Consider the following 70774-nt stretch of genomic DNA (forward strand, 5'->3'; position numbering starts at 1 on the left):
TGCTGTAAACAAACAGACAGGCTGGAGCGTTTGTTAGGACTGTAGCTGCCTCCACGCACGAAGCGATTCGTTCCTCACGTATCGTTTTGAAGCTGACGGCGGACTTTCCAAGCTGCTGTTGCCTGGGTGACCCTCTATTACAGGGGTATTAAACTAAAATTTGAGGAGGTCCAGTTGGAGAAAATCTTCTCAAGCAGAGGTCCGGGACATCATAATGTCTAACTTACGTTATGATTGTGATAGAGAAGCAACCTTTTTTTTTTTTTTTCATTTATATCTGAATGTATGAACAATAGACTGTCAAATCAATGAAAATACAAGTTAAAACATTTCAACAAAATTTATTGTTAACACTGAAACACACAGTAGGCCTACATTAGAAATAGGGCTGCTGTTTAAAATGAATTAGAGAAAATAAATAAAATGGCTAAATTGTGCATCTTAAAACAAAGTGCTTAATTTCAGAAAAAAAAAGTTTCCCTTTTTCTTTACATTTTACATCTCGACTAAACAGTCTCAATACATTTTCAACAGATAACATCAAAACATTTGAACAATTTTACAGTTTCTCTTTCTTTCACCCCCTTATATTCCACGTCCCAACTTTCTGTTGTTCAGTGAGAGAACTGAGCTTTAGTTCGCTCTACTAGGATTTTAAATCTGGGCTGGAATGGTGTCAGGGCCATTCTCATACACATGTGTAAGTGCTCATTGGTGATCCTGGAACGATATTTAGTTTTTATTATGTTCATTGTGGAGAAAGCTGCCTCACAGCTGTATGTGGAGCCAAACATGGTCAAGATGTACAGGGCTACTTTCCTCAGATTTGGGAAAGCTGTCTCAGAGACCAATTGGGGCCAGAAAGTGGCAGGTTCAGTTCTTCCAAACTGCTCTTTCAGGGCCACATCTGCTTGGAGATCAATTAGTTGCATTTGAAGAGGCCCAGCATTTGCCCACTTGAAGTGCTGTGTGACTTCCTTTGAGAACCCTCTGACATCAGTGATGGCAAATGGGTTCTTTATGAACATGGTGAGCTGCTGTCCAAAGCTGAAGCTATCAAAACGTTTGCTGAAGTTTTCAATCAGCTTATCAACAAAGTCAACAAAAGAGGACACATCTCTCTGTCCCTGAACCTGTTCCTTCACTGTTGGGAAGTGTGCATAGTCTCCTTGCAGGTCTTCTTTGAACACTTCAAGTTTCCTCTGAAAGCAGCGGACAGCTGTCATCAGTTCACAAATTGAATTGTCCTTGCCCTGCAGCTTCAAATTCAGTTCATTCAGGTGTGAAGTGATATCAACCAAAAAGGCCACAATATCCATGTTTTTCCCATCATTTAAAAAGAGAGAAAAGTTTGTTGCTTTTTGACTTTCCAGCTCTTCCAAGAAAGCTGCTACTTCACTTCTGATGGACCAAAATCGCTCCAATGCCCTGCCTTTGCTAAGCCATCTCACATTGTTGTGAAGCAGAAGATCATCAGCGTGTGCATCAACTTCTCTGAGAAATTCCCTGAGCATGTAATGCTGACAAGAAGAAGATGCCCTGAGAAAATTAATCATTTTCATCATTGTTTTCATCACCTCAGCATACTCGTCTGACAGGGTGGAGCATAACACTGACTGATGAATAATGCAATGATAAGAGATTAGCTCGGGATTGTCCTCTTTCATTCTTGCTACAGCTCCTTTCTCTCTCCCCATCATAGCAGGGGCTCCATCTGTGGTTATTGAAACCACTTGGTTTGGCTCTATTCCTCGCTTTGTTAACATTTCCTTAATGGCCAGGTAAATATCCTCTCCTCTTGTAGTGCTGTGAAGGGAAGTTACACCTAGCAGATCTTCACAGAACTCTTTCTTATCATTGTTGAAGAACCTTACATAAACTAACAGCTGAGCATTGTTAGACACATCAGTGGACTCATCTACAGCCAAGCCTACACATGGTGTCTTATGAATAGCTTCTTCCAGCTGGGATAGCACATCCTGAGCTAATAATTCACTTCTCTTTGTGGCTGTTGATGCTGACATAGATATTTGCTTTATTTTGTCATGAAGCTCTTCTTTTTGTTTACCCTCAAGTAATGTTTCTGCTACTGCACTCATGCACTCTTTGACAACACCTGCAAAGGGCTTTTTGTGTTGACCTAAAATCCAAGCAACTCTGAGGGAACATTCATGAGCACGTTGTTGGGCGGTGAAAGAATTGGTTAAGATCCTTGTGGACTGATCATATTGGGCTCTGAGACTGCTAATTTTCTGGGACCTGAGTTCAGACTTGGGTGGGTATGATTGTTCAAAAGCTTTGTGCTTTGTCTCATAGTGGCGTTTGACATTGCCACTTTTAATCAGTGCCACGGTTTCTGAACATATGAGACACACTGGTTTGCTGCTTGCGGCCGGAAGAATGAACATATATGCGTCAGTCCATTCAGTCTTGAAAGTTCTATTTTCGGTGTCTACTTTTCTCTTTTTTGAAAGCGCCATAGTTGTTTTACCTCTTGTGACTCCCGCTCACGTCTTGTCTCACTGTATCGTTAATCGTCTCGCTTGTCATTCACCTCTCACCATGTCTTTCCTCTGTCTGTCTGTGTCTGCACTCAGAGTTGCGATCGCCTTGAATGCGCAGATGTGATTGGCTAAGTAGTGTCACGTGGGTGGCTTAACTCGCACACAATTGGTTTGTATGTTCCCTGGTCTAATACAATGTAAGGTTACCGCTTAAAATTGAATCGCCCCGTCAAAATTAAATATAATTTAATAATTTGTTAACTATAGGTCCGGGTCCATATAGGATGGCGACTGGGTCCGGACTCGGACCCCGGTCCGCCTGTTAGTGACCCCTGCTCTATTATATTTACTACCAGGTCATGTGTCAATCAACGGCATTCTTCATTCTCATTCGTTGTCACTTTTCAGTTGCCTGGAAGTTGAGCAAAGTTAAATCGGGTCCCGCCCACTTCCCCCTTTCGCTCGCAGTTTCTGTTTTCTCTGCAAATCGTTACCAGTGACCATTTTTGCCAGATAAAGTGGACAATGGCAGGATTAGACTGGACTTATGGTGTTTCCACTTTACGTCAATGGGAAGTAAGTTTATAGAAATCGGCGGACTATTTAGGGAAGTGATTTCTTTTCCTGCAAAGAGTTAGATGAGAAGGTTAACACCGCTTTTGACAGTAAATATAGTGGTAAATATTGTGTATAGCTACAGACAGGATTTGGTTTGATACATTATTGTGAAAAAGTCTTGATTAGGGTTGCTAACTTTTAAACTATCAAATAATGGAGACTCTGGCGTGCACAGCCAGCTGGGCATAGTGTAAATATGCACTGTGTGTTCATATTCTTACAGTAAAAATACAGTAAAACTTTGGCATTCGGTTAATCAATAACTCATCTAAATCAATAAAGAAAAATGCAGTAAATGATGACAGAAATCACAAACAAGCAAAAAATAAAAAAATATTCAAATCAAATACTGCAAATACAGGCATCAATTAGCCAGGTTTCTATGCTACGGAGACCAAACGGAGTCGTAATTTTACGAATCACGCATTACTCCTCATACATGTTGTTCGTCAGGGACCGTCGCTAACTGGGCACAAACACTATAAAACACTCGCCTGATACAATTGCAGTCAAATCAGATTTAATATTCGTAAGGTCAATATATTATATTTTGCTCATTATACGGGATGTTCCGGCTAAAACGGGACAGTTGGCAACTATAATCGTGATCCACATCTCATTTCTTTATGCAGTGCTGTAAAAAAGTTTTTCTTTTTTGTCCATATTTGTTACACTTAGTTCAGATCATCAAACAAATTTCAATATCAGACAACAGGGTTGTGGCCAAGCAACTCACAGTTGTTCTAGATGAACATAACATTCTTGATAAATTTCAATCTGGCTTTCGTAAGGCTCACTCTACCGAAACTGCACTTCTTAGAGTGTCTAATGGTATTTTGATGAATTGTGATGCTGGAGAGTGCACTGTTTTGATGTTGCTGGATCTGACCTCTGCTTTTGACACTGTTTATCATCTTATTTTGTTAGATAGATTAAACCACTGGGTGGGTGTATCGGGTACCGCATTGGAATGGTTTAAATCCTATTTGTCAAATCGATCTTTCTCTGTGGCTACCTCTAAGTTCAGATCCTCCGTCAGCTCTCTTGCCTATGGGGTGCCTCAGGGCTCTGTCTTGGGACCGTTATTGTTTTTGTTGTATTTACTCCCTCTTCTGCAACTTCTTAGCTCTTTCTCTGATATTTCATATAATTGTTATGCAGATGATATTCAGCTATATATCTCTTTTAGGCCACCTGATGTTTCTAAGCTCCAAATCTTGCAGTCCTGCTTAGATTCCGTTAGAGAGTGGATGGCTGGTAATTACCTTCAACTAAATGCTGATAAAACGGAAGTCATTGTCTTTGCTCCTGAGAAATTTGTTCCCCACGTGGTTAATAATATAGGCCCTTTTGCTTTTTATATTAAATCCTCCATTAGGAACCTTGGTGTTACATTTGATCCAGCTCTGACGCTGGACACACACGTTAAATCTTTGGTTCGCTCTTGTTTTTACCATTTAAGAAATATCGCTAAGCTGAGTCCCATTGTGTCACGTTCCGAATTGGAAATGATTATTCATGTTTTTGTTTCATCTCGCTTAGACTATTGTAATTCCTTGTTTACTTGCTTAAGCAATGCCTCCCTGGAACAACTGCAGGGTGTTCAAAGTGCTGCTGCTAGGCTTCTGATAAAGCATCACAAATACTCCCATGCCACTCTCCTGCTGATTCAGCTGCATTGGCTCCCTGTCAAGTTCAGGGTCCATTTTAAGATCATAATCATGACCTATAGGGCCCTGCACGGTGTAGCTCCAACTTACATAAGTGATCTTCTTCTTCCTTATCACCCCAGCAGGTCCCTGAGGTCTTGTGACCAGGGGTTGCTTGTTGTCCAGCATACAAGGTTAAAAACAAAAGGTGACAGAGCGTTTGTATCAGCGGCTCCCAGACTCTGGAACTCGCTCCCTTTGAGTTTGAGATCTGTGGACTTAATGTCTGTTTTCTGCCTTGTAAAGCACTTTGTGATTTTATCTTGAAAGGTGCTATATCAGGGGTAGTGCCATTTAAAATTTCCTCAGAGGTCAGTGTGCCATATGATTGCATTAGCAATAAATTTAATAACGCTCTATATGAACAGTTACACACTATCTATAGAACCACTTTATCGAATTATATTTGTTTGCAGATGTTGGCAGCTATCAGCAAATAGTTATCAGCTATTTTGAAACAAAAAAAAGACTTTTTATCCATAACAGCAAAGGGTCTGTACAACAGAAAATACAAATGCTATTTATGGCCTCCTCACAACAATGATAAGAAAAATAAACTAAGCCAATATGGCATGTTTGTTAATACAGAGACACACATGTTATGTGATCTCTGGTCTCCGAGTGTCCAGCATTCAGACCGCTACCTGAGGACTCATGTGAGAGAAAATCTGCTCACACAGATATTTAGAGCCAAATACTGTCAATAAGGCCTCTGCAGTGTTCTGAAGACAGTTAAACTTGTCAGGTGTAGTGATGTCCAGCAGGTGAAAATGCAAGCTCCATGAACACACACAGCTGTGGATTACAGCTGCTTCGATGTCACATTAACTGGCATTAACTCAGCCAGTTAATGCGAGACAAATCTAGCTGCTCATTAAAGATTTCTGGTTTGTTCAGAAAATAAAACATTGGTCCATACACCTGAAAGTCCCAAAAATGCATTGTGTCTCGAGCCTACGGATGTATCCGTGTATTTCCGTGGTGCTGACACTGTGCTGTACAGTATTTATTCTAGCTAAGGTAACCAACCTTACGTTTTCCCCATTTGGCTCATCCTTGCTTCATGTTAGCTACTTTATGCTAGCTAAAGTAGTTGACTGCTGGATCTTACTTGCTTCATTCATTTTATGCTAGCTCAGGTAAACGTAGTTTGCTTCATGCCATCTATTTATTCTAGGTACGTAATAAACCGTATAAAAGATGGACCTAACTACTTGGCCACCTTTTTTAAAGTTATAACAGTTATAAAAGTCCTGTTTTGAAGCTTAGTGCTGAGAACTTTTACCGCCGCCATCTTGCTGTTTGAAAACTGGATGTGACCAGCATGAGGCAGAAGTGATTGTGAAACTGCTAACAACTTATTAATCACAGGTCTTTAGTCAATGAGGATACCGTGACACTGAGACTGACCGGCATGTATAAAATGAACATGTTTTATACACCATGAGGTGAAATGATTGATTTGAACTCATAAACTCATCAGGAAGGTCAAGGCAGAGGGCCATTTTTCTCATTGTTATATAAGCCTGAGGTCAGTCACAGCGATCGGGCTTTGATGGTCCTTCAAAATGATGCAATTGTTTTCATGTTGGATTCACTTTTCAAAGATAGAAGTCAGTTAGTCGTCAGTCTAATTTGTTGTTTCTTAGTCCGCAGATTATGAGCCTTCACTTCCTGTTTCAGAGAAGTCTAACCCCCTGACATGTGACATCGACCGAGCTTCGGCCTATAGCATTGTGAAGATGTTACAAGTTTGTGATTCCCAGATGTTCCAGAAAGAGGCAGGAACGACCTACCAGGTATATCAGTACTAGCCTTCATGATGGGAAAATGTATTCTCAAAATTTCCTTTTGAGAATTTCTTTCTTTAAATCTCATTTCAGAGGCTTTTGAGTGACCAAGTGTTGAAAACCTTAATGGAGGTTGCTAAAAGGGTCGAGGTCATAATAAAGGTGCCTTTTTTTTCTCCTCCCTCAATATTTGGATCTGTATTTGCGTCGGTCAGTCGGGCATAGGCTATTGTGCCTTCTGTGTCTTTAACAGGATCCTCAGGAGAGCTGTGTTGTGATGAGCGGTTGTGGCACTTCTGGTCGGCTGGCTTTCCTGATCTCGGTAAAAGTTGTCCTGAAATACTCTCTGCGCTGTTCAGGCTTCTGGAAAGCGTATCAGTTACTTTCATAATGGAAAATCAAGTGCACAGTGAGCCAGAGCAGAACGAAACAGACCCTGCCAGTAATATGAGGAAAATGGCTCTTAATGAAATTATGTGATCAGATCTCTCTTGCTCATGGAAAAAAAATGCTTCCTGTATTGTGTGTTTATTGTCTGTTTGTGTTGTTAGTCAGGCTTCAACAAAGCACTGAGTCAGCTGAACCAAAGTGAAGTGTATTCATACATCATTGCAGGAGGAGACAGGTGAGTTGGGGTTGTGTAAACAGAATATAACCAGCAGCAATTTTTTTGCTTGATTAAAATCCTGTAATTAACCTGACATATGCACACATACATGTTCTGGTATCATGTCCTCAGAGCTCTGCTTTCCTCTCAAGAGGCTCCTGAAGACGACCCCAGACTGGGCGTGCTCAGTCTGAAGAAGGTCTGGGACATCCTGGAGTGTGTGTCTTGTGTTTTGTGAGAGCATTTTGACCACAGCATGTTGTTCTCTGCAGGTGTGTGAGGGAAAGAAGCGAGTCTTGTTCATTGGCATTTCCTGTGGACTGTCTGTAAGTCAGCCTCAGCTCTGAGGTCAGAGTTTGAATAGTGTATAGCAAATAAGGTTTACCTTGCTCATACCTGAGAAACAATTCAATCTGCAGGTAACTCGAGATCAACCTTTTGAGTTTTGGCGTTCACAACTCTTAACTTCTCGTGTGTGCGATTTCTGCCCCCATAGGCTCCATTTGTGGCAGGGCAGCTGGATTTCTGCTTGCAGCACCCTGAAGTCTACACACCTGTGCTGGTTGGCTTCAACCCTGCACATCAGGCCAGGTACAGGACTTTAAATATTTGCAATGAATGTATGATATGTGATAAGTTGTGAATAAATATCCATTTTGTCTTTGAAACAAACTGTCTTTATGTATGTAGAGATGAGCCCATACAAGACTGCACCTTCACGTTTCACAGTGTGGTACAAAGGATGCAAGAACTTGCAAAAAGCCAGAAGGCCTTCCTCATTAACCCAGCAGTTGGGGTACTTGTACCTTTTGAACTTGATGCCCTACACATTACGGTCGATGTGCATTTATATTCAAAAAAGTAAGTGAGCGGTGTGTTTATGATTGGCTGGTGACTGTGTGTGTCTGTTCAGCCCGAAGCCATCAGTGGGTCCTCCAGGATGAAGGGAGGCAGTGCAACTAAGATTCTCCTGGAAGTTGCCTTCTCTGCTGCTCATGCTGCCACTTCCTCCAACACACCTATCACACATAAGTAAGCTGGAAGACATATGTCATGTGTCATATGCCATGTAATGTCATGAACATGCTAACTCTTGGCATGTTGCTGTTGCAAGTGTGCCACAAGATTAGCTAAAGGGACAGAAAACTTACAAACATACAGTGCAGCACTTCAGAGTCACACTGCTAGTGACCAATGATTTATGTAAATTTGACAAGCTGAACACATTCTGTACTGCACTGGAAGCACGGCACGGAGGAGATTGATTGATTCCCTCCAGTGCGCATGCGCCAACCAGCGTGCAGCCTGTTACAGTCGCTCCTGCTTTTCTCTTAGTTTAGCTCTTTTTTCTTACGTATTCTTTTTTTCTCTGACTTGTATTTTCCTCCGTTTTCTATCTCTTACTCAATCATGTGGATTGAGAGAGTTTTTGTTCTTCTGGTGGCCGTGGAACTGTTACTTTTATCATGGAACGGGACCGCGGCACATCTCCTACACGCACGGACTGTTTACTCCAGAGATCAGCTGATCGCCCTGATGCCGGCTGGCTCGCTGGCCAGGCCCGCAGAAGTGCCCGCAGAAGTACCAGCTGAAATTTGGAGGAAAACACATCGGGGATGCAGAGGTCAAGGACAGAAGAGAAGAAAAAAGGTGACGGTGAGACAGCGGAGGCTCGAAGCGAGGAGGAGGTTTAAACCGTGTCTGCCGTCTATCGTGATGGGAAATGTGCGATCGTTGGCAAGTAAAATCGACGAGCTCTCAGCACTGGTACGGAGTCAGAGGGAATACCGAGAGTGTAGCCTGATGTGTTTCACCGAATCATGGCTGCACCAGGTCATTCCCGATGAGAATGCTTCCGTGGAAGGCTTCCACACTGTTCGGGCGGACAGGGACAGCATCGCTAGCGGTAAGCGTAAAGGAGGTGGGCTTGCTGTTTTAGTTAACAACCGGTGGTGTAACCCTGCCAACATAACAATCAAAGAAAGGATTTGTTGCCCGGACACTGAACTGTGTGCTGTTGGACTCAGGCCGTATTATTTACCCAGGGAATTCTCTCACGTCATCTTGGTGGCTGTTTATGTTCCCCCCTCTGCTAACCCCACAGCTGCATGTGACACTATCCACTCTGCCATAGCTCGGCTACAGACTCAGCACCCGAGTGCCTTTATTGTGATCTCGGGTGACTTCAACCATGTATCACTGGACAATACACTACCAACATTCAAACAATATGTGGACTGTCCCACCAGGGGAGAGAAAACTTTAGACTTACTGTATGCTAACGTCAAGGATGCATACAGCTCCTCCTCCCTCCCCCCACTTGGTAGGTCAGATCATAACCTGATTCACCTCACCCCCCGCTATGTGCCAATTGTGAGGAGGGAACCTGTGACCACCAGGACTGTTAGGAGGTGGTCAGAGGAGGCAATAGCGGAACTACAGGGCTGTTTCGAGGTGACCGACTGGGAAACACTCTGTGAGCCTCACGCTGAGGACATCAATGGGCTTACTGAGTGTATCACAGACTACATAACTTTCTGCACCGACTCCATTGTTCCAGCTCAGACTGTTCATTGTTACCCAAATAACAAGCCGTGGGTGACTAAGGACATCAAAGCCCTCCTCAACAACAAGAAGAGGGCTTTCAGAGGGGGCAACAAAGAGGAGGTGAGGAAGGTCCAGGTGTTACTAAAGGACAAGATCAGAGAGGCTAAGGACAATTACAGGAGGAAGCTGGAGTGGAAACTCCAGCAGAACAGCATGAGAGAGGTGTGGAGGGGCCTGAAGACCATCACTGGATTCAGGCCAACCAACAGCAGGGGAGCTGAGGGAGGTGAGAATAGAGCCGACGAGTTGAATCTGTTTTTCAATAGATTCGACACCACAGTGTCTGCTCCCACCCCCACAACCTCACCTGTAGTCAGCCTGGAATCCAGAGCCACACCACTGTGCCAGCCTCTCTCTTCACATGTTGCCTCCTGTGAGATTCCTGACACCCCTCCCCCACCCATCACCTTCACTCAATACCAGGTTGAGATGCAAATGAGGAGACTTCACTCAGGCAAGTCTGCTGGACCAGACGGAGTGAGTCCCCTTGTCCTCAAGGCCTGTGCCCCCCAGCTGTGTGGAGTCTTTCATAAACTGTTTATGCTGAGTCTGAGTCTGCAGAGGGTCCCGGTGATGTGGAAGACATCATGCCTCGTCCCTGTACCAAAGACGCCTCGTCCCAGTGGCCCCCAGGATTACAGGCCCGTGGCACTGACCTCCCACATCATGAAGACCCTGGAAAGGCTCATCCTGGACCAGCTGCGACCCATAGTAAGACCACATCTGGATCCCCTTCAGTTCGCTTATCAGCCTCGTCTCGGAACAGAGGACGCCATCATCTACCTGCTCAATCGTGTCTACACCCATCTGGACCAGCCGGCGAGCACTGTGAGGGTCATGTTTTTTGACTTTTCCAGTGCTTTCAACACCATCAGGCCGACCCTCCTGGGTGATAAGTTAGCAGCGATGCAGGTGGATGCTTCTCTGGTGTCCTGGATTGTTGATTACCTGACAGGAAGACCACAATATGTACGTCTCCCACAGTGTGTGTCTGACAAGGTGATCAGCAACACAGGGGCACCACAGGGGACTGTCCTCTCCCCCTTCCTCTTCACCCTCTACACCACAGACTTCAGCCACTGCACAGAGACCTGCCATCTTCAGAAGTTTTCTGATGACTCTGCGGTGGTTGGATGCATCAGCAGGGATGATGAGACAGAGTACCGGGCTGTGGTCGACTCCTTTGTCACGTGGTGTGAGCAGAATCATCTGCAGCTCAACGTGGCAAAGACCAAGGAACTGATCGTGGACTTCAGGAAGACCAGGAAACACTTGACCCCTGTTTCAATCCAGGGGGTCAGTGTTGACATTGTGGAGGACTATAAATACCTTGGAGTACACATTGACAATAAACTGGACTGGGCTAAAAACACCACAGCACTTTACAGGAAGGGCCAGAGTCGTCTCTATTTTTTGAGGCGACTGAGGTCCTTCAACATCTGCCAGAAAATGCTGAGGATTTTCTATGAGTCTGTGGTGGCCAGTGCGATCCTCTATGCTGTTGCATGCTGGGGGAGCAGGCTGAGGGTCGCAGATGCCAACAGACTTAATAAACTGATCCGTAAGGCCAGCAATGTTGTGGGGATGGAGCTGGACTCCCTCAAGGTGGTGTCGGAGAGGCGGATGCTGTCCAAGATAAAGACAATGTTGGATAACACCTCCCACCCACTCCATGACATGTTGGTCAGTCACAGGAGCTCGTTCAGTGAGAGACTGAGATTACCGAAAAGCACCACTGAACGACACAGGAAATCATTCCTGCCTGTGGCCATCTCCCTGTACAACGCATCCACTTAACACACTGTTTGCTGCTACAACTACACATGTTTCTTTTCCAACTATTTATTTATAAGTGACTTATGTATGTATGTATGTATATATATGTATATATTGTACTATTCTTAGTTAGCATATTGTCTGTCTTGTCTTAATGTTGGTTTAAAATGGAGCACTGTAACAAAAAATAATTTCCCCCAGGGATCAATAAAGTATTCTGATTCTGATTCTGATTCTGATTGACAATGGTCTACAGCCAATCAGGACGCAGAACACAACGTGCTGTCAGAAAACCCCAAAAAGCAGCATGCAAAATTGCCCCCAAAAAATCTGCGAGACAGCGAGGCTGCGAAAAGTGAACCGCGTTACAGCGAGGGACCACTGTATACCTACTTCAAAGTGGCCTACAAGTAAGGATTTAGATGATGGTGCCACTGGTTCATATATTACCAGTTACATATTAAAGCCTTCCTTAGGCCTGGGGGATGAACTGCCGTGTTTCTCATCTGCTAGAAATTCCTCAGTCTGTGTCATTTGTTTGACAGTTTATGTTTATGGAAGTTTCCTGTGTTGCAAAGAAATTCTACTAAGTGAAACAATAGATTTCGATCAAATACACAGACCACATAAATAACACAAGCTTTAAGTGAGCATACATTTTGGACTAGGCCTAGTCCATCTAGTGCAGCGTTTCAGAACCGCACCACCAAACAAAAATGTCACAAAAAGCATATTGATAATTTTTCCCCTCACACCAGGCATAGCGGAATTGGCTCAGTTTGTCCCCAGTATACCTTTTTTGCTTTCTTCTGATCAGCACTCATGCTAGGGCCTTCATCTGGGTCGGAGTTTTCTCCAGGACCCAGGTCAGACTGGCTACTTTTTCTTTTCAAATATTTATCTATTGCTATTATGCGCTGCATTGTCTCACTATTATGTAATTTCTTCTTCATCTTCTTCTATTTTACTGGCAGTTGGCAACCCATTCAATTAGAGCAGGTAGTTGTACTGCCCTCTAGTGGAGGAGAATGTAATTGTTCTGCCCGTTATTCACGCCAGTCGCTTAGAGTAGCGGTCCCCAACCCCCAGGCAGAGACTGGTCCGTGAGTCGTTTGGTACCGGGCCGTCTGATACCAGGCTGTGAGAGTCGAGACTCGGGTGTGAAATTTATGGTTTTCAGGGTTTTTATAGGTTTTTATCATTTTTGATTGATTGATACTGATTGGAAGACTATACAAGAACAGCTGAACCAAAATAGTTTCATGTGTATTTAAGAAAATAATAAAAAGACAGAATGTACAGTTACTTCTGGGTCTCCATAATAACCCAACTTTACTCACAATAACTCACATTGTGTGCTTGTCAGTTGCATGTATCAATTTAGTATCTGCTCATGTTCTCATAACCCACAGAAAATTTACTGAAATGTCCTTGAAGCTGACATCACCAGCAAGTTGAGATTAAGCAGAAAAGTATGGGCTCAAAATGTGGTCATAAATATTTTGTACTTGTAAATCGGTTTTGTATGTGTAAAAAAAATTTGTGTGTGTATAAAAAAGATTTGTATGTGTAAAACTTGTGTGTAAAAAAGATTTGTATGTGTAAAAAAACTCGTGTGTACGTAAAAAAGATTTGTGTGTGGACTTAGCTAAAAAAACCCCTGCAAATTACAAGTACAAATTTTGACCCTATTTTTCTTCCTTTCATCTTATTGGTCAATGTCATGTCAATCACAAATGTAACAATCCAATCAGAGAACAGATGGGTTTGGCTGTCGGAGGGGCGCTTTTTTTGAAAAATCTTTTTTACGCGCGCACACATACAAATCCTGATTTACAAGTACAAAATATTTATGGCCTGTATTTTATATAGCACTTTTACTAGTCCCTAAGGACCCCAAAGCACTTTACATATCCAGTCATCCACCCATTCACACACTGGTGATGGTAAGCTACATTGTAGCCACAGCCACCCTGGGGCGCACTGACAGAGGCGAGGCTGCCGGACACTGGCGCCACCGGGCCCTCTGACCACCACCAGTAGGCAACGGGTGAAGTGTCTTGCCCAAGGACACAACGACCGAGACTGTCCGAGCCCGGGCTCGAACCGGCAACCTTCCGATTACAAGGCGAACTCCCAACTCTTGAGCCACGATGACCACATTTTGAGCCTATAGAAAAGCTGTTATGTGTATTGGAGGACACCACAGCGTATTTTATTGGGTTTTGCTGACCTCTAGAGGTCATTACAGAAAAGAGAATCTGTTTGGCATGATGATAGACACAAAAATCTGCACTCTGTGCTTTGTTTTTGTGTCTGTTCAATAGTGGTGTTCTGCAGCACATGATGGAATATGAGAGAACTCTGGCTGTCACGTACTCTCAGCCTGATGGCATCACTACTCTGGTGGAGGCAGCGGGAGAAAGGTAGAACATCTCATCCGACATCTTTAACTGACGCCTCGAAACTCACTGAAAAAGAAAACGAAGTATGTTGATTTATAGCAGCACACTGGTTCTAGCAGTTAGTGCAGGTTACAACTGAATCAGCACAAAAAGCATAGAAGCAAAAATGACTACAGATACTTAACATGTTGCCATACTCACAGCTTCCTTTGGCAATCTGTTTGCTGTGAGTAGAGAAAGCTTCTGAACTTCCCCCCGTGACATTTTTCATGTCGGGTCGGCAGTTTCAGTCTGATGTGCGTCTGGCTGTGTTTCAGTTTGCGGTGCAGCAGGCACGTGTATTACCTGGGCTGGGGTTCGCTGGCTTTGCTGGGCCTCATTGATGCCAGTGAGTGTAGCCCCACATTTGGTGCAGGTAAGCGCAGTGCGATGTCCTCATTAGGAGCCAAACTACACTGCCATAAAGAAAATGTCTTTTCTTTTTGTTTCGCATCACAACTAGTGATGGAAACTGTGTGTGTGTGTGTGTGTGTGTGTGTGTGTGTGTGTGTGTGTGTGTGTGTGTGTGGGGCACAGACTATGAAGACGTTCGAGGCTTCATCAGAGGAGGATACAGAGAGCTGAATAACAATGACGGTCCCTTAACTTCACTGGTGTGTGAAAGAAAACAATGTAATAACATCTATTTAGACAAAAGATAAACGATTAAGTAATTACTGCATCAAATCTTTCATTTCACACAATGCTCAATCAATTCACAGTGAAGTGCACAGATTCTTCTTCTACAGAAATCCTGCCACTACCAGCTGACTGCAAGCATGGAGATTTCTATTCTAACATGTCTGTGGGTTTGAAACAAGGCCACACAAAGTAATAACATGTCTGAAATCCTGTAAAATCCAATTAACATTAACATCCAGGTCTTGTTGTGTACCTTGCAATGACACATCTGTCTCTGCAGAGCAGAGACTAGAGCAGGATTAGAGTAAAATACACACTGCTGTATCTGCTCAATGTTCCTTAATCTTTTTTTTTTTAATTATACCGCTTGTTGGTGTTAATTAGATTTTCATATCAGTGTCGGTAGGACTTACAGGGCACTCTATCAGTCATTTAGACATAAAATTACATGTTTGCTCCAGCATTCACCTGTTTCAGGGTAGGGATTATATGAATGGGCTAATATGAATGTTGAACAGAGAACCACATCTAGGTCCCCAGTTAGGAAACATAAAGAATTCATTCTACACAGATTAGCTGACTAAAATACAACCACTTCTTTGTGTCCCCCTCGGAATAATGTAAAAAAAAAAATGAGCAAGATTAATGTAGAAAACAGAGAAAAATAACATATTTATAAAGCATTACAGCTAGCAAGTGCATGCTGAGGTGCCTGTTGCCACAAATTTAGCTAGCAGGTAGTACAAGGGGTTATTGTCTCTGACTAGTTCTGACTTACACTTGATTTCCTAGCATCCCAGCCTCAGTGGATCCCCAGGATCTTACAAGACCGAACTTATGGCTCCAGATGTTTTTCTACTAACATTTATGACCAGATCACCACCAAGTCATAAATGTGTATTAGCAAAATAATCTGAATGCAAGGAACAGAGCCAAACTTAGCCTGCATCATCTGACATCCTTCTACACATTCAACTGGAAAATGTGATATAGCCATACTGCTACAGTTTTGCAAACTGTGTGAATCATTAAGTCTTATTAAAGGACCCAAAATCCAAGATACAGGAGGCAAGGAGGCAGTCCAAGAGAACAAACGTTGAATTCAATTTATTTTATTTCAGTTTAAAGGGCCAAATCACAAAAACAGTCACCTCAAGGCGGTTTATATTGTAAGGTAAAGACGCTACACTAATACAGAGAAAAACCCAACAATCTGATGTCCCTCTTTGCACAAGCACTTGGCGACAGTGGGAAGGAAAAAGTCCCTTTTAAGAGGAAGAAACTTCCAGAAGAATCACAAGAATATCACAATGGAAAAAAAGGGGAAACATACTATTAGTAGACACCCCGTCAAAGAGAGGCGTGTCCTATTACACTAATTAGGGCAACAGGACACAGGGTGGAAACTATCAGGGAAGAGTGAAAGTCGGAAATGAGGGAAAAGGGAGGAAGTCGAACTGACTTAAATAGATAAAGATTAACCTTGAACAAATAAATACTAAGACATGACAGTGACAGACATGGATAACACCCAGAGAACCAAAAACTAGAATACATACTAAAATAAAAAAGATTCAAAGCCTCTACAAGCAAAACACCCCAAAGTTCTCTGAAGTGTAAAAACAGTAAAACTGAAACTCAAATATTGACTAAGAATACAACCCCCCCCCAAAACAGTTGAACCATGGCACGCCTCGGTGAACAGCTTTCCACAGCTGTTATTGCTGCACGCCACCTTCCAACCCACCTCCAGCTCAGCTCCACATCTTCTGTCATCGTTGCCGTTCTGTTCTGTGCTGAGGCCACGCTGCCCTTTGCTTTCATTATAAACATGTGACAGGGCAGAGAGATGCTAATACCAGTCTTCTTCTTCTTCAGTGGTCCTGGCTATACCATAGTTTTCTCTGAAGCTATGTCTTTCCTGTAGGGCCCCAAGTTCTCCATAGCACATGAGGACTTCCTACATCTGATCCTGCCGTGTCTTACTGATACGGACACTGTGCTGCTAATCTACACGCACTCCGGTGAGACGGCGCTTTGTTTGTAACTTGGATTTTTTCCAGAGCAGCAAGTGTTTTGACAGCCTCTCTCCACAGATGACGCCACTGAAGTGGGTAACATGGCCCGCAGAGTGAGAGAAAAGACGCCCAACCTCCATGCTGTTTATCACCAGGCTGATGGAGACACAGCAGCTTCTTTACAACAAGTAGATGTCTGAAGTTTTGGAGCTGCAATATTATTGTCTGATCTTTATGGAGTCACAATTAGAGACAGAGAGGATCTAGCTAAACTAATAACACACAAACTGCACTGTTATTCACATGTCCAGCCCAAACTAAGTGTCATTTTAAAAAATAAGCTGTATTTTTCATTTTGGCAGTGACTTGACAATCACTCAGCCTACAGCGAGGTCTGTGTTCACACGTTAATCTTGAATCGTGTTTCACGCACAGTGCTGACTGATGGATTTTACAAACATGCACACTGCTGTGCGCACTGCATGTATGAACACCTGTTCAAGGTTTAACTGCATTGCTTTGACATTAGCATGAGCCAAGATGTTGTAAGACCTTGGGGGTCTTAGCATAACAACCTCCATCAGCTACAAAACTATTTCAGTTCATCAGTATTTTGGCATTTAAAAATATGAATTTCATTTCATTAGCCATTTTGTTTCAGGTTATGTACTGCTGCACTCAAAGCCCTCTTTAAAATATGTTTATAGACTGTTAAATCAGTTGTTCCCTCAGTAATTACAGGTTTTCCATGCCCTGAGGTATCACAACAAATTCTTTCTCATCTGTCAACGGAACAACATCCCGAAGTGCTCTGTTGCAAACTTGGGATGTGCCAGTGACAGCTGTTGCTAGAGGCATTATGTGTTCAGGTTCTCTTTTCTTTCCATTTCCAATTTGGGAACATCTGAGGAACACCTGGATGAAATTTCAGTACATCTTTGATCTCAAACCTGTACTTTAACCTTGAATGTCTCAGGAGTTCCTTGAGGGAATGTTTTGGATGGACTACAACTGGTAGTTTCTCTTTCCCAGTGTAAAAAAGATTAGTTTAAAGTCAGGTCTGTGGTAGTAAATCTACCAATTTAAATGAACTCTATGAATTCTGCCAGGAAGACTGATCAAATATTAAGCCAGAAGCTGATGGTTACCAAAAGGGCCTGGTCGTGGTTCAGCTTACTGTGGGACATTAGTGGGTTTGTATTGTATACAAACGTCTGACTAAGTTCTTCCAGCCTGAACCATGAGTGATCATGAATGTGTCTGGGTATAGTGTAGTCAGATGGTGTCTGGCTACAATTGTGTCTTATATGAAAATCAGATAACATATTAGCATTAACTGATACAAAAATCAAGGTTCACAACCTTTTATAACAACTGTACTTGGGTATTAATGTGGGTATCTTTTCTTTGCAGGACGACATCAAAAAACTGTGTTTATCTACACTAAAGATAACTTGGCCTCAAGAAGCACTTGTTTCAGGGACCTTGCAGCATATGGTACAGTATACACACACACTTTGACACACATTAGCCCAACAACTCACTGAAGCATGAGAAATAATATAATATTAAATGCTCTGCCTCTGCCATTATATTTCTGCCACCTTCTTTCCTTAGAGACGTTTGCACCCATATAAAGAGATAAATACAGTGTAAGGAGGGAGTGTCAAAAAAAGTAGTCTTTATTGATTCTCAATTTTTCTTGCTTCTGTAGATCTTATTTTGGATGGCAGGTTATTTTCTTTAATGTTTCCTCTCAGTGTGGTTTTTATAAATGCAGGGGAAGGAAAATCAATAACTTTTCTGTGTGAGCAGCGGGAGCTGTCCACCAAGCTGGTGCTGAACGCTGTGAGCACTGGAGCTCATGTCTTAAAGGGGAAGATATACCAGAACCACATGATTGACCTGCAGGTCACCAACACTAAACTGTACCGCAGGGCCACGCGTTTACTCCAGGTACTGTGATGTAAAACGCTAACAAAGCTTAAACACTGCATTACAGGGTGTACTGTTTGTGCTCCGTCCTTTTCATGATTACTGACTACAATTTTCACACTATGCCCTTTTTTTTAGTAACCAATAAACAACATGATGGGAACCCACAGGGCAAAGTGTTTTTGTTTTTTTAAATAAGTCCATCTTCTTACTTTTCTTTCTGTTTACGTGCAGCACATTCAGCAAAGAAGACTATAACTTACTAGAACTTAGAGGTAAATTAAGGCTTAATCATTCTATTTTCAGAAGCTTTCTACATGTCCAGAGGAAAAATGTGAGGAAGCTCTTTTAAAGGCAATCTACCGAGTAGACATGCTGACACTGGAGATGACATCCTCTGACATCACCACACACACGTGCTTTGCCAGAAACAGCACCAAGGTAAAGAGGTGATGTGCATGTTGCTGACAGATCCATACCAGAAACCCGATTTTAAAAACGGTTTCTTCTTGTCATTACCTCTTTCAGTTATACGTAAGTGCTTTAAAAAGCTTTACAAACATATGTTGAAACACATTTTAGAATTTAAAAACAACCGCTTTTTAAAATAATATTATTTTGACACATTAGCCTATAGCTGTGAAAACTACTATATTGCTGTTCATTGGTTCTGTGTAAGAGGTTGGAGGTTTTTATCAAAGTTCTTATAATCAAGAGGGTCTCAGGCTGTGATAGTTTTCTCTTGGGATTACATCACATTCACTTTTACTCATTTTACTCCATTTCAGAGGGGAAGTGCCAACTGCTGTGGCACTCCTCATCTCTTTGCTTGATTTTGCTCGTCGTCAGATTGTCCATTGATCCAAAGATGCTTGTGACATAGAAAGAATCATGTTTAGAAGTTAACTTTGGTCTTCTTCCCCTCACCCCCAACCAGTCACAGCTGATTGCCGCCCTTTCCTGTGTCTGGTTCTGCTGGAAGCTTCTTCCTGTTAAAAGGGAGTTTTTCCTTCCCACTGTCGCTGAGCGCTTGCTAGTAGGGGTTTGTCTCACTGTTGTTGTTTTGTTGTGATTTTGCAGTATATAAATAAAAGTGAATTAAATTGAATAAATTACTTTATGTAGAATGACCCACATGGTTGAAGAAAAATCTGGTTTCTGGTACGGAAATCACATAAAGAGCTGAATAACTGAAGAGAGAGGAACTAAACGGCTGTATCATGTTGTCTCCCTCTTTTTAAGGTGGTCCCTCTGGCTTTGGTCATTTTACTTACCGGTTGGTCACTGGTGGAGGCGGAGTCACATTTGAAGCAGCAGCCAATTGTTAGGGAAGCCGTGGCTCAGTGGATGTGGTAACGGAGGCCGTTAAGTTAAAATCTTACATACAAAACACAAATTTGAGCACTTTTATCTCACTCTTAAATGAACATACTTCTGTTTTAATTTAATGTGATTGAAATAAAATAAGTAAATTAAAAAAAGTGTGTTTTCTAAGATAATGAAAGTTTTAGCCTTTTTGACTCAAATTCACTAAACTATGTTAGAAAGCCTGACACTCTATGTTCTGTAAGTGTTTTCTGGAATTTAAAGGCTCAGCAGGATCTGTCCGTGTGATGTAAGTCAATCTCAATCCCTCTTTTGCTCAACTTACTCACAGGTAGGGGATTAGCGTGGTTTATGTGTGAGTATCTTGAGAGAGAGGTTGAACAGCTTTGGAACTCCACTGGAGGAGAGCCAAACACAGCGGCGAAGCCGAGAGAGAAGGAGGTCCCAAGAAGATGAAGTGCACATCAGGTCTGGATCAGAAAGCGTTAGGACACAATTCTCAGCATTTCTGTTTGCCACCTATAAAATCACAGTGATTTTACTTCATAAACCATTTATTACTTACACTACTGGCTGTTTGATTTTGTAGCATGATGTTAACAAGTGCAGGAAAAAATGGAAGTAAAGGGCCTGAGATCATTGCACTTTATTATGTGTAAGACTAAAGCCGGGAAGTGATTAGCGTAGCTTAATAACCTGAAAGTAGAAGGACACATCTTGCTCTCTCTCATTTCTTGGGTTTCGATCTATACACAGAAACAAATTTGTTACACAATCAAAGTGTCTAATTGTCTCTAAACCGCTACTAGTGGAAGTTCCTTTCACCTGTAGCTTTTGAGTTTATAGGCGTTTAGCCATGCTAGCTGTTTCTTTCTGGTTAGATGCCATGCTAACCTAAGCTAATCACCATGTAACTAGACTTATTAATGTAAGTTTGCGTTTCAGTACTCTAAAGCTGGGCATTTTAACATGGTGGTCTGTGGGTATAACTCACTTTTGGAGCAACCTCAAGTGGCCATTAGAGGAACTGACATTTTTAGACATTTCACTGCATTTAACAATCATTTACAGATGAGGACAGAATTATTAAACAAATCAGGGCCTTGTGCTGGCCAGTCAGTCACATTCACTTAGGTCTTCTGGGGCAGTTTTTCACACACACCGCAAGATCTGATATCTCCGTGTTGGCGTTGTCCCAACATCATAATAACAATAGTCCCAGATCAACATCGCAACTAACCAATATGTCTGAGCATTCAATTATCTTTAGTCAAGAAGTTAACTAATGCTATTAAAAAGTATCATTAGCAAACCAACTTTAGTAACCTAAATTTGGCTAAGAGGAAACCAAACTTGATAATATATTCATTATATCAATAAAATTAATAAAGAAAACACTTCAAATTCTTACCATTTGTCTGACAAGAAAGTTTTATATAAAGAAGGGTATTTTTCTTCTTTTTTTATCCACATTGCGAAGCTATGACAACATGATTGCTTAGTTGCAATGTTGATCCTGGAACGAGGTTAACACACCAAAACAGGCATGTTAGATACACTGTTCTTCACCAGAAGCAACATATGTTTTGGGTTATGGTCATGTTGGAAAATAAAGTGATGACCCAAACACAGTTTTGCTGCTGACTGCTTGAGGTTTTCTTTAAAAATCTTCACATATCCTTTCTCCTTCATGATTCTTTCCACCTTGACAAGATTCCCAGTTCCAGACACACTGAAGGATCCCAACATCATAATACTCTCACCACCGTGTTTCACTGTGGGGATTGCGGTGTTATTGGTGTCATGATATGAGTGAACAGTTGTTGTTTAAGGTGCAGTTCATGTGGAAGCCACCGGAGGGTGGTGTGGAGACAATAAAAAAGTGATGGCTAAAACCTAAGACGGTGTCATGTCTGCTCCCTGAAGTAATATCGTAACATGGTGTCAGAAGTGAACTGATAAGGCTATAGAAGAGTGTCGCACACATGGAAGGGCTTAAGCCGCCAGCTGGACTTGATTTGCTGCAAGGGAACCTCTCGGAAAATTGGAGACGGTTTCGGCAACGGTTCGAGCTGTATCTCGCGGCTACAGGAGGTGCTAGCAAGCCACCCAAGGTACAGTCTTCACTATTTCTTCACGTTGCTGGAGAGGAAGCGGTTGAAGTGTATAATACCTTCACGTTTGCGGAAAATGGTGATGAGCATACGCTGACGAAAATAATGGAGAAATTTGAGGAATACTGTAGCCCAAAGAAGAACATAACCTATGAAAGGTACAAGTTTTTCACGTGTGTGCAAGGGGATATGCCAATTAGCCAGTACATCACGGAGCTAAAGCTAAGGGCCAAGTCATGTGAATTTGGACAACTGCAAGAATCCCTCATCAGAGATCGGGTAGTGTGTGGAATTACATCGGATGCAATGAGAGAAAGGCTGTTAAGAGAAGATGATATTACTCTCGAAAAAGTAGTTCAGCTTTGCATTGCAGCTGAGACCACAAAAGCTCAAATCAAGCAAATGCATGAGGAGGATCAAAATGCTCAAGTCTCTGCACATGAAAGTAAAGACGTAGATGCAGTGAGACATAAGCAGACATGCAAAAAAGACAGACAAAGTAAGATGAAACTGAATGACAAAGACCAAGCAAGCACGTTTAATTGCAAACGATGTGGAACTAAGCATGCATTACGCCAATGCCCTGCTTATGGCAAACAGTGCAAGAACTGCGGGAAAATGAATCACTTTGCCAGAATGTGTAGATCGAGAAAAGTGCACACTGTCGCCGATGAAGCTACGGATCAGCAGGCAAGTCTGTTCATTGGAGCTGTAAATGCAAAAACACAGACACGAACAGATGAATGGACTGTAGAAATAAAAGTTGGCCACAAACCTGTGAAATTCAAACTTGATACTGGTGCACAAGCCAATGTGGTTCCCTACAGTCTACTACGAAGAATAGGAAATAAGCAAATGCTTAGACCCACAAATGTCAGGTTGTCAACATACACCGGAGACAAAATAGCAGTTAAAGGAAAGTGCACTTGGGCAGTGAAATACAAAAAGAAAAGTTTTGCTTTGGAGTTCATTGTCGTAAAATCAGAAACCAAGCCAATTCTGGGAATTCAAACATGTGAAGAAATGGGACTCATCAAGAGAGTGATGGCACTGAATAAAAGTGATGAAATGGACATCTTCAAAGAATTTGCTGATGTGTTTGAGGGGATAGGTTGCCTTGAGGGAGAACACACCATTCAAATTAATGATAGTGTGGCACCAAAAGTTCATCCACCGAGAAAAATCCCCGTCACTTTGAGAGAAAAACTCAAAGTAGAACTGGACAGAATGGAAAAAATGGAGGTGATTACAAAAATTGAAGAGCCTACCCAGTGGGTAAATCCAATCGTCGTTGTGGAAAAGGCTACTGGACGACTGAGAGTCTGCCTAGATCCACGTGATCTCAATACAGCAGTCATGAGAGAGCACTACCAGTTGCCAACAGTTGAAGAGATAACGAGCCGACTGGCAAAGGCCAAATACTTCACTGTGCTGGACGCAAGCTCAGGATTTTGGCAACTTAAATTGGATGAAGCCAGCTCTCGTCTCTGTACATTCAACACACCTTTTGGTCGTTACAGATTCCTTCGCCTGCCTTTTGGAATTAATTCAGCTCCAGAAGTATTCCACAGGACGGTGAGGCAGCTGTTTGAGGGGATTGATGGCGTCGAGACATACATAGACGACCTTTTGATCTGGGGAGAGACTAAAGTACAGCATGACGACAGACTGAGGCAAGTGCTGGAGAGAGCAAGAGCAAAAAATTTTAAGCTGAACAAAGACAAATGCAAGGTAGGCCTGGAGGAAATTAAATACCTTGGCCACATCTTCTCGGCAGATGGTTTGAAACCAGATCAGAGCAAGATAGAGGCAGTAAAGAAAATGCCTACACCAGAGTGCAAAAAAGATGTGGAGCGATTTCTGGGTATGGTGACATACCTAGCAAAGTTCATTCCAAACATGTCACAACACACAGCGCCATTACGCGGCCTTACCAGAGATGATGCTGCATGGCAGTGGGAAGGTGAGCATCAGCACGCATTCAACAAATTGAAAACAATTCTTACTGAAGCTCCTGTGCTCAGATACTATGATGTACAGCTTCCAGTAACACTATCTGTCGATGCTTCTAAAAGTGGACTCGGTGCTGTCTTACTACAAGATGGCAAGCCAGTTGCTTATGCATCACGCTCATTAACAGAGACTGAACAGCGTTATGCACAAATAGAAAAGGAGATGTTGGCAATTGTGTTTGGTGCAGAGCGTTTCCATCAGTATGTGTATGGCAGAGAAGTGAACGTGGAGTCAGATCACAAACCACTAGAAGTGATAATGAAAAAGCCGTTGAGCAGTGCTCCAGCAAGAATACAGAGACTCCTAATGAGACTGCAAAAATATCAGGTACAAGTACAGTACAAGCCAGGAAGTGAAATGTACATCGCAGACACATTATCCAGAGCATATTTGCCAGTGACCAGCTCATCTGATAATGAGATAGAAGACCAGGTGCACATGGTAATTTCCAACTTACCTGTGACAAGTGCAAAACTAAAGGAATTCAGAAAGGAAACAAGGAATGATATGACACTGACTAAACTTACAGAGACAGTTCTGGATGGATGGCCAGAAACAAGAAACCAAGCTGCAACAGAAATCCAAGCGTATTGGAATTACAGGGAACAAATTTCAGTAGTGGATGGAGTTCTGTTCAAAGGAGAGCAGCTTATTGTTCCTGCAGCACTGAGAGCAGAAATGCTAAAGCGCATTCATGAGGGTCACTTGGGTATTGAAAGCTGCCGACGCAGAGCGAGAGAAGTACTCTTTTGGCCTGGAATGTCACAGAGTATCACAGAGATGGTGAACTGCTGTGATGTGTGCAGTACTCACCAGAAACGACAGAACAAAGAACCACTACATCCACATAGTGTTCCTGAAAGACCTTGGCAGAAGATAGGTGTGGACCTATTTACTTTTGACCAGCAGGAATATCTCCTCTTAGTGGATTACTATTCCAAGTTCATTGAGGTTGAGTGGCTGAAGTCAGACACAAGAAGTGCAACAGTTATCACTCATCTTAAGTCACAATTTGCCAGACACGGGATTCCTGAAACGGTGATTTCAGACAACGGACCACAGTTCAGCTCCCGTGAATTCCAAGACTTTGCAAAAGAGTGGGAGTTTTGTCACAACACTACGAGCCCCCACCATGCACAGTCAAACGGAATGGCAGAGAGAGGAGTACAAACAGTGAAACTCTTGTTAAAAAAGGCAAAAGCCGAGGGGAATGACCCGTATCTATCATTAATGAATCTGAGGAGTACACCGTTGGAGGACATTGGAGCGTCACCAGCCCAGCTGCTAATGGGTCGACGCATAAGAACAAGACTTCCAACAACATCGCAAAGATTGAAACCCCACATGGTCACTAAGACAGTGCAGCAGTTGTTAGAAACAAGACAACAGAAACAGAGAGAATACTTTAACCAAGGAACCAAAGCACTTAAACAACTGCAGGTTGGTGACACTGTCAGAATGTGGCAACAGGGTGTATGGAATCCAGCTCAGGTGACAGGTTTATCTGAACATCCAAGATCTTATGTTGTTCAGATGCCTGATGGACAGACATATAGAAGGAACAGAAAGTTTCTAAGGCAGTCAAGGGACAACCAAAACGTAACACAGCAAAATGAGTGTGATGAAACACAGGGACAAAGTGAGATGGACATGCAAAGTACAAATGTCACTCCCACAGAGTTTCCAAGTTCCCCACCCAAAACTGCGAGTGGACGTATTGTTTCCAAGCCCAGAAGGCTTATTGAGGAATAAAATGAACATTATGTTTTGAGCACATGCTGTGATTAAAAATAAAAAAAATAAATAAAAAAAGTGTTCACTAGAGAGAAATGTGAGTATGCCAAGAGGCATTTTTTTTTCTCCCTTTCTTTTTTCCCTCTGGTCATGGGCCTTGAGTGGTGTTGTGAGTTACTTTGTTGTTTGCCCCTGTTGTTGAAAAAAAAAAAAAAAGGGGGATGTCATGATATGAGTGAACAGTTGTTGTTTAAGGTGCAGTTCATGTGGAAGCCACCGGAGGGTGGTGTGGAGACAATAAAAAAGTGATGGCTAAAACCTAAGACGGTGTCATGTCTGCTCCCTGAAGTAATATCGTAACAATTGGGTTATACAGCACGAAACTAATAAGTGCCTGCCGGACACGTGGGGATTGGTTGATCAAATGTATTTTCTGTTGAGAAGAGCGGAAACTTGTCAGTGTGGACATAGGCTCCACTCAACAAGAACTTACGAGAGGCAGCGAAGACCGGATTATGAATAAGCGCCAAGAAGACAAGTACTTCGTGTGGGTTATGCTTACATTTGAGTACCAGTCATGATCAGACAGCAACAAGTTGACGAAGTTGAGAATTTCTGCTACCTAGGTAGCATTATCTCAAACGACGATGTCTCCGATCGAGATGTCTGTTCCAGGATTGGCATGGTGTCTGGAGTTACAGCACATCTGGAACTCAACTTTACTGAACACGCCGATCAAGATTCATCTGTTCAACTCCATTGCTATCCCAATCACCCTCTACGTTAGCGAGACATGGCAATCAAGAAATGCAACAATCCGTCAGCTGAACGTGCTCCAACAACGTGGCCTCCAGCAAATTCTGGGACCGGATAATGAACAAAGAGGTGCTACAAAGAGCAGACATGCTTCCCCTAGCCGATATTGTTGCTCAACGTTGATTTCGGTTTGCAGAAAAATTCCTTTGCCTACTCCTTCACCGGCCAGCCAAAGTCGCCATGACATGGTTTCCACATAGAGGGAAACGCAAAAGAGGAGGTCCTAAGACCACCTGGTGCCGGACCATAATAGATGATCTGGAGCATGCCAGCATTAACTTGGATGAAGCCGAAGCAATAGCAGCTGATCAACAACAATGGACATCAATAGCTGGCCGATGCGCTGCATGGTGTAGGAGAAACTAAAGACTAAAGAAAAGACCACTCTCCAATCTTTCTTTAAACATAATCAATGTTTCTATGACCAAAGAGCTCTAGTTTCATTTCATCTGACTAATAGACGTACTTCCACGATACATGCTTGCATAACTGACTTGGAGTTTCAGCTCCATCAAACACTGCTGAGTTACAGAAATGTGTCCAGATTATTATAGAACATTTGGAGAATTACCATTCAGTGCATTTATTTTATTTCTGTCAGTATCATTACATTCATATAATCATTTGCTCTAAGTACATGATGTTCACTTTGTCATGCTTAAGATTAGTGGACGGACAGACAGACCAGTAACAGCATAGGCACACACACCTTCTTGGTGCCACAAAATAGGAGGCTTTTGTCAAACTAAGCAGTAAGAGATAAGCGCCTCATTCTCACTGTCCTGAGCACACACTGACCGTGTGCAGTGTCCCTGCTCTAATATACAGTTGAAGAGTAAGCCTGAAGCCTTTACCAGCAGCTTTGACTCATTCCAGCTTGTTTAACAGGCTTTGTGAGTCTAATGGAGAGCCACTAACTTAAGTGTGATCTCCTCCTCTGTTTGTGTCGATCATCCTCTATGTAACCATGGATACAATAAGGCATCAGTAACACGCTTCACGCTGTTGTTCCACATGGCTGGTGTGCAAACTCCGCCAGTATCTACAGCATGTAACACACACCTAAGGAGACTCCTTTACCAAAGCAGCAGAGAAAGGTTTACATCAACCTTAAAGTCAGGCTGCCGTCTCCTAAAATTTCCTGCAGCTACATGCTGCGCACTGTTTCTCCTGGGACAAAAAGCATTTATGGTATGATCACAGTAATAGGATTACATAAATACAGTGAGGTACAGCACAGTTAAAACACATTCTAACTGTCAAGAATTCAAAGATAATACATTGTTATTAAAGTACAGTATGTATTATTTGAAGGTACCTGAAAATAGAATACTTTGACATTTTGAAAAATACAGCTGTTTACTTTCTTGCTAAGAATTGACTAAGAAAACATTTATATATGCAAGCTAAATGCTAAATGAATACAAAGTTGGGAGTTAATGAGCTTTGTTTAACTTAACACTGGAAGAAAAAGGAAACTGTGAGCTAGCTTTGTTTAGAGGACAATAAAAATGACATTAGTTTATTAGACACTCTAAAGGTCAGTAATTAGCTATGCTAAGCTAAGCTAATTCTAGCTTTTAAGTGTGTACGCTTGATAGTGCTGATAAGTCTTCATACTAGCTCAGCAAGAAAGCAAACAAGCCTATTTTTCAAAAAAAAGATTCTAATGTAATCACATTACAGACTTGTATAGGTTTAAACAATTGATTTAACAGGTTAAAGATTTAAACAAGTAGTTAAATAATAGGTAAGCTAGGAAATAACCTTTTTTTAAATCTCCACGACAATGACATTTTATGACTTCCTTTGTACACTTAATGACAAGTTTTGACAACTAAATATATATATAATGAAGACATGGTTTGAAGAGCAGTAGAGTAGAATAGTTTGGGGTTTTTCCGTAGCTGCAGCGGCAGAGACCACCCTCACTAACTTCTGATGCACACCCAGTCACTTTGTTTTATAAGCAGGGTGAAATATGACAAAAACCCCACAAGTTATAAAAGACCTTCAAGGATTACTTCTAGTATGTTTTTCAGGGTAAAAAAAATCAAAGCAAGCTGGGTGACCAAAACCCTGAGAATCCAGCACTGACTCAATGATACAGCTCCAAGAAATAATCGCAGAACTGAACCGATAACCCAAGTAAATACAACTGCCACGGCTGAGCAAACGTGTAGTAAATATAAAAAGCTATTCCATTCAATACAGCAATAAATCTGTCCACTGAGCACAAAACTGAGTTCTGATAAGTCACCCATAGATACCAAGTGTTAGTTTTTCAAAAATATATTCTCATATGCCTTCTTACATACAGTTAACTTCAAAAATATACACAGATCCATTATAAACACAATAAATGTACGATAGACTGGTTTCAAGTTTCATTTTGCTTTTGTAACATAAATCAGTTTTGTTCCTCCTAAACAAGATCTGGATTAATAAAGTGCTTCAAGTTTTTAAGTGAGTCTTTAAACCTATAAAAATGCCTATGTTGATCCAGTGTAGTCCCAGGAAGAGCAAATTATGTTTTTAAAACTATGTCACTAAGTTGGGGATTCACCTGGCGAATAGTCTTTGAAAGTGTCCTGAGGTGTATCCAAAAACTGTCCAGTTTGTCTTAACCCTCTTTCGGTTTGAGTTGCTTGACCTTGGCTGGTGACCGGCTCCTTCTCTGGCCATTGCTACCACCTGTGGATATGCTGTCAGCCGTTTTGGACACTTCAGTGGAGTCCACAGGATTTTGTGGGGACTCAGCGTCGATGTCCTCCAATGAGCCAGGCTGGGACTCCACTGAGGTTCTGGTGAACTGATGCAGAAGAGCACCATCCTCTCCTTTGCTTCCATTTGCCTTATCCTCTTCCTCTAGCTTGAACTCTTTAACAGCATCTTCCTCCTCATCTTTGTCTTCTCCACTCTCTTCCTTCTCCTCCGATCCCGATTTGTCAGCAGTGGTGTCGCTTGAACGTTTGCTATCTATGTCCGAGTCTTCCGCGTCTGCCTCCTCTCCCTCGGTCATGCAGGCAGCTGGAATCGCGTCCTGCCCCTGTAGGGTTAAATGAGATAACAATAAATGATTTCTGAGCAGTTTTAATTAGATGAATTGGGCATTAGAGTGCTGTAATTACATCTACAAGATGCTTACATAGTACCACCAAATTAATGTGTGAGATTAAAATGAGTTAATCAGTGCAGGGAGGTGCCAGTAAATAATATCACCAAACTGATCCTTAACTGGTTTCAGCTTCCGATGGAGGCAAAAATACACAGTTTAAAAGTATTTTTAACATGTTGAAGCTTTTTTTGTAACTGGCAAAAGCAGCATACGTCCATCAGCGGAAGCTTCATGTTGGTGCCAAACAAAACAGATTTGTTCAGGCTCTCTAATTGGATGGCGAGATTATCTTTTCCCACAGGCTTAGAATTAGTGGTGAGGATGCAATAGGTCAGATTCCTCTTTAAGGAACAGCGCAGTTTGTTGTTCAGGGACTCAGTGGTGTTTTGTATTCACTTTGTATTCTGTATTCACTTGTATTGGATTGATACAATAATTTGCGGTACTGCACGGCACTAAAGGGGAGTCAAAATTAAGCTGGAGAGTCAGTCTGATCATGTTTGTTGGCCTATTTGACATCTTTAATCAATGCGGTTAAACTTCCATGAGTGCAGTGCTGTTTTACTAACATGAAAGTGACTGTCCTTTAAAAGAAAAAAAAGAAAACAATGCTATCCTTTGTGTTATACATAATAATTACTGAATAAACTTCAGTAAAAACATGGTTCACATTTACCTGTGGTGAGGTTCTTTCCTTTTCAGATGCCTCCCCTTCCTGTTCCTCACTCGATTCACCCTCTCCTGTGTTGTCTTCCTCGTCATCTTCACCCTCTGCTGACGCACTGTCCCTCTCTGCAACCTCCTTTGACAATGTTGACTTTTCATTTTCTGTCGTTTCTGCGGCACTATCCTCCCCCTCTTCCACACTTTCACCCTCGGTGGGTTTTTCTTTATCGTCTACTCTCTCATCACTCTCTTCATTTTCTGGGGTTTCTCCTTTGCCCACTGACGCCTCTTTTACTGTGTCTTGGTCGCTTGTCTCCTCTTCTTCGCCAGTTCCTGTGTCTCCCTCATTTTCCTCTGTTTCATCTTCTCCCATCTCTTCTTCATCCTCTCCTGTTTGCTCCTCTCCCTCCTCCTCTTGGTCACTCTCATCCTCGTTTCTGGTACACTTACACTGATGTTCTTCATCCTCCCCTCCAGTTTCTGATGTCTCATCTTCTCTCACTTCTTCACCACTTGTTCCTTCTTCTTCCTCCTCCTCTTTGCTTGCATCACTTTCCTCATTTTCCTCCTGTTCATCTTCTGTCTCCTCTTCTTCCCTTGCTTTACTGTCATCGTTTTCTTTTTCAGCCTCTTCATCTTCCTCTGCAATCGTCTCCTCTAAAACAACAACAGCTCTGATGTCCTCTTTGGTTTCCTCGTCTTCCTCTTCCTCCTGGACTACGTCTAAATTCCTCCCATCGTCGTCTACAGCCGCCTGGCTTTCGTCTTCCACTGCCGCAGGCTGCGGCACGGTTGCAGGGGCTGGGCTTTTCTTCAGCTGAAGTATCTTAAGTAGGTCAAAGTCCTTCATCACCGGTGCTTCAGCCGCTAGCGGGTTGATTTTGAAAGGCCGTGCAGCCATTTTCTTGCGAACACAAGCTTCGCATGGACAGTATTCGTCGTCACTTCGCTGGTCGCTGAACTCCCCCGTCATCTCTCCGTCGCTGAGGGACTCGCTGGTCTTCACCGACTGTTTCTTCATAATCTAAAAAGACAAACAAACAAACAAAAATTAAATCCAACAATTTATGTCATCCAAGCAGTATCCTCTGCTATGAAGACAGTTTGTGGTAGATTTACCTTCAACATCTGACGTCTCTTCTCTGTTGTAGTGGACTCTCTGGAGAGATGTGTTCCTTGTGGCGGCCGAGGTGACCTACCACCTCTCCCCGCTCGACCCTGAATCTTCCTCATTTCACGTTCAATACTGCCCTGGATGCGTCGGCTCACCTCATCCCTCAGCTCGCATATCATGGTGTCCAGGATGTGACTGTCATCTAGATCCCATCGAACTTTGAACTCTGCCACTGCATTAATGTAGTGGACCATAAACTGTTTTTCAAGCTTCTTCAGAAGGTGAAGTACCCACACTGGGTCAGGGTCTTGGGATGGTCTTTTGGCCAAAGATGCTCGAAGAACAGTTGGGGGTGTGCCTGTACTAGAGTCTTCCAATGTCTCGTGCTCATTATCGGTGGGAGATTTGGAACTGTCTTTGGCAGAGGTCTTGTCTGATGACTCTGAGGGTTTGGAGCTTTCGCTTCTTTGAGGAGCTTCTTCACTTTGCACTAGTTCCTCTACTGTGTCTGCCTTAGCTTGGTCTGTGAATGTTTCCTTGTGTTCTGTCTCAATATCTGTATCTCCTGCCATTTCATTTCCCTCTTCCTCCTCTTCTACAATGTTCTCTGCTACCTCGTGTGCTTGTAGAGATTCTCTCTCTTTTGGAGGTGTCTCATCTCCTCCTTGATTGCCATTTCCCTTCCCTGAACCTGCAGAGCCACTGCTCATATCCACCCCAGATGAGGACCTTGGTGGTGTCACCTGCTCTGGGCTACTGTTCTTGTTCTCCTTTGTCTCCTTGGCTTGGATGTTCCCAGGCTCAGTGAGCCACAGGGAATGAAGGATAGCCATTATGTCTTCATACTGCTGGCTGCGACCCTTCTGTACATCACAGCCAGGGCCCAATGAAGGCTCAATGAGCTGGAGCTGGGCCAAACAGTCCAAAAGACCCCTGGCTGATGTGCTTAGTCGGCGTCCATAAACCGGAGACACCTAAGATCAAAAAGAAAACATTCAGAGAATGTAGAATATGTTCAATGCAGGAATTATAGTCAAATTCAAATAATTACAACTGGTTAAAAAGGAATTTCAAAATCCTGAAATTAACTGAGCAGAATTTTAGGATTTCTAGATTTAACATCTAAGATCTGCAGGGACACAGGTTGCCTGTTTAGGACTGAAGGTAGTTTATGTTAACATCCACCTCTTTTCATGTCATTTTCACATATTCGTCATCAGACGATCGTGGCTCAAGAGTTGGGAGTTCGCCTTGTAATCGGAAGGTTGCCGGTTCGAGCCCCGGCTTGGACAGTCTTGGTCGTTGTGTCCTTGGGCAAGACACTTCACCCGTTGCCTACTGGTGGTGGTCAGAGGGCCCGGTTGCGCCAGTGTCCGGCAGCCTCGCCTCTGTCAGTGCGCCCCAGGGTGGCTGTGGCTACAATGTAGCTTGCCATCACCAGTGTGTGAATGTGTGTGTGAATGGGTGGATGACTGGATATGTAAAGCGCTTTGGGGTCCTTAGGGACTAGTAAAGCGCTATATAAATACAGGCCATTTACCATTTATTTGGCATATCTAACCCAAAACTTATAACTTCTAAATTTGAAAATTTGCATGTTAATTATGTAGGGTCAAATGGATCATGAACATGGTACATTTCCCAGCAAGTCAAGTACTTTTGGTTGCTCACTTGCTCACAAGTGATTGCCACAAACGTGGCAGTTTTATTCCTGATGCCTCTGGTGATGCAACTTTTTATCTATAGCTCTGTATAGCAGAATAATTTTCTGTCACAAAAAAGTAACTGGCTTACCTCGGGCATACTCCTACATCGACCCAGAGAAGAACTTAGAAGAACTTTCATCACAGCTGCAGAAGACTGCCAGCTTCTAGGCAGAGCCTCACTTTGTAATAGTAGAGCACTAGGGCGACCAGAAGTCCCCTCTGCATCTCCTGAAGTTGGATCTGAGCCCTTCTCCTCCTGTGCTATCTCACATTTAGCTTCATCTTCTTTCTCTTCATCCTCTTCAGGGTCACCTTTTTCCTCCAATTCTAACTTCTCACCTTCAGGACTCTCCTGTGCTAACTCTCCTCCAGGCATCTCTTCCATTTCCTTTGGCGTCAGCTCTTCCTCATTAAACTCATCGCCAAGTGCTAGCATGCTGCTGTTAGCAGGAATACTTCGCAGCCAGTCACTAACAACCTCACTGGGGGACGTGTTGGGCAAACAGGCAGGTGTCAGTTCCTCTCTTTTATCCATCTGATTGCTGCGTCTTTGACACATTCCACTTTTCTTGCTCTTGGACTTGTCACTGGACTTACTGGCTTTAGATTGTCGGCTGCATGGGCGTGCTGCAGCCATTGTTTCCTTTAGCAAGTCAGCAGCAGACAGAGATTGAGACAAAGTGCTTTCACTGCATGTCTCTACTTTGCTGTGTAAGGGACAAGGGCTTGAGGACTTGATAGGGGTTCCTTTCTTCAGAGAGCTGGCCATTTTGACACTACCACAATCGCTCCCTGTGCTAAATCTGGACTTACATTCGACCTGATCTTTTTCTTTACTCTGAACTGAAGCTAAATCTGCCGACTCAGCCCTGAGGCAACAGGGACTTTGGGAGGAGATTACTTTACTGTATGCAGTGTCTTCTTCCTGTTTGGCCTCACTAGCTGCTCTAGGGTTTTTTTGATTTTCCGTGCCATTATTTTCTGAGTTTCCAGGAACTGTTTTTGCTGTTGTGTTTGCAGAGGATTTTATCTGGACTTTCGCACCTGCTAATGACATTGCAGATGAGTTCCTGCTGTTGCTACTATTTGTCACTGGAGCAGACTTCACATTTTCTGTTTCACTGCCATTTCCAAGTTTGGTCGAGCTAGCATTAGCATGTTTTTCTTTAGACTTACAGTTGCAAGAAGACTTGTTAGACCTGCTGCTTCTGACTGAAATTGTACTTGCTGCTTTTTCTGTCTTTTGCAATCCATTTTCTTCACCTGATGGAGTTTCAATAGTTGGGATATCCACTGCTGAACCCCTCCTCCTGCCAGTACTGTTGGATTTTTGAGAAACGGTGGACCCCGTTATCTCCACATCCTCCTTCATGGTGGAAACCTCTGGGCTTTTTGGGAGACTGGGAGTTGAGGTCTTTGCCTGGCCCTCGTCATTGCTCTCAGCACTTCTGTGAACACAGACGCTAGACTTCCCACTGTCTGAGGCAGATGTTTCTTCAGGTAACCCAAGAGAGACCGATTCTGTTGAGTTCTGACTCAAAGGATGGTCTGTGCCTCCTGATGACACGGCACTGCCTGCTCGCTCAGAAACATTCTCACTTTTCACCTTGAGCTTCACCTCTTTATCCTTGTTCTCCTTTTCCGTTTTTGCCTCATCAAATTCTGAAGTGGCTCCACAGCAGCATCTGGATTTGCCAGATTTAGCAGAGCCCGCGGAGTGAACTGACAAGACACTGGGCCCTCTTGTGTCTCCAGCATCAGAGCCATTCAACAACTGCTGCACAGGAGACTTACAACTTTTGGTGGATGCGGCTGAAGCATCGGGAGAGCGCATCCGCGGCGAACGTGTTCGCTTAGGTGAGAGAGTTTGGACATTAGATTTAATTTTTGGTGCACTCTCATTTGTTACCTTTTTGTCTCCATCCGCTGTTTCAATAATAGAAATATCAGTTTTTCCATTACAATTTGACTTTTGAGACACTGTAGATGAAACATTTGATCTTCCTGATGCAGCACTTGGTGCTCTCTCATTCGTCACATTTTCCTCGTCATCAACTGTAGGCGTTTTAATGGTGACAACATTTGCACTTGAATTTGATTTATGAGAAATGTTGGACCTTACTGAAGATTTTGACTTGGCAGACATGACACTTTCCACCCTCTCCTGATTCTCTTTAGCTTCACTTGGAACTGGAGATGCAGTTGTGTGATTTGACTTCTGGGACTTGGAGGACTTGGCACTAGGGGCTCTGTCCACCATGTCATCTCCCTCTATCTTTGTACTGTGAGACTTTGCAGAGGAAGCTGACTTATGGGATAAAATACTAGCAGTTCGCTTCTCAGCTTTTTCTGTTTTGTGTACTATTTCGGAGTCTGATTCTGTGTTTTGATTACTGTCAGATTCATGAGATTTGGAGGACTCTGCACTGGGTGTCCTCTCATTATTTACCAGTTTAAGATTGTTCTTTTTTTCTTCAGCTTCATCTGCTGTCTTTGAGCTTGAACATGTCACCATTTCATTGCCATCACATTTAGACCTGAACGACTTTGTAGACTTAGCAGACTTGTTCGATTTAACTGACGTGCCAGACATTTGACTTGGTGCCCTTTCTTCTCCCTCTCCCCCATGCTCTGAGGCTTTAGTGGACTTATGGGATTTAATAGACTTTGCAGACAGGTTGGACTTTGATGACATTGCACTTGTTGGTCTTTCCTCTACCTCTGTTTCTGTTCCTTTTCCAGTTACCTTTATGGTAGCTTCAACTCCTGTCGCTTTTACACAGTTACTGCAAGTCGACCTCTGTGATATGCTGGACTTTACAGAAATATTTGAGTTTTTTGATCTAGCACTATCAGGTCTTTCAGCCTTTTCAGCCTTTGCAAACACATTTGACTTCACAGAGAGGCTACTGGGAGCTCTGTTGTTTGGGTCACGCTCTTCTACAGCTGGATTGTCACTTTGGGATGTGCCTTTAGCTCCTGACTGACAGGTGGAGTTACGAGACTTGACTGATGCATCAGTCTGAGCTGAAACACAAGATTTGGCTGACAAGGAGCTGACTGCTCTTTCTACAGTGTTCTCGCTGACTGCTGTCTCCCTTGAACTGATATCAGGAGCTTCACTTGTGTGTTCAGACTTGCTGGACTTTGCAGACTGATTTGACACTACGCTGAAGCTTCTCTTGTCCTCTTTTTTTGCACGAATATCAGTGTTGCCCTTACAGCCAGAGTTGTGTGATCTATTGGACCTGTGGCTTGTAGCTGAAGTAGCACTGGGAGCCCTTTCTTTCTCTTTTTGTGTTGCCTGAGGACTGGATGTTCTAGACATGGCACTGGATACTTTGCCCTCCAAGATATTTGGTGTGGCAGAGAGGCGTCCATTATTGGTGAGGTTGGTTTTGTTGGATTGGGTAGAAACATCTGAGGCAGCATCATCACTGTTAGGAAGGGGAGAGGCTTGGTTGGAACGATTGGTTCTCTGTGATTCCCTGCCACCGGAAACAGAATCGACCTTGCGTTTGCAGCCCCCGCAATTCGGACACACGCTGGAAGTCGCTGACTTTTGAGAGCTTGCTGAGAGGCCTGTGTGATTTGACAAGTCACTTACAGCCCTCTTTATCCCTTCATCATCATCACAGGCCCCTCCTTCCTCTGATTCTGACATCCTGGTTACGCTTATTTTAGATGTGTTGCAAGGGACTTGATCTACCTCATCTGGGCCAGCTGAGCAAGCGGCAGCTCCTCCACAGAGACAGGAAGAGGCTGCAGACACTGCCCTGCTTCCTAGCTCTTCCTGCTCCTTGTGTTTGGTAGAGTGGAAAGAATTGGCTGAGACGTCATTTATTGGCTTTTCGTGCAGTTGAGTTTCAGGGGTTGGGGACGGTTCATTGCTATGGTAACACCGTGAGATGCTTGGTGGCAGATCATCGTCCTCATCATCTTCATCTTCTTTCAACGACTGAAGGACATGTGAGGAGCTGCTGACTGCTGATGGCGGGCGATCTTCTTCGTCTTCAGCTGACTTTCTTCTGAGTGGTTGAAGGTTACTGTCCGCGACAACCACTTCACTTCGACTGCAACACCGGCTCACCTTGTGTACCTCAATATGGGTGTCCCCATCCTGCTCTACCTCTAATCTGTGCTCAACCTGCTCGGTTACACACATTTCCTCCTGGACCAGTTTGCTCTGCTCTGAACCTGAGCCACCCCCGCAGCTGGAGAGCCGTGCTCTGCAGCGCACCACCCTTCTTGAATTGCACGATGAGGAAGAGCTAGAAGAGTGCGTATGTCTCATCATACTGTGGGTGTGGCTGGGTGCATGTGGGGGTGGAACAGGAGCTGATTTATGGCTGTGTGCAGGGTTTTCCCATAAGTCGTAATGCTGTTCATGCCTCTGATGGCAACACGGGCAGCGGTTCCCTTCCAACTCGCACTGCAGCGGCTGGCTGGAATAGTCCACACCGTACTGATCAAAGGATGTTGAATCAGGGTCAGAACAACTTTCTGACTGGCCCTGCTGGAGATAATGAGGCTGAGCCTGACTTAGAGGGCAACATTCATTGCTCAGAGATGGAGATTTTTTAATTTGAGTGGACCACTGGAGGGTCTCGTCATTCTGGAGGTGAAAACGCACCCTCATCTCCACCGAGAGGCTGCCATCTTTATTTACCAGAACACGCTTTTCAATGTCATCATTCATAATGGCTGGCTTTCCCTGGGGGCATGCAGTGACACCATTGCCATATGACTTTTCAGAGGAAAAAGAGAAACGTGCCGAGCGGTTTGAGGAATCAGAACGAGGGTGAATGATGCTCTTTTTGGTTTCCAGACCAAAGTTAACTGAAGGAAAAGAGAAAAGTACAATATTTAACAAAATGTATTCCCTCTTTTTCTTGTACCTTTTAAAACTTGTCTGTTGTTAACTTGCCCAGTTGTCTAAAAAACTCACCATTTTTCTTGCTTTCATGTCCTTCGCTGTACTCACTGGCTCTGGATTGAGCTCCATGAGGTGGGGACCTTATTCCTTGAGTAGCAGGGGATCGTGCCCCATTTCCAGGAGTCCGGGGACCCAGACCAGGGAGTTTCTCTTCTGAAGTTTTCCTAATAAAGTTTATCAGCAAGGGGCTGAAGGCTTCCCGGCCAACACATACCAGAACACCTGGACAAGTCATCAGGCTTTGAACGCTGTCAATCTGGAAACAATTCACTAGAGTCAACAGTTTTCACTAAAATGAGCAACCTTTGCAAAGTTTTACTATGCAAATTCAAATAAATATAACTTTTTACCCTGCGTCCCTCTACAGTGTAGATCTTGCGGACATGAAACTGCATCACTTCGGACACCTCATCTAAAAAAGCTCTCAGGCTCCTGGCTGTCCTTCTGCTCAGGACCACGCTCCTCCTCATCCCCGGTTCGCTGTTCTTCACGAGCAAGATCCGTCGCTGTCTGTAAGGCATATGCAAATGGCCAGGTGGTGTTGCGGATGACGTTTCAGGCCTCTGGGGCCTCCGGTTGTGATGGTACCAGATGCCTGAGTGTTTGTTGACCAGCTCCATGTTTACTGGCTTCGCCTGGCGTCGGTCAGAGCAGAGGTAGCAGCCACCATCCTGGAGCTGCTCCAGGTGTTTGATGGTGTGAGTGCCACGAGGGGTGGTCACAGTCCGCACACCAAATGGCAGCGGTACCTGTGGACAAATTGTACATAAATATCAAATGTGACTGTTAATCTGTCTCTATCTCGTATCCATGTATTGCTCTCCCTACATTGTATAAAGCACTGCTGATCAGGACAAGCGCCGTTTTAGCCACTTAACATCCACCCATCTAGGGTTTGTTAAATATCCACCCCATTTTGTAGGATTTTCAGTTGTTTCGAACATGTAATGACAAAATAATTGGGATTTAATTTGAAATCAACAGTTCCTGAAAAATTGCTTATTTATCATGTGGCTAAAGCAAAACCCAACCATAACCTTTGATTAGCGTGGATGTTAAGAGGTGAAAAGACCTGCATCAGTAAAGTCAAAGCCACATACAGCATGCCGCACCTTATATCTTAGTGGGCCAGATGAGTGAAAGTATTTGATAAATGTATAAAATGAAAGAAAATGTTGTGGTAGTTCATTGCTCAGACTGTCCTGTAATTATAAAGCATAACATTTTTGTTAATTGACAGAAAATGTCTGTTCTTGTGTTTTTGTTTTGTTTTTTACACTGTGATATTACTTTTGTGTCATATGGATGGCCACGAGAGAGGTCTTTATCAGTAGGAAATGCTTAAATACAGTTAAAAGTCTAAAATTTATACATTTATATCCTACTTCACATTTTGCAAAGCTGTCCAAGGGTCATATTGGAGTCTTTTACTCTTCAGTTCTAGTCCCCAGGCCTAATGTTTGACACCCCTGACCTATATGCATGCATCTAAGCATTCAGCTTCAAAAGAAGTCTCTACTACAGTTCATCTAACCTTTTGAGAAAGGTCGTCCAGCAGGGCGTCAAAGCATTTGAAGCTGCGCTTGTGGATGGCCATCCTGACGCCCCCAAACTGGCTGTCACCACTTTTGTAGAATGTGATCCGTTTGGCTGGGGTGGTTGAGCTCACGTGAGCGGGGCGCGAGTTGGAAGGGGGCGGGGCAGGGATGGGGAAGACATGTTTAAATGGGGGCCGGGGGTTCCACAGCCCTGTCTGGACCGAATGCATGCTGTGGTCTCACATACACCTGGGAAACACACAAAGATAAGAACATGTTTATTTTTTTCTGCAGGTTTCTGTTTATTTTTCTGATCCCGTGCGTGCTAATCACACTCACAAGAAGAACAAGTCTTAATCAGGATGATTAATGGAGGATTTAGGACAGGACATCCGCTGAAAGGACTAGCTGACATTGGTGGGAAAAACCTTCTGTATCGTTTACAACTAAATTCTAATAATAAGCTGTCACTTTTACAGCTGCTGAGGTGAATGTCTTGTTTCTGTAATGATTTTCTAGAAAAAGACATTTACCTGGATTCCCTCAAAATATTCTGTGCAGTCCCCCCCCCCCCCCCGATCATCGATGATCATTGATCAGTTTCAATTTGTTTTTTGAATAAGAACTGCAAATCCTACAAAAGTTCAACAAAAACAAGCCACATACTTTACTGTGAATTAACAAGATAAACTGTAGACAAATGCTAGATTTACATGGATGTTAAAGGCGGAGCTTCGCACAGGGAGCTATTTTTATTAGTGTGGCCTAGGACACGTATAGAAATCCTGTTTGGAACAGACGTAAAAAGTTTCTGCCCTGCTTCTGGAAAGGCAGCATCAATCGGCTTACATAACATATGCTGAGTATTTCAAACATTTAGCTTTTTTCTCTAGTTTTACAACACATGGATGAACATAGATGAACACTGCAAATAACTACTTGTTAGTTTTGAGTTTTGATGGGTTTCAGGTCTGTATCGACACACATATTAGCTTATATAATAGTTATAAAAACCACAAGCTAATTTCACGTGTATGTTGAGAGATCTGCTGTGGTGACCCTTAAATCCTTCAGCATCAAGACAAATATCACTTTTTCTACTCAGTGCATGTGGTCACAATGTGCCTCTTGATTGTTTCCTGTTATGTCTTCTGATGGGCTTAGCAGGCTTTTAAGTCTCACGAGGCCAAATCAGTGTTGACACTGCTTCTTAATGCCTCTTTAGCTCAGTCTTTCCTAATAACATTACATCAAACATATCATTTAAAATTCTATGAAGGGCACAGTTAACCCAACATTTAGGGACATGTTAAACAGGTTTTCAGTGTAGAACAGCATAAATAAAACTGACTGTAACGTTTATTTTACACTTGAAACTAACTCAGTCGATCTCATATAACTTATTCTGGCTTTCTTCTGAAATGGACAACAAAGTTGCTTTTGATGTGCAACATGAAAAGCAACCACTGAAGCGGTGGGAAGGTGATTATGCTGTGGGACTAAAGGAAGGTCTCAGGCTTACAGCTATGCTGATGTCCATGTGCACTAAGCAAGTTTTTCCAGCAAAGAGGCAAGTTAATCCAAGCAAATGTTAGCTTAGAGCTTTCAGACACTTAAACACATTCAGTTAGTGTTTCATTATCACCCTCTGCTTCTTTCTCACTGACATTCAAGATTTAATGGAATCAATATATCAGATTTTAGAAGTGGAATAAAGGAATATTTTCACTTTCTGTTAATCTCATCTAGTTTCTTCAGTGCTATTTTTAGACTTAATGAATTACAAATACTTCTTAAAAACTATTTTTTTTAGAAGCACACCAACAGTCCCAGTTTATATATGACAAACAAAGCTTAAAGTTCTCACATTTAAGCAGAATAAATGACTCATCTGTTAAATGAAAAGCTGTGGACGGACTGCTCGATGGACTGATCATTTCATATCTAACACAGATTTTTCTTTCCAATACAAAACTCTGACTCACACTAGCCTTTAACACATTACACTGAAGCAAACCATTAACAGAAAACAGCATTGTAGGTTTAAGCCTTTTCAACATAAAGCTCTATTATTTTCCCATGAAAGCATTATTATAGCAGATTTAATGTTTTTGCTCGTTTAGAATCTTTTTCAAATGATTTGAAGATGCTTACCGTTGTCGTAAAAGAACAGGAGAATGACTGCTGCCACTAATTAACAACCACTTTTTCCATGCCATATGTATTAGTTGCACTACTCACATATTCAGGAAGCATGGTCCAAAGAGGTATGGAAAAGCTGAAGAGAAATTTGTGGATATCTAGTCAGACCAGGAGACTGGTTTGCAGTAATTGTGCAAGTGTGTATGGTGGCGATCCCCGAGTGTACATATAAAGCAGAGTCCCTGATTCCACTCTCCAGCTCTCAGGGTAAAATGGCAGATGGACAAGAGGAGGGAGGAAGGGAGTGGGGGTGGAGAGAGGAGAACTGAGGAGATAGGAGAAGACAGGAGGGGTGAGGCTAAGGATAGAATGAAAAGCCTGCTTAAGAACCTCTGTGTGTGTGTGGGAGAAGGAGGGGTTGCTATGGTGAGGCCAAGACGTTAATAAGGCAAGTGATGCTCTTATGCATGCCGCACCTGAGCAGCAGAAGACACATATGCTAATTTGTAGTTGTGAGGTTGAATTATTGAGATTGAATAGAAATATTAATAGGCAAGTGGCAAATACATCAAAGATGTTTAGATTGTTAGTGAAATTATAATTTGAATCATGTCAACGTGAAAGTTACAGGACGCCGAAGGACAAAGTTAGGTAGATAAAGTCTTAAAAAAAGTCTGACTTAGATAAAGTCAGATAAAGGCAGTCGGTTTTCACATTCTGGTTGCAGAGTTGGTGCAGAGGCCACAGGTTTTAGCACATATAACGCCCTCTATCTGTGTCTTCCTCACACACAGGGATCTAGTTGGAGGATTGTAATTACACACAACCTGTCTAACAGCAGGGTTCCTCCTGTCTAGAAACCCCTGAAACCACCAACTGCTGCCCTGGCAAAAAAACCCTCTAATACTACAGACAGAGTAGCAGTAAATCTGTAATGAGCCAATCACGACCAGCTGATTGTCTCAGTCTGGCAAAGCACCATCTCACAAAGCCAGAAGGGGAAAGAGCAGCAGCAAGACCTAGCACAAAACCAGCACCAGAGACAACAGTTGTGGCATTGATCAGGCTGGACACAGCATGAAAGGAGGAGCTGAAGGGCAAGGTGGGTTGCACAGCAGCTTGCAGAAAGAAAAAAAAAAGTATTTGTCTAGTAGGTATTCTAAATGATAAATATGAATGTTGTGTATTGCTTTCCCAGTGTGGGTAAGCGGATGGCATATTATTTATATCCACAGTTCTTATTCCATTATCTTTTCTTTTAGTGGGATTAACGGTCTATATCTGTACCTAAAGAACACGTCCAAACTTAACAAGCTCTTTAGCTGCTATTGGCTCCGATAATTTCAACAGCCTGTTGCCAGCTTTTTCATATTTTAAGTTTTTTATTATCTGGAAAAGAACTGCCCACTGTGGTCGGGAGATGGTACTGACACGAACGATGAGGGTGAACAAAACAGTGAGCGAAAAGAGGCTCACACAAACATGCATATAAAGTGTGTTAGAGACAGAGTGTTAATTATTTGCGGATTCATAAGTGACACTGGCCACATTACACATGGTCATTTTAGCTGCCGTTTGCATATGAATATGATTGGAGCCAGGCCCGGCCCTAACCAATCTGGCGCCCTAGGCAAGATTTTAGGTGGCGCCCCCCTACATCGGCAGTGTAGTGTATGTACTCACAAGAAACCGAATAGCTTTGTCTTTGACCTTTTTTTTTTACTTAAAGAAAGCAAATTCACAATCAGAATAATTAACAAGATAAAAAAATATATGAATAAATAAATGAATACAAAAAATAAAAAATGAATATATGAAATACAATAAATTTTACATACATAAACACAATAAAACGTGTCAACAAGTTGGATAAAATAAATTAAAAATACAATATAAATAAGGCAACAGGAAGACCGCTTGATGCTGCTGCATCATGGCTGGGTTGTGCTGCTGATGCTGCATCACTGGTGGGTTGTGCTGCTGAAGTGGAGGCAGCAGCGGTAGATGTGGTAGATGGCCCAGGGGTGGGATTTAGAAACTTCAACAGTGCATCTGAAGAGAGGAGTATGTGACACCACTGAGTATTAAAGTCTAATAATAAAAACATATGATTCCAGGAATAAAATGAAATGATATAATATAAATGAAAAACCAAAGAGATATATGTATGATAAGATAAGATAAGATAAGATAACCTTTATTAGTCCCACACGTGGGAAATTTCGTGATCTTAACTGATATGCAAATTAGATTAGATTCAATTTATTGTCATCATTACAGTGAAATGCTGAATAGCAGAATGCAAAGTAACAGTATAAAATCATATGAGAATGTTATGTTATGATTATCTTTGACCGAATCACAGCAGTGCTCATATTAAAAAACAGCATTCCCTCTCATGTGATATTGCTTAATTAACATTAATGATGTGCACTTTAACAACTAGGCTTACAACTATAATATATACAGGGGTGGAAAAGTGACTATTACCTGTAAACGTTAGCTAACCAGAAGGCAATAACAATGTAAACAAAAAACACCTGCTTAAAAGATGAATACAAATGAGGAATGGTGGGAAAGGTGGGAGTACTGTAATTACCTAACGTTACATTATTATTTTCCATAACAATTTAGCCCCCTCCACAATATTAACTGACGTTAAAACAGTTAACTAGCTATTTATTGATTAGCAATTAGCGAATCATGTAACATTAGCTTAATGCTAAAAATTTAGGTTACTATCACATTCAGACAAATAATTTCATGTAGGCTAACGTTACCTACCTCTGTCTTTTTCTCGTTTCTCCTCCTCTTCTTCTCTCTTTTTTCTTCCCTGGGCACCTGACAGTTTTGGCCGTTTTGACATCTTGTGTTGATTTTTTGATGTGGTGACGTCCAAAAGGAACCATGATACGGGAAGGGAGGGGGCGCACCGTGCGGGGAGGGGGGGGCGTAATGTTGTAACAAATAATATTTCTATTAAATAAGCTTTACTTTGCATTTTAATTAACGTGGGATTATTTTTTGTATTTAGAAATAATAGTACCAACTTTTTTTTTTTTTCCCCAAACATTTGTGGCACTGGCGTGGCGCCCCCTGATGGACGGCGCCCTTAGCATTTGCCTATACGGCCTATGCCACGGGCCGGCCCTGATTGGAGCACATTCAAATATCGCACTGGTGGAAAAGACTTTCACCAAAGACACTTGATGTTCCAGGTTATGGTTGCCTAGGTAATCCTCTAATGTATTTACTATTAGATCACCAAGCTTAATCACCCCCATAGAACCTTATAGCATTGGCATATGTATAAATGTATACACATATTGTTTTCTTCTTGTCATAGGTGGGTATTTGGGTGTTAAAATACTATATGTATACTTATGATGCCAGCATATAGCAGGACAAGGATTATAGTTATTACTTAAAGTATTGTTATAAATACTATTAGCATTTATTTTATCCCATCCTTTAGTTGATCAGTGAGGCAACATGGTTAAGCGTCCTCACACAGTGGGTCTTTGCACCAACACGTTCTCATCCCAAAGTGTAACATACCGACGCTATGTGACAAATCCTCAGTATGTTACGCTTTCAGTCACCACATCCGTCTGTACGTTACGCGTTCGGAAACATGAGAACCTTTTGGAATGAATCAACACATGTACATTTATTTTACTTTCTCATCATTAATAGCTCTGGAAAACACTATCTAATATGATTAAGACTGTGTTTATCATTAGGATTAAGGTTAGGGTTAGGGCTGGAATACAAGGCTGGAATGTGTGTTACTGCCGGGAGTCTATTGGATTGCATCCACAATCCGGCGCGTATCACAGGGACTCGGAAAGTTACCTTTCGTGTTCCTATGGGACGCCTTGGGACGTGACAAATCGGCGGTATGTTGCACATTGGGAATGAGAATGGCCCCCTTTGCACACTGTTCCTACTAAACTCCTGTTCCGATGATTGTTTTTCTGTTAGTGTTGCTGTTGTAAGTCTGCGATTTCCTTGTTCTGGATGTGTCCTATTTAGCTGCTGACCTGATTTGTTTATAATAATTGTTTCTACTCTGGTCGAAAGAATCCACGCTTCGTACTGATGTCCACAATTCTTTTATTCCTCTCACAATCATGGAGCACCGTGAAAACTAGAAACAAGTAAAATAATATCGATAGCACATATGATATTCATCTCAGCCACTTATTTCCTTTCACAAGGTGCACAAGTGTTAAACAAATAACAGCATAATGATTTTTTTACCGTGTACGCCTTGTAAGACCAGCAGTAGAAAAGTTGTATATTCCGAAAAGTCCGCCGTGTTACCGTTCTGTCTTGTCTCTCCCGCGCACAACTTCCGGTTCCCGCAACTCACAGGAAGTGACTACTTCACAATAATATTTTAACAGAAACATTTCTTATAAGCAGGATATATCACTGGATTCATAGATTACCTTTCCTACTGCAAATGTACACAAGCATGAGAAGCAAATAAAGAAAACAAATAGAAAACAATAACGATCTCAGATTCACTTTGGTGTTGTCATGGCAACCCACACAAACATTTCAGCGTCAGCTACACTCCCACCAATTACCTTTGATTATTACAATTGAGAACGTAAATACACTTGCATTTCTCATTATATCAATGGTAATTCCCAAGCACCATGTTGTTGTTTTAAACATTCTTGCATTGACATAAACAATATTCTTTTCTCAACAAATGAATTCAACAATATGAACAGTAGATTTTACATCTCCATAACATGTGCATGAAGTACAGCATAATGACAACTTCTATTTTAGAAGGGAAATCTAATCAATGAATGACATTTTTCCCATTTAGCTGTTTTTCACCAGGACCACTAATTTCTGAATGGGTCTCTGAATGATTGAGGGTTGGACGAGGCGTTCGCCTCCCTTTCCTAACTTCCGATCACCAGTCTGGATTGTCACCTTCCGTACAAGTCCATCATCATCCTCATGTGCTTCCACAACCCTAGCAAGTTTCCATTCATTGCGAGGAACATCTTCCTCTTTGAGAATCACAATGTCACCCACCTCCACATTACGTCTTGGTGTATGCCATCGCTGTCTCAGAGCAATATTGGCCAGGTATTCCTTTCTCCATCTGTGCCAAAATTGCTCAGTCAAATACTGTACCCTTCTCCACCGTTTCTTAGCATACAGGTCCTCCTTGACGAATTTACCTGGAGGTGGAAGTGGGACTGAGGATTTCATGGTGATCAAGTGGTTCGGTGTGAGTGGCTCCAAGCTTTTGGGGTCATTGATGTTATCAACAGTGAGTGGGCGGTTATTCACGATGCACATAGCTTCATAAAGGAATGTCCTCAATGAAGCATCATCCAACCTTCCCACACTGCAGGCAAGGACTGTGCTCAGTACGCTTCTCACTGTCCGGATTTGACGCTCCCATGCGCCTCCAGCATGACTAGAGTGGGGCGTATTCATCTGGAAGTCGCACTGATTTTCTGCTAGGTATGCAGTCACTCTTTCCTTATCAAGTTCTTTCAGAGCCTTTGCCATCTCGTTTCTTGCCCCCATAAAGTTAGTTCCCTGATCGGACCTAATGTGCCTAACAGCTCCACGAAGGGCAATGAAGCAGCGCAAGGCATTGATGAATGCGTCAGTCGTCAAATCCTCCAACATCTCTATATGCACTGCCCTTGAGCAAAAACATGTGAAGAGGAGGCCGTACCGTTTTTGATCTTTGCGACCTTGTTTGGTGTGAAAAGGACCAAAGCAGTCCATACCACAATAAGTGAATGGTGGTGTGGGATCAACACGGTCACTAGGTAGATCTGCCATCCGTTGCTCCTCTGGTGGCGCGCGGGCTCTCCTGCACTGTACACACTGCCTGATGTATTGGGCTACAGCCTTACTTCCACCAGTGATCCAGTAACCATTGGCTCTCAGGGCATTGAGGGTTTGTCCTCTGCCTTGGTGTTGTATCTTGGTATGATGGTGTGCAATGATGAGGTTTGTAACAGCACCATCTTTAGGAAGGATCACTGGGTGTCTTAACTCAAGAGGCACAGATGCCTTCCTCAGTCTTCCTCCTACTCTCATTATGCCATCTTGGAGAAATGGGTCAAGCTGAAAGAGTTGGTGGTTGCAAGGCAGCCTTCCTAGTTTCTGGCTGAGTGTGTTTAACTCCTCTTGAAAGGCATCTTGTTGTGCAAGCTTGACGAGAGTCTGTGCAGCTTGCTTTCTCTCTTCCACGCTTAAAGGCTCAGCGGTCCTGATCCTCTTTGCCAGCCGCTGGATACGAGCAATGACGTTGACAGCTGTAGTCCATCTTGAGAACCGCAGCAGATGCTTCTGGATGTCAAACTGCCTTGCTACATCAACCTTCAACACCTGAGTAGTCCTCACCTCTGGGTCTCCCACCAGCAAATCTGAAGTAGCCTGTTTTGTGGCTATCTCTCTTTCCCATAGAAAGCTGGGACCAGAGAACCAATTTGACTTGATGAGGTCAGCTACTTTGAGGCCTCTCGAGGCATGATCAGCAGGGTTTTCTCCTGTGTCAACATAGTACCATTTCCGTGCATCGGTGGTTTCTCGAATTCTCTGCACGCGGTTTGCCACGAACACATGGAACCTTCTTGCTTCATTATTGATGTAACCAAGCACGACCTTTGAGTCTGTCCAAAAATATTCGTCATCAACCTTGAGTTCTAGCTCCTCTCTTAACATGCTGCTCACAGATGCCGAGGTTACTGCTGCAGTTAACTCAAGTCTCGGTATGGTAACTATTTTGGTTGGTGCAACCCTCGCCTTGCCCATGACCAAGGAGCAGCATACCCTTTCTCTGCTTACCACTCTGATGTAAGAGCACTGGCCATACCCTTGACTGCTTGCATCAGAGAAATGATGAAGCTCGACTCTTTGAATCTCGCCAATGCTGTCAGGTATGAAGCATCTTTGAATTTCAATTCTTTCCAGGTTCTCCAGATCCTTCATCCAAGTCTCCCACCTTAACTTCAAGCCTTTGGGTAGTGGCTCATCCCACCCTGTGCCTCTCTGACACATCTCCTGCAGCACTCTTTTCCCTTCAAGAATGACTGGGGCTAGAAACCCCAAAGGGTCATACAAGGAGGCCACAATTGAGAGAATCCCTCGGCGCGTTGCTGGTTTCTCCTCAAGTGACACCTTGAAGGAGAAGCTATCATTTTCAACATTCCACCTTATACCTAGCACTCTTTGAACTGGTAAATCCTCGTGATTAAGATCAACATTCTTTACCTCCGTAGCACGCTCTGCAACATCGACAGAGTCAAGGACCTCTCGGCTGTTGGAGAGAAATTTGTGAAGGTGCAGCTTTCCTTTGGCACACACGGCTTGGGCTTCTTTGACCAGTTCAATTGCCTTACCCACCGACTCTACACTTATGAGACCATCGTCGACATAGAAATGTTTCTGGATGAAGTTAGCTGCGGAGGGGTACTCTTTCTCACATTGGCTGGCAAGGTGCTTCATGCCATAATTGGCGCAGCCAGGGGATGATGATGCTCCAAACAGGTGAACCTTCATGCGGTACTCTCTGGGTTCAGAGTTTGTGTCTCCATTTTCCCACGGTAGTCTCTATCATCCTCGCTCACATGAAACCTGTGGAACATTTTCTCCACATCACACATGACTGCGATGGGATGTTTACGGAAGCGGCACAGCACGGCTGTTAGGCTATTTGTGAGGTCAGGTCCTGTTAGCAGATGGTCGTTTAAGGAGGTGCCTTCATACCTTGCAGAGCAGTCGAAAACCACTCTGATTTTTCCTGGTTTTCTGGGGTGGTAAACTCCTTGGTGTGGGATATACCAGACTTTCCCCAGCTCTGCTTGGTTTTCCACTTTCTCTGCATCTCCATCCTTGAAGACACCTTCCATAAATCTCACGTAGTCTATTTTGAATTTGGGATCTCTGTCCAGCTTCCTCTTTAGATGCTTCAGCCGTACTAACGCCAGCCCTTTGTTGTCTGGGAGATGCGGACGTGCTTTGAAAGGGAGAGGCATCTCCAGGTGACCATCCTTATTTTGTTGGATTCTGTCTTTCAAGATCTGCAGGAAGCAAATATCTTCTTGAGATATGCTTCTGTCACCAGGTTTTGTGTCTGCAAAATCAGACTCCAGGGCCTTGATGACAGCAAATGGTGTTATGGGTGGCACCTCTCTGACAGACACTCGATGACAAAAACCAGTCACATCTTTAGCCTGCACACGCTGTGGTGCGCTTCCCACAATGCTCCAACCAAGATCTGTCTCAATAGCATAAGGCTCATAGTCACCCCCAGTGACGACCCTTCTTGGAATTAACGCTCTGGAGCAGTCGTATCCAATCAACAATCCAACACCACAGTCCATCAACGGGGGTATCTCCTGGGCCATGCTTACAAGGTGTTTCCATTTGTTGGCTGTCTGGCAAGTGGGAATATGTGTGCGGTCAAGGGGAATGAAGTCCCTTGTGTAGGCTGGAGGCAAACTGATGGAAACATTAGAGGAAAATCCTCTAACTTTGAGCTTGCATACTCTTTGACTCTTCACGACTGAGTCTCTCCCCATCATGGTGGAAAGTTTAAGTTTCACTGGTTCCATTGTTGCTTGTAGCTTTTCGCACACCTCCTGATCAACAAATGTGTGACTGCTTTGAGTGTCCAATAGTGCATACACTAGGGTTTCAGTGTCCGGAGCACTAAGTGTTGAGATCCACACTGGGACTATCATTGATGTACTCCCACCTTCACCTCCACTCACACAACATGATAATGACAACGTACTTTCTTCAACTGCGCCTTGTGTTGATGCTGCTGTAGAACGATCTTCATGCAATGGCGTTGGGTGACTCTTTCTGCATATGCCACACATGGCCCTGTTCCTACAGTCTTTAGAATTGTGACCCTTTCTTAGACATGCAAAACACAACTTATTTTCAAGTATGCATTTTTTCTTATCCTCTACAGACATGTCCATAAGCCTCTTGGATTTATGTATGGAATGGTTCTCACTACAGAAAATACACTGGCCATTATTGGAATTTTGTGTTGGTGTGGTCCATTTCTTTGGTTTCCCTGCATCTCCCAACTTGATTTCACCAGGGTCAGATTTGGCGGTGGAGCTTGATGGAATCGGGGGTTTCACATTTGTGGCAAACGTGTTTGCTTTTGAACGCTTCATCTCTCTTGCTGGTGCCTCTGCAGAGTGCCTTAAGGCATGTAAGGATGACACTGGATTGCATGCGATGCGTGACTCCTTAGAGATAAAGGAAGCAAACTCATGAAAGCTTGGATAGTCGTTGCCCCGATCTAGCTGCTCTGTGACATAACGGTTCCATCTAGATGTCACCCAATCAGGAAGCTTGACTAGTATTTTCTGATTCTCCTCACAGTCGTTAAGAACCTGTAAGCCCTTTACGTGAGGCATGGCATTACTACATGTTTGGAGGAAATCACTGAAATCTCTTAACTTGAGATATTCCTTTCCACCAATCTTCGGCCACCCATTTAGCTTATCTCTGAAAGCCCGCTGCACTACAAAGGAATGGCCATATCTAGCATTTAACCTATCCCATGCTTGTTGATAGGCTTCTTCATCTTTTCTGTAGAAGCTGCCTTCAAGAGAGGATTTTGCCTCACCCGCTATGTACTTTTGCAGGTAGAATAGCCTGTCTGCAGGGTCAGAGCATCGTCTCTCTATGAGGGCTTTGAAGCTTATGCTCCATTCTGTAAACTTCAGAGGATCGCCCGAGAATACAGAAGGTTCTGGAGTTGGCAAGCGAGTAAGAGCTAATGACTCTTGTAGCGATTGGACCAATGATGTCTCGTTTTGCACAACCTGCCGTTCTTGATCTGGGATGTGGTGAGCGAAGGGGTGTGCATCACTCGCTTTGCTGAATGGAGGACTGCGTGTCCCATCCCTTCCCTCTTCTTCAGTGTAGACATTTAGCTTTGCCTGAATCAATGTCCCTCTGATTTTCAAGTTTTCTCAACTGCTGACGTTGAGCTTCGATGGCAGCTTCCATATCAATTTCGGCTTTCTTTGCAGCCAGCTGAGCAGCCACTTCCGCTCTCATAGCTGGAATGCTAGGTGACTCTGAGAGATGGTTAGAATTGTGACAGCTGGGTGCAGTAACTCTGGAGGCTGTGGATCCATATATGGACCTAGCATATTCATTATCAAGTAGCATGCGTAACCTTGATCTTTCCGCCACCGTTTCAAACTCACCTTCATCTTCAGTCAGACGTACTCTCATCAGCTGCAGCAAGTCGGCCGTCACGGCTGAGCATGCATCGATCTTTCTTCGAAATTCTTGACTTGGTGAGGTTTGGAGTCGAATTCTGTCATACTGTTCCTTTAATTCAGACTCAAGCTTCTCAGCCTCATCCATCATATCATACATGTCACTCTCAGAGCATACTTGCTTTAACTTTGTGCGAATGTCTCTTACGTTGCTTTTCCATTTCTCGTATGTTGCTTTGAACCTCTTCTCCTTTTGAGTTAACTCTTGATCTTTCAGTTCCTGCATTTTTGGCGTTAATCGCCTTTCACGAGAGGATTTTCTTGCTTTTGTCTCAGATTTCTCAGACACTACACTTTTTTCCTCTTCCAAATCCCCTGCATCTTGTACTTCTGACATAACATCAGGGTGACTATGAACATCTTTAGACATTTTCAGACTTTAAAGGGGGTATCTTATGAAGAGGACAAGATAACTAAGGTAATTACAAGAATGGATGTAATAGGCGGAGAATTATTAAAATTAACACAAAGGAACCTTAGCTTAGATTCTTACGTATGACAGCAAATAAATTTTCAGTTTCAGCCTTCATGAAGCTTGCAAGCAACAGGTAAGAAAACAACAATAATTTCCAGAACTTCAACAGATTGTCCTTTTTTTTTTTTTTTTTTTTTTTTACACAATCCGAAATTTGAACACTATTACTTCCTTGTCCATTACAGCAAATTTGTAGCTCATGTTCTATCCATCAACTCATGAGGCATAATAACTGCGCAATATAGCCTGAGGACTCACGCTTTAGCCTAAAACCGCTTCTTGGAGTGTCCGCTGAATCTGCAGCTCCCGATTGGTTGTCACAAAATGCAAAGCAACGTGTCCACTGAAGCCTGTAGCTCGCTGCAGGATGAGAAGCAACCGAGACCTGTGGCTTGCTGCAGGATGAGAAGAGCTTTGCACACCGAAGCCTGTAGCTTGCTGCAGGAGGGGAAGCGCGTTGCAAACCGAGACCTGTAGCTTGCTGCAGGATGAGAAGAGCTTTGCACACCGAAGCCTCCAGATGGATTGGGACACGTTTTCACTGTTTCTACTCTGGTCGAAAGAATCCACGCTTCGTACTGATGTCCACAATTCTTTTATTCCTCTCACAATCATGGAGCACCGTGAAAACTAGAAACAAGTAAAATAATATCGATAGCACATATGATATTCATCTCAGCCACTTATTTCCTTTCACAAGGTGCACAAGTGTTAAACAAATAACAGCATAATGATTTTTTTTACCGTGTACGCCTTGTAAGACCAGCAGTAGAAAAGTTGTATATTCCGAAAAGTCCGCCGTGTTACCGTTCTGTCTTGTCTCTCCCGCGCACAACTTCCGGTTCCCGCAACTCACAGGAAGTGACTACTTCACAATAATATTTTAACAGAAACATTTCTTATAAGCAGGATATATCACTGGATTCATAGATTACCTTTCCTACTGCAAATGTACACAAGCATGAGAAGCAAATAAAGAAAACAAATAGAAAACAATAACGATCTCAGATTCACTTTGGTGTTGTCATGGCAACCCACACAAACATTTCAGCGTCAGCTACAATAATAATTTAAAGAAAACATGTGTTGTGTATTTTGGGTTGTAACAGGATCCGTAGTGGGCTTGCCCCGATGCATTATGGGAAACGATGCTTTTCGGCTGTTGCTCGGGCTAGCTCCATGTTAAGTTGCTCTGTTATAATAAATACCGCAAGTTACGTTGTGGTCCGAGTATCATTGTTATACTAGTAACCCGGAGTGAAGATATAACAAAAGTGGCGACGAGGACATCTGGACCGACGCTGCAGTCCGCTTTGGAGTTTTACATTTTTTTTCCTGCTGATGCCTCGCGCTAACCTGGTGTTAGACGGCGCCGGAGGTAGGACGACGCTACCGGTGTGCGAAGGTGGATGCCGTTTTTTTTTTTCTCCTCAGCTAAACGGGGAGGAATGTACAGCGGACAGGACGACGAGGGCAGACTCCGTAAGTGACGTTAACCAAAACATAAACGGATAAAAGAGACGTTACGAAAAGGAACAGTTGTGAGGGGAAGAGTGCCATTCAACCAGGAGCCGAGTAATGGCTGGAGTTACTGGCCCTATCGGTCCCTTCGACGAAAGCACGGAGCAATGGAGCTCATATACGGAGCGTTTTGGATATTTCGTTGCGGCTAACGACATACAGGATGCTAAACTGGTGCCCATTTTTTTGAGTGTGATAGGCCCAAAGACTTTTACCCTGCTAAGGAGCCTGCTACAGCCAGCAAAGCCAGGCAGTAAAAGTTTCACAGAGATCGTGGACACACTGACCAAACACTTCTCGCCCAAGCCCCTCGTGATCGCTGAACGGTTCAAGTTTCACAAGCGAAACCAAGAAGAGGGTGAGTCTGTCACAATGTTCGTTGCATCGTTACGCAAATTAGCTGAACACTGTGAGTTTAAAGATGTTTTAAATGACACATTAAGAGACAGACTCGTGTGTGGTTTAAGAAATGAAGCTGCACAGAAGAAATTGCTCACGGAAAGTGATTTGACTCTTGAGAAGGCAATTAATATCAGTGTGACCATGGAAATGGCATCAAAAGAAGCCCATGCGCTACATGCTACAGACAGAGTACACAAACTAGACAATGGTAAAGCAAATGCACAGGGACCATGCTTCCGCTGTGGCAAGTTAGGACACCTTGCTAGTGATTGCTGGTGCAAAGAAATGGATTGCAACAACTGTGGAAAAAAAGGTCATGTAGCACGGGCATGCAGGAACAAAAGGTGCAAGGATAAGGGCTCAAAGCCTGGGAATAAAAGAGGCACTGCAAGATTCAAAAAAGAAAGACATGTTCACACAGTTAAGCTTCATGAGGATAGAGCAAATGACTCCTCAGATGAAGAAGTGTTGTCTGCAATAAATACTGTGCGAATACTGAAGGTGGACGAAACCTCAGACGGCTTTTGGGTCACGCCCAAACTGGAGGGACATGTTGTAAAAATGCAGATTGACACTGGGTCAAAAGCATCACTAGTGTCATATAATGTCTATAGGACATGTCTGAAGCACCTTCCACTCAAACCCTCCGACACAGTATTTAAAGGATATACTGGACATCGAGTGCCTATGAAAGGAATGGCAGAGGTGACTGTTCAATACAATGGCCAAACTGCTAAGCTGCCTGTGTATGTTACGCAGAAGAACTGCCCTGCTATAATGGGACGTGTGTGGCTCAAAACAATCAGACTCAACTGGCAAGAGGTGAGAAAGCTGTCGCATGGTTCCTCTCAGCTACAGGCCATACTGGGAAAACACCAGGAGGTTTTTCGTGAGGAGCTGGGCAGCATGAAAAAAATTACAGTGAAGCTGCATCTCAAGCCTGACTCCAAGCCAGTCTTTATGAAGGCTAGACCTGTGCCGTACGCCATTCGGCCCAAGGTGGAGTCTAATTTAGACGCATTGGTCAAGAATGGTGTTCTGGAGCCGGTTACGACCAGCGAGTGGGCCACGCCCATCGTTCCAGTTCCCAAAAAGGATGGCGGAATCCGGATCTGCGGAGACTTCAAGGTATCCGTGAATCCTGTATTAACAGCAGAGCAGTATCCCCTTCCACTGATTGATGACTTATTTGCTGGTCTGAGTGGAGGACAAAAGTTCAGCAAAATAGATCTCAACCAAGCTTACCTGCAAATGCACGTTGAAGAGCAGTCACGTGACATGTTGACTATTAGCACACATAAGGGACTTTTCAGATTTTGCAGGTTGCCTTTTGGCATCACATCAGCTCCAGCATTGTTTCAACGAGCGATTGATCAAATCCTGAGTGGATTACCTGGTGTGCAATGCTATCTGGATGATATCCTGTGTACAGGAGCAGATGATGAAGAGCATCTGCGCAACTTGGATGCGACCCTTCAGAGGCTGAAGGAATACGGATTGAGAGTCCGTAAGGAGAAATGTGACTTTTTCCAGTCATCTGTGGAATATCTAGGGCACGTGATTGATGCAAATGGACTTCACACTGCACCTTCGAAGATCACAGCAATCGTGGATGCACCCCACCACGAAATGTCAGTCAGTTAAAGTCTTTCTTAGGGCTGTTGAACTACTACGGACGGTTCATACCCAACTTGGCATCACTCCTGAAACCACTGCACAACCTGCTACGCAAGGAAGAAGCATGGGAGTGGACAGCAAGCTGCCAAGACGCCTTTCAAAAGGCAAAGGATTCACTGACTGCATCTGAGGTGCTAACCCACTTCAATCCCAAGTTCCCAATTCAGCTTGCTTGTGATGCTTCTCCCTATGGGGTGGGGGCAGTGATTTCCCACATTCTCCCAAATGGCGAAGAAAGGCCAATTGCATTCGCATCAAGGACATTAAACACAGCAGAGTCCAACTATGCTCAGCTGGAACGAGAGGCGCTGAGCATTGTATTCGGTGTTCGGAAATTCCACCAGTACCTGTACGGTAGGAAGTTTACACTGTTTACTGACCATAGGCCTCTCACAACCATCCTGGGACCCTATACAGGGATTCCATCTCTTGCTGCTTCACGTCTCCAGAGGTGGGCGTTGATATTGTCAGGACATTCTTATGACATCAAGTATCGCAAATCGGAGTCTCATTGCAATGCAGATGGGTTGTCCAGGTTACCCCTTCCTGTTAAAAAACCCGTCTCTGACACAGTTGAGATCCTCTACTTCAGGGAGGTAGAGACAGCACCTGTTTCGGCTGTGCAGGTGAAAAAGGCGTCCAGAAATGACCCTGTGTTGGCAGCAGTGCTGGACTGGATCATTAAGGGTCTGCCTGCAAGTAAGGGTGTAGACCTGAAGGCTTTCCTGGGAAAGCGGGCGGAGCTTTCTGTTCAGGCGGGATGTTTGCTGTGGGGGAGGAGAGTCATCATTCCCATGTCACTGCGACCAAAACTGTTGAAGCAACTGCATGCAGGACATAGTGGAATAGTGAGAATGAAGGAAATAGCGAGAAGCTATTTTTGGTGGCCAAATATGGACAAACAGATCGAGGAGATTGCTAAGAACTGCTCTTCGTGTCAGATGGTCCGGAACAACCCACCACTTGCTCCTCTTCATCCCTGGGAGTTCCCACAGGAGCCATGGCATCGGGTACACATTGACTTTGCAGGTCCATACGAGGACAAAATGTTTCTTGTAGCTGTTGATGCACACAGTAAATGGCCTGAAGTGACCATCATGAAATCAGCCACCACTGAAAAGACCATAGAAGCTCTAGGAGAAATGTGCAGTAGGTTTGGATCTCCTACTCAGATAGTCTCTGACAATGGACCTCAACTGGTTTCACAGGAAATGGAGGCTTTCCTACAGGCTAATGGAGTGCAGCACATTACGTCAGCTCCATACCATCCTGCAACGAATGGTCTTGCAGAAAGGTTTGTTCAGACAATGAAACATGCACTGAAAACATCACAAGGCCAAGGAACACTGCATCAGAGACTGCACAAGTTTCTGCTTAACTACCGGAATAGTCCACATGCGACCACAAGGACATCTCCTGCCAACGCAATGTTCAAAAGAGACCTGCGCACTACCTTTGATCTTTTGAAACCCTCAACTGTGAAGGACACTGTACAAAAACAACAAGAGAAACAAATCATGTACAGGGGTCAAAAGGTCAAGGGCAGAGTCTTCAGCACCGGCGAGTCAGTGCAGGCCAGGAACTACCGAGGAGTACACAAGTGGGTTCCTGCAACTGTCATTGCTCAAACTGGTCCAGTTTCATATACAGTTCAGGTGGCCGATGGAGTCTGGAGAAGACACGTGGATCAGCTACTCCGGTCCGCACCAGTGTCTGCAGAAGGGTCTTGCGGAGATCTTGAAAATGCACTCATCGGCTCGTCAGCCCCTTCACACACACAAGTAGAGAACTCCACCACATCAGGAACAGTGGTTCCACCTGTAAAGGAGACTGTAAGAGAGACTGAGACATCTTCGGTGTCAGGAACAAAGGCTCCACAAGAGAGCACACAGACTGACGTTACCACAGACCGCCGATACCCCAATAGAGAGCGGCGGCCTCCTGTTCGTCTGAGTTATTAGATGGCACCTGACCCAAATGAACGGGGCAGAATAATCCCCATGGGTCATGGGGGAGGTTGAGGTAGTCCACCCTCACTCCCCAAGATAGCAATTAAAAGAGTTGGTGTTGTAACCTTACAGTTAATAAGAGGTGAAATGTTTGTGAGGCTATTACTGTCATGTGCCAGTGAAGACTGAAGTTTGTGAGTAGATCACCTGTTTATTTCATAGTACATCCTTTGTAAGAGGGGAGGAGATGTTGTGTATTTTGGGTTGTAACAGGATCCGTAGTGGGCTTGCCCCGATGCATTATGGGAAACGATGCTTTTCGGCTGTTGCTCGGGCTAGCTCCATGTTAAGTTGCTCTGTTATAATAAATACCGCAAGTTACGTTGTGGTCCGAGTATCATTGTTATACTAGTAACCCGGAGTGAAGATATAACAACATGCATGTGGTCAAGCTAACGTCATCAACAACAACCTCAATCACTTATTATTTTCAAAACACTCTTCCCCAGCTGACAGTGTGGAGTGTAAGATGTGTATACATGAGCCAACAGGTGCCATGTAAACCCCACGATACCCTTTGAATGGCAGCCACATCACGTTTATACACAAGCAGAAAAGAAATGAAGCAAGAGACAACCCCCCAAAACAAACAAACAAACAAACAAACAAACAAACAAACAAACGGGAAATACAAAGGGAATAAATACATGTAAAAATAAATTAAATGGAAAAGTAAATAAATTAAGGAAATAATAAAAAAAAAACATCTGAAAACATCAATTTAAATTTCTGTATACATTTTTTAAAATATATATTTTATGTAAGGTGCCATTAACGGTAAACTGTTTAAAATTAATCATCATTTATATATTTTGGCTGTTATTACTCAACAGGTTGGTTTGTTACAGATGTTTAATCAGAGCAGTGTTTGGTACCGCTGTTCAGGGGCATGCTGTGTTGTGGAGTTAAAAATAATCTCTAGTAAGAGCAGAAGAAGAAAAACAGAATCAAACACGTCTTTTTACACTTTTAAAAACACCAGGGACATTTATTATTTCCATCTACAGGCTCAAAATGTCCTTGAAATATGTCTTGGTTTTATAGAAGTGTCTTATTGCATAAGTAAAATTTATGTAACTCCTCATTTCATCAATCTGTATCTGCTTCACAGCCTTAATGAGAGACAGAGGAGAGGTAGGTGGCCCTCAGGGGGATTCTGGGTAGACAGGAAGTCAAGGATGAGTAGTTCCGGTGCTGACAGGAACCTGAGGCATCACAGTGAGGCGTCAGGATGCTGCTCTCTGAGAAAGTTTTGGTACTAATGTGTATTCCTAGAGGATAAATCAAGCAGTTCATCACCTGTGCGCTTTGCCTGATGATGTTACACATGGGTATAGGCTTCAGTCCTGCAGGAGTACTTTCCTTTGTGATATGAACACAGTGAATCACTGAATTTGAACATGTTCACCTTAAAACTGACTGAAAACGGAGAGAAGTTCTGCTCTTGCTCTTGTGTGATCACTTCAGTCAGCAGAAAAAATGAAAATGAAAACAGAGCAGAGATTATTCCGCATGCGGTGGCCTATTTTTGGAAGTGCGCTCACTCCTTTGCTCAATCCCTTTTGTCTCTTATCCTATAAGCAGGTATGTGATGACCTTATTCCCACAACTGGACCACATACACAAACACAAGCCTTCTGGATATATGAGCACTTGCTCATTGGGGTTTGTATTCTCACTAAAATAAATTAAATTAAATTGAAAACACACAAACACAGAACCTTACCACAGATGTTCAGCTTTGTCTAAGTTCAGAGAAGCAGGTGTTCGTAAAGCAACAGGTGAGAAAGAGAGGTTCATCTTACCTGTGAGGAAACATGCTGGAAGGAACCAGTGAAGATCAGTGTCCGAGTGTAGATCCCGATAAAGAAGCAGTTTGATAACAGAGTGATAATAAAGTCAGGTGTGGTCAGCGGCAGACAGCGCCGCGAGCTCGCTATCTGAGATTTGAGAAGTGAGCACAGGTTGCGGGCGCGCGCGTTCACGCACGCTGCAAGTCCGCGGCATGAAAACCCGGAAGTACAGCGATTAAGACTTTCAAAGTAATGACTTGAAAGCCTTTCAGTAAAAACGGTAGGATTGAACGTAAACACACAAACTGCACAGCTCGGAAAATCAAGTCCAATCAGTTTATTTATTGTGAAAGCAATAAAGTAACAAGACTCATTTAGATTGGCTTTTAACTAAATTTGTGTTGAATATTTGATTGTGCTATTTTATGTATATCAGTTTTATATTATTGTGAAGCACTTTGTGGTTCTTATCCTGTGAAGAGTGCTATATAAATAAATAAAGTAAAGTAAAGTAAGGACAATACAGGAAAAAAACATAAACTAAACTAAATAAAAGAAAAACACAAGGGAGGTACGATCTGTCTTCGAGTGAGCTTCAAAGATGTTGAGTACTGGTGAGGTCCTACTTTGAAGAGGAAGACTGTTCCAAATTTTAGGTGCAACTAAAGAAAAAGGCCCGATTTAAACAACCAGAACAACTAGAAGCATCTAGTCAGTTAACCTTAATGATCTAGGAGTGTGCATAGAGTTAAAAGTTCAAAAATGTAAGAAAGTGCTGATCTATTTTTTGCCTTAATAATAAACAAAAGGATCCTAAAATTCTGGAAGGCACTGGCATTATTTTCTCAAAATCAGCAGATGAGAGAATTGTCTTAATCTTTGCAAGGGCCCTCAGCTTGAAGAAACTGGCTTTAACAGCAGAATGTATTTGTTTGTTAAAAGTGGAGCTGCTAGGGTGACAGTTTAGCTTAGTAGACGAGCAGGCGTAGCTCTTGCTTGCACACAGTAATGCACAGTGATGAGTCTACACAATGTTGCCTTGGGTTTAATAACTGAAGGGTCCACCCTAAAACTATTGTATTATATTGAAATCTGTGAATACTGATTATGAATGGTTCTTAATCCTAATTAGGACGCTTATTTTGTATGTAGGTCTTTGCATTACAATATAAAGCACCTTGAGGTGACTGATAAAACTGAATTGAATTAAAGGCAAAATTGTAGTGTGTACGCAACTGAACTGAGCTCTGAAAATGTGAAAAGGGGTAACTACATTTGCACCAAACCCTAAAGGTTTGATGGTAAAAATCGCACCTGAAATAAAGCTTTTATTTTTAAAGACACAACCGGAAATTGGACACTACCGACTATTTTAACAGCCGTTACCTTGACATTATTTGATGGAGAACAGGAGGAGGAGGAGGAGAGGAAAGGCAGAAGAAGAGAGACGGAGAAAAGAAGGGAGAGGGCTGGGGTTGGTGCTAAAGAGGATTAGAGCTTTCCGCCATCTGTGGCCACAGACTGATAATAAGCCCAGTTACATTACCAGCCTGCTCTTTTCTTAACCCTGAAACAGCCCCATAAATGAAGACTGTGTGGTTTAATATCAGACAGTCGCTATTAAACCTACGAACAAACAAGCACTGAGTAATTACGTGTGATATTTACAAGTAACACTGAATTCGCTTCACACGTTCAATCAGCAGCTTTACGTCCCTACGTCATCGCGTCAGTCTCCAATGGCAACCGAGCTCCGCTTTGTGTTTATCAGGATGGATTCCCTAACAGAGAGTGAAATAGGTCAGATAGCGAGGCTACAGGTAGGCGGCCACTGAATTAACACCCAGACATTTAATTTAAGCGATATAAAGACGAAGTTGTGTCCCAGCATTTTTTTTAAAAATGGCGCTAAAATCTATAATTTGACCTAAATCTTAAAGTAAGCGACTGGTTAGAGAGTTAGCTTGAAGTCATGCACGCACATTATTTTATTATTGGTCACTGGTTTATTTAAATTTAATAATTTAAATAGTTTAGTTTTAGTTAATGTAATAACCTTGGAGCAGAACTGCAAAAATAAAGACATAACCACACCGTTTATGAATAAATAACTAAAACAACTTGTAAAATTGGTTCTACGTGTTGCTCAACATTTCTCACTTTTGTGTCTGTGTGATTGTGTTTGTCAGAGAGATGCTGGTGTGCAGAGGCTCAGCCGTTACTTCTCGTGGCCCGAGTTCAGTGACGAGCGACGATGCTTCCATCAAGAGTTTGTGTACGACGTGGTCGTGTTCGCTGCAGACTGTGGCTTCTCCTGGCCGAACGTTATCCGGGCAGCTGTGATCGCCAGAGACATCTTTCCACGGCTGGACGGTCAGAGTCAAACAGCAGTGTACTATAAAGTGGCCTGTTAGAGGACACACTGCTTAACCGAGAGGTCGTGGCCCTTTACATGGCGAGCAGAGAATTACTATCAGATGTAAAGCTCTCATTGCGCATAAAGCAATACAGACACCCTAGCATACCACACTGAGTGATTCATTGACTCTGAGTCATTCCCTGTGTGCCCTATTAAAACATTACTCATGCAGTGTTAGTAATGCAGGCCCACCTGTTCACAGTGTGCAGGATCATGTGCTGCTGGGGTTTGGTTCAGTAAACCTCGTTTAAAACTTCTGGACTGTTTTCTATCCATCAGATCCTGATGTACTCAACTTGCTGTCACTACTGAGAGAGGTGCTGTGTGAGGGATTACCGAACCTCACCCCCGTCCATCGACATGACTTCACCAGGTATCTCACAGACACCTGCATCACACGGCGGAAGCTTTTCCAGGCGGTGGTCGATGGAGCTGCTAACGTGTCTGTCACTCAGCTACACTTGGAGGTGCAACTGCCACCCACACCCCCTCCCTTAGCACAGGTAAGGAGGCCTCTTTAAGTGGCGGCTAGTGAACGTGCACTGCATAATCATCATGCAGATTCAGGGCTGCTATCTGATGGTACTGGAATCCATTTAATATGTTCCAATTTGTTTCAAACTTAGAAAATGACTCCTTTTTACTGCAGGGCGTCGATCTGCAAGAGTGGGAAAGTCAGCAGCATGAAGCAAGTCTCACTTCAACCTTGGAGCAGAAGGAAAATGAGCTGAGGTGTTTGAGACAGGGGTCACGGGTCACTGTGGAGGACATAACTCTTCTAGAGGATAAGCATCTGGATAAACAGGTTCATGTTCCCTAACCCTAATATCTAATCATGCAGTGTGCTACGAGAATATGTGGTTTTTGTGTTTTAAATGTTTTTCTCCTTGACGAAAAATATTTTTTTCTAAACCAGCCCTTTTTTTTAATACTCTCCAAAACATTATTATGGTTACGCCATCTGAGGTACTTCCCTTAGTGAAATTATTTGGACTGACTGACTGTCACTGTTTTTGGCTCCCCAAGTAGGGCATTGTGGAGTTGGTTCGTGCAGCAGTGAGGGCTACCGAGAGCCAGATAGTGGCAAGCCTAGTCCAAGAGGTCGATCTGCTCAGTGAGATCCTGCAGCTGAAACTGCAGCAGGAGGCTCTGGCCACTGGGAGGCACAACAATACTTCTCCTACCAATACAGAGACAAATTCAAAGGTACAAACTGCCAAAACTAAAACAGGATGGACGGCGTCTGGAAAAGCAGAGGGCAGGAAGTCAATGAATAAACCTGTTCAGAAGTAAGAATGTTGAACCATTTAGTAACAGTCACAGTTTCGGCTAACTGTGTTACTTTTGGATGCTCAAGCTTGTATTATCATCATTATTATTATTATTTTATTGCACATCTTATATTTATAATTTGAAGATTTCTGTATTTGAAATGTATCCCTTAACACTTGTTATGTCATATTTGATACATGAATTTTTGTGAGTTTTTAAACTTCTACATGATCGGTGTAATCCCACTCTCCTCAAAAAAACTGAATAAACTGCACATTTTTTAGCAACAAATTGCAAAAAAGAAACCTGGATGTAATGAATACACATTAAACAAATTAAAACTCATATGTGCAAATATATGAGCCCATATATATGTGGAGTTTTTTTGTTCTTCCCATGTACTGTGGCTTCCTCCCACAGTCTAGAGATGTGCAATTAGTGGGGTTATTTGGTGATTTTAATTTGCCAATAGGTGGAAATGTTAGTGTGAATAATTGTCTGTCTCTAAGCAGAAGAGAATGGATGGATATGCAAATTAATATTTCATTGTAGAAATGACCAGAAGGTTCAATAAAGACCTTCTGGTTATAAAATTTCAAAGAAATTACAATTTTCTACTAATTATCTCATGATTTAGGCTTTAAAGGGTAAAAAGCAAGTTTCACAGCCACAGCAACATGGTTACCATGAACTGTATATAAAAAATGGACATAGCCAATGTGACGCCACTGGTTGGTTTCTAGACTCCACATTTTGAAGCCAGGGATAGCTTTTTGGCTGCTGCAAGGTTGCTTTTCTCCAGACAGACATGACCATAACTGGGTGGAATGCTAAGATGTCAGCTAGCATTAGCAAGCTTAGTTAGCAACACAGACACCTAATGCTAACACCTAAAAAAACTTTTAACTTGGTAACTTTTACTCTCAATTTCTAGTTGTTGTTTTAAGAGTTACATTTGGTTATTTTTCCTTTTATGTTGTGATGCTCATTTTTTCTGAATGTGATTTTTTTAATAATTTAAAATCTGCTGAACTTAGCTTACCTTCAGTGAATGGCATTAGTGGAGGTGAGGCCTAGAACAAAGCTTTCAAGAAAGCTAAAATTCACCCTCTGTAGCTGTAATGGCTCATCAGCATTGGGTCAGTTTTCAGTACTGCGTAGTTACAAAGAAAATTCAGAAAAACTTGTTGTTTTTTTAAAAAAAGGATTTATTAAAAAACAGCAATAATTCTGAAATAATAGCTTTATAAAAAACAAACATTAACAGAACATCCAGTCCTTTCTTTTTGTACCTCCACACAGAAGAGCCCTGCTTATCTAATGCTGACATGTTAATCCATTCAGTCAACCCCAAAACATATAAATAAATAAATAAAATGCCCAAAACACACCAGTGCAAAGATCAAGCAGCATCTATAAGCTAATTTCCTTTGCTGCACATAATTTAAGGCCTCAAGCACTGCTAGGTTTCCTTTTCTGTTTACCCATCTTGTGCAGTCCCTGCAGCAGTACTGTGTAGGGTCACTATTTCCACAGTTATCTGCACCACTGTTTCAGGACACAGTTCACACTAGTAAACAGTGGGAGTGAAGCTCTTACTAAAAGCCAGGTTGTTTCCAAGTGTGGCAGACGTGCCCCTTAAGACACACCGCAACAGACTGGTAGCACACTTAGAGACAGCACATACATACTGTGTACACTCAGAAAGAGACCATAACTCTTAAAAGTTCAGCATCTTGCTTTGGTGAAAACATCCAGCGCTCTCTAGCAGCAAACTAATCACAAATTCTGGACGGATTCACAGAGAGGAAAAGAAAGGCATCAGGTTGATGGTTCAGTAGGAAAGCCTTTTGTTTTGCTTCTTAACAAACATATTGTGTAAATCTCAATTTCAGTCTCCTTTTTAGACTTTCTGCCTATCATCTTCAAAGTCTTTGTTGGGTCTGTGGCCTGTTCTCTGTACACTGTTAGAAAGATCCAAGGTCATCTGGGAGGGGAATTTGAAAAAAGAAATCATCCTCACAAGAGTTTCTGCAGGGAAGAGTCACAAGTACCCATGACATGTTGAACTTCTCTTTTGAGATAACATGACATTCAAAATAGATGAAACGCTAGTAAAACGTGTACCTGTGAATCCTCCTGTGAGGAAATATCAGATCATTTGTTGATTTCATTCATAATTCTTTACAGCCAATTGCAGGAAATCCCACATAATATTACTTATTACCGGTGCTAACAATGCGCTCCCTTCTAACTGAAGCAATGATCAGGGCACCCATCCTGTCGAGGGTTGAATTTGTGGCTATTGGTAACTTATCAAGGGCTAAAAGATGTGGGAGGATGCTAAAGTGCCAGGGATTTCTCCCAACTAAAACATCAACCCACATACGAACAGCAGGCTCTAGATGATTAAAAAAGAAAAAAAAATGTTTTAAGATTTTGCCACTGAAGACTGTCACATTCAGTTTTTAAATAAAGCTACAAAAATGCTGCAAATGTTTCAGAAGGCGCTCGCTAGCTTGTTTCCCAGAGTAATGTGAGTCAGCATGGTCTGCACCAGCTCCGGCAGGTTGTACTCGTGCCTCCAGCCCCAGTCCTGTCTCGCTGCGCTGTCCTCCAGTGCTTTTGGCCAGCCGTCGGCTGAAAAGATGTAGCAGAGAAGAAGATTATAGTAGCCAGTGAACACTCTGAAAGGATAAAACTATGACACTGGTATCCCAGCAGTCTCACCGATCGCCTGCCTGACAGGATCCACATTATAGGTAACCTTGAAGTCAGACAGGACTTTCTGGATCTCTCGGGTGAGGTCCTGTGGCGTGAAGCTCATGGCGTTGATGTTGTAGGTGCGGCTGACGAGCGCGTCTTCTGGAGCCTCCAGGAATTCCATAGTGGCCCTGATACAGTCATCTGGGTAGGAGAGGTGGACGGAGGAAGAGGTGAGCGAAACGGGAGTGCTTCAGTGCCGCCAAAACAAAACGCATCAAAGTTTGCTTTACCGATGTACATCATAGGCAGCCGTGTGTCGCTGCGCAGGTTGCACTCAAACTGACCGCTCTTCACAGCAGCATGAAAGATCTGGACAGCGTAGTCTAGAAAACAGTGAAAAGAGACCATCAGAATCAGACTGCATCAAAGACATGGAGCAAAAAAAACAAACATTTCCAAACGGTGCGCCATCTTCCTTACATTGTCAGTTAGCCTGCACCTTTAGTATTTCCAGAGACATTATACAAGATAAGTGGTGGAGGTGATGATGGTGATATTATCACCATCAAAATTATTGTTGAGCCTCTATACCCGTTCATTTAAAAAGGAAGTGAACCACAACTTTAACCATATTGCAAATGTGATTGTTGAGGGCCAACACTTATTCCTGAAAGGTCTTTGGGTATATGTATCTCAGGTCTACTCACCTGTGGTTCCTCCTCCAGGCTGGGAGTCAGCCGAGATGATGCCTGGATACCTGAGACAGCGGAAATCCAGCCCATACCTTTGGTGGTAGTACTGATAATGGGAGGAAAAGACTCAAAAACACCAGAAATAAGATGAATAGAGGTCAGAATGAGGACTGGAGCTACAACAGCTGTAAGTGCGGAGAAGAAATACGGGTATGCGTTTTTAAAGTCTCTACAGAGTGTCTCACCTCACCCATCAGCTCCGCATGGACCTTGGATACACCGTAAATAGTGCGTGGCCTCTGCACACACAGATCAGGAGTGGGGTCTTTAGGGGAGGATGGACCCAAGGCACTGATTGTGCTGGGGACAAACACACGCAGACCATGTTCGGTGGCTATATCTAATATGTTATGGAAACCTAGAGAGAAAGAGAGGCTGTGCATAAGTCTGCTATGTTAATGCTATGGTACACGCGTTACAGAGGTGTCTACCTGTGATGTTGACCTCTTTAGCCAGGGCCACGTTGTGCTCCCCCACAGCGGACAGCACAGCTGAGTAGTGAACCAGCCAGCTGATGTTATTGTTGACCACAATCTGCCTGAGGTTCTTATAGTCCAGAATGTCAGAGAAGATGAATGGACCTGTGCAGGACACACAATAGACTGTGTGTGTCGACCCACTCATCTTTGGAAAGTGGAGTGCAGTTTTATGGACATGTGGTTTGCATTTACACTGAGCAAGAATGGAGCTCCTAAACAGAAAGACCGCATGGCCTTTGTAGGGTTTTTACTAACTTGTAGAATATGTGGAGAAGGTAAAAACAATGCACACACCGTTTTTGTAGACATGGTTGGGGGGTTTCCGGATGTCAGACAGGATCACATTGAATTTTCCAAATCTCCTCCTGAAAAAGAAACATTAGTTTTGGTAACTCTACTAAAAAAGCTGGTCTGCGGTACAAATGACATGATCGCATGATGTCTTTAAGCTTTCTTTCATTATATATCATTTTAACAGTTGTTTCAACAGCTCACACATTACACCCCATATAGGTTTGGCTCACAGGTATCACCTTTTGGAAGTTTTTCTAATTTTTCTTGTAAATAAAATTGCTGGATTTAGGACTGGCATCACCACAGTTCACCACAGCAGTTTAAAAGAGGTCTGCAACGATTCATTGAGTAATTTGAATAACTCGACTATAAAAAAAACTATTTCCTTGCTTTGATGCTTTGTCTAATGCGTGACCCTGTGGTGCTCACCCACATTTGTGATCAAAAATAGACCTGCAATAGGAGAGCGCGTGTGAATTAAAAGTATGACAACATTAAGCTCACACAGCCTCCAGTGTTTCAACAAAAAGACTGATAACACAACAGCAGCAGTAAAGAGGATGGTTTAATGTCATAGTTTAATGTTGAGCCGGGGTCTGTCTAAACGCGGAGTCATTACTGAGACGGTGTGCTCAGGTGGAGCGAAAGAAAAAAATTTTTTAGCGTCCAAAACAGCAGCTCTGTGCCCGTAAATCACCATTATAACCTTTACTGGGATAAAGCTAGCGGGAATCCTTCGTCACACAACCTGATGCATCCATCGCTGTTTGTTTTACACATCAAAAAAATCTACAGTATAGCTACAGAAGTTAGGTGACCCCTTACAAGCAAGCACTTGGCAAAAGTAGGAAGGAAAAACTTTTAACTTTTAACAGGAAGAATCCTCCAGCAGAACCAGGCTCAGGGAGGGGAAGCCATCTGCCACGACCAAGCTTCAACCACCTGGTATACCCAGGCGGTCTCCCAGACAAATACTGACCAAGCACAACCCTGTTTAGTTTCTGGGATCAGATTGGAGCAGGAATGTACAAAATGGTGTGGCCACAACTAATACAGTGACTGGTATGTTTATATTGACAGATTTTTTTACTGGTATCAGTCTGAAAACCCAGTATCAGTATCACGTATACGCAAAGAAAACTACTCTACATATGGAAATAGCTAAACAACGGAAATCAGAGGTTATTTAAACTTCTTACCTTAATGACGTAGCAAGCCCCACCCCCAGCTGTCCAAGTCCTCCTACAAGGATAAATTAGAGAAAAAGAAGCAAATTACCAAGCAGTTTAAGCACTTTTAAGAACTGTCGTGGAATTTTTGTAAATAAAGTCTGCAACACAGAAAGAGCTGTGGTCACACTATTTATTACTACGCGCAGGAGAATGGAAACATACATCAAAACATCACAGGTTCATAGTAATGAGCTTATGACATCGTCAAACTCTGTGTATCTTTCAGTTACAACAGTCTTTTGTCCACCCTGGGCTGTTGCTGAACAGAGAAGACTCCTACTATCTTTTCCCAGGCCAGCACCTGGCGCTGGCCCTGACCTTCATCCTTCTGAGCCAAACACTTAGCAGATAACATAGTGAAACATTGTAAGGCCTAGCTAAGCAGTTTTTTTATTTCACGAGGTCATACTGACACATACACATACTTCATCTACGCATGCAAAGGTTACACAAAAATCATACAGTGAAGTTCTAACCACCTATATCTAAATGTGAGGGTTAACTAGAAATTTCCCATTACAGAGCTTAAGTAACACAAGAGGTATGAGACAAAAACTAACCAGTAATGAGGACTTTGGGTTTGTCACTATCAGTGCAGGATGAAGCATGTGTTCTGACGCCATGTGCTGCAGAGGTCGTCTGCACAACACAGCGTGGGGGCCTGTTCCCAGCATGCTTTGATGCAGCTCTCAGCAACTGAACCACCGGCATCATAACACCTCCTATTAACAAAAGCACATATTAACATAAAACACTGAGTGCATCCACAGCCTTAGTATAACCAAGTGGGGTTACATTATTATTACTGTGGACACACATATTATCAGGCTTAACACCATCATCCTGTGATAATGTTGGCTTAGTTAAACTGACCTTAAATCAGCTCATCTGAAAAACCATCCAACACTTAGCTCGACAAAGCTACTTCCTCAGAGCCATCTAATGGCTCAGTCACATGAGTAAAAATAGGACAGCAGGCTCCTTAAATAAAAAAAAAAGTAAAAATTGGTGATGCCTCGTAATTGTAATTTCACATCTGTTTTGAACTTGTAGTCACTAAATGGTTGGCCAGAATTTGAGGGTGTTTCCCACTTGACCATTTTTGATGGCAAGCTTGCACAGGTTAGCTGACAAGAGGCGACTTTCCTGCAAATAGTTAAACTACAGGTCTCAGAGACATAAATACCTGAATGACCTCTAGTATCAGAATGATGCTGAAAAAGTAGACCATCATTCATACCTTACTGCTTCTTCTGCATCTAGGCTGGACAACTGTAATTCAATATTATCAGGACATCCTAAAAACTCCTTGAAAAGCCTTCAGCTGATCCAAAATGCAAGAGTACTGACAGGGAAATTGAAAATCCTTCTCCTCACATTCAGCGTCTTGACTAATAAGGTCCTATTTTATCCTGAAGACCTCATAGAACCATATCACCCCAATAGAGAACTTCACTCTCAGGCTGCTGGATTACTTGTGGTTCCTAAAGTTTCTAAAAGTAAAATGGGAGGCAGTGCCTTTAGCTTCCAGGGCCCTCTTCTGTGGAACTGGCTCCCAGT

The 70774-nt window shown here is 42.9% G+C and overlaps 4 protein-coding genes across 9 annotated transcripts in view; 2 read left to right on the plus strand and 2 right to left on the minus strand.

Annotated features, from left to right (window-relative positions):
• The first annotated feature begins 2920 nt into the window (after positions 1-2920).
• Positions 2921-20131, plus strand: gckr (glucokinase (hexokinase 4) regulator). 3 transcript variants are annotated; one of them, XM_026158115.2, is made up of 19 exons: positions 2921-3080; positions 6481-6630; positions 6715-6783; positions 6875-6943; positions 7173-7246; positions 7361-7427; positions 7501-7554; positions 7725-7819; positions 7919-8024; positions 8142-8260; positions 13939-14037; positions 14334-14431; positions 14593-14669; positions 16625-16721; positions 16794-16903; positions 18129-18212; positions 18531-18671; positions 18957-19091; positions 19893-20131. In XM_026158115.2, exons 1-19 carry the CDS (start codon positions 3030-3032, stop codon positions 20004-20006), a joined length of 1809 nt encoding a protein of 602 aa, XP_026013900.1. In that variant the 5' UTR covers positions 2921-3029; the 3' UTR covers positions 20007-20131. The 3 variants fall into 3 exon arrangements, with proteins under 3 accessions (XP_026013900.1, XP_026013901.1, XP_080154139.1); XM_026158116.2 differs by having other exon boundaries at positions 18960-19091; XM_080298013.1 differs by lacking the exons at positions 18957-19091; positions 19893-20131 and having other exon boundaries at positions 18476-18665.
• Positions 20132-27220: 7089 nt separating this feature from the next.
• rp1l1a (rp1 like 1a) lies at positions 27221-60222 on the minus strand. Its single transcript, XM_026158113.2, has 8 exons — positions 60073-60222; positions 39728-39980; positions 38544-38942; positions 38206-38449; positions 33346-38096; positions 31557-32525; positions 30448-31461; positions 27221-29702 (listed from the first exon to the last, which is right to left on the minus strand). Exons 2-8 carry the CDS (start codon positions 39959-39961, stop codon positions 29277-29279), a joined length of 8037 nt encoding a protein of 2678 aa, XP_026013898.2. The 5' UTR covers positions 39962-39980; positions 60073-60222; the 3' UTR covers positions 27221-29276.
• A 1234-nt stretch (positions 60223-61456) lies between these two features.
• On the plus strand, positions 61457-64113 carry c23h8orf74 (chromosome 23 C8orf74 homolog). Its single transcript, XM_026159436.2, has 5 exons — positions 61457-61880; positions 62250-62433; positions 62759-62982; positions 63129-63284; positions 63509-64113. The coding sequence occupies exons 1-5, from the start codon at positions 61800-61802 to the stop codon at positions 63770-63772; spliced, it is 909 nt and encodes a 302-aa protein (XP_026015221.2). The 5' UTR covers positions 61457-61799; the 3' UTR covers positions 63773-64113.
• An 822-nt stretch (positions 64114-64935) lies between these two features.
• Positions 64936-70774, minus strand: part of LOC113016921 (L-threonine 3-dehydrogenase, mitochondrial-like) — a 7369-nt gene continuing 1530 nt past the window's right edge. Inside the window, exons 1-10 of one of the 4 annotated variants that reach the window (XM_080297546.1) lie at positions 70088-70644; positions 69775-69936; positions 69182-69224; positions 67983-68053; positions 67641-67790; positions 67400-67567; positions 67165-67275; positions 66748-66840; positions 66482-66658; positions 64936-66391 (exon numbers count right to left, since the gene is read on the minus strand). In XM_080297546.1, the coding sequence (XP_080153672.1) occupies positions 66252-66391; positions 66482-66658; positions 66748-66840; positions 67165-67275; positions 67400-67567; positions 67641-67790; positions 67983-68053; positions 69182-69224; positions 69775-69928 (1107 nt within the window). In that variant the 5' untranslated portion in view covers positions 69929-69936; positions 70088-70644 and the 3' untranslated portion in view covers positions 64936-66251. Of the gene's footprint in view, positions 66392-66481; positions 66659-66747; positions 66841-67164; positions 67276-67394; positions 67568-67640; positions 67834-67982; positions 68054-69181; positions 69225-69774; positions 69937-70087; positions 70645-70774 lie in introns of those variants that run through there. The other 3 variants (XM_080297545.1, XM_026160112.2, XM_080297547.1) reach the window with 3 other exon arrangements.

Source organism: Astatotilapia calliptera, chromosome 23 (genome assembly GCF_964374335.1).
Source record: "Astatotilapia calliptera chromosome 23, fAstCal68.1, whole genome shotgun sequence".
Taxonomy (NCBI): domain Eukaryota; kingdom Metazoa; phylum Chordata; class Actinopteri; order Cichliformes; family Cichlidae; genus Astatotilapia; species Astatotilapia calliptera.

Coding starts and splice junctions, on each gene's coding strand:
- gckr (XM_026158115.2), top strand. CDS start 3,030: ATGGCAGGATTAGACTGGACTTATGGTGTTTCCACTTTACGTCAATGG. Junction 14,038..14,333: donor GTGGAGGCAGCGGGAGAAAG/GTAGAACATCTC, acceptor GCTGTGTTTCAG/TTTGCGGTGCAGCAGGCACG. Junction 16,904..18,128: donor CAGCAGCTTCTTTACAACAA/GTAGATGTCTGA, acceptor TTTTCTTTGCAG/GACGACATCAAAAAACTGTG.
- rp1l1a (XM_026158113.2), bottom strand. CDS start 39,961: ATGCATTCGGTCCAGACAGGGCTGTGGAACCCCCGGCCCCCATTTAAA. Junction 32,526..33,345: donor GATGTAGGAGTATGCCCGAG/GTAAGCCAGTTA, acceptor TTTTGATCTTAG/GTGTCTCCGGTTTATGGACG. Junction 31,462..31,556: donor AGAGACGTCAGATGTTGAAG/GTAAATCTACCA, acceptor TTGTCTTTTTAG/ATTATGAAGAAACAGTCGGT.
- c23h8orf74 (XM_026159436.2), top strand. CDS start 61,800: ATGGCAACCGAGCTCCGCTTTGTGTTTATCAGGATGGATTCCCTAACA. Junction 61,881..62,249: donor GTCAGATAGCGAGGCTACAG/GTAGGCGGCCAC, acceptor TGTGTTTGTCAG/AGAGATGCTGGTGTGCAGAG. Junction 62,983..63,128: donor CACCCCCTCCCTTAGCACAG/GTAAGGAGGCCT, acceptor TTTTTACTGCAG/GGCGTCGATCTGCAAGAGTG.